We start from the raw sequence: 72,089 nt of genomic DNA, 5'->3' as shown, positions 1-72,089 counted from the left end.
CATGCTTTGATCACTGATGGAGGCTTAGCAGTTATACCTGTCAGTGCTTTCAGTATCCTGGTCTCTAGTTCCTTTGGGACTAATAAACTGAACTCATTAGAGGAACCTTGTTGCTCTCTTACTGTCTCCATGCTTGCATTTTTTAAAATTTATTTAATATTTAATTTTTCCCCAGTCACATGTAAACAACAATTTTTAACATGTATTTTTAAAAGTTTGAGTTCCAAGTTCCCTCCATTCCCTCCTCTCCACACTCCCTGAATGATAAGGCAAGAAATTCCATATAGATTACACATGTGTAGACATGCAAAACATATTCAAAGCAGTCATGTGGTGAAAGAAACCATAAGACAAAAAAAATACACCTCTAATTAACTACATTAATACACAGTTGCCCCCTTACTGTGATTTGAAGGTATTCCCGACACCACCTATCATATTAAAGAAATCAAATGAGCATTGACATTCCATCTTTGCTTCATCCTTTGAGATATTCATGAATATCCTTAAAAAAATAAAACAGTTGCAGGGACATTAGTGAGTTCAGCTTAAAGAGCAAATTCTTTGGTTATCCCATTGAGATCTTTAAGGACACAGAATGTTTCATTTTTGTCTTTCTGTTCCCCAGTACTTTATGTATAGAAGATGCTAAATAAATGTTTGTTAATAGAATTTATCAGTTTATAGATGATTCAACATCTGACAGCTAAAATAGAAGATGGGATAGACTCCTAAAGCAGGTGGTGATGGGGAGGAGGGAGATGGGATGGGGAAGAGTCTCTGGAGGAGTTGCCTCTGTTAGAGAAGAGGCAGAAGTAATAGTAGGAAGGGAGTGAGAGCACCTGCAGGAGGGCACCAAAGGTCAGGTTTATCTCCTTTTGTTTTGGCCTAGAACCTGTTGTGTGGGAAAGTTTCTGTCAGAGCTAAGAGCCCCTAGTCTTCTTTCACAGCTGGACCACAGAAGAGCTTCCATTACTCACTTGTTCTCTCTGACCCTCAGTTGATGCTTGGCCTTCCAGGCACTGTGGCTTAATCAACATGTATTAAGCTTATGATGTGTCTGCAGCAAGGTAGTGATGTCCCTATGGACAGGACCCTGGGCCAGGGGAAAGAGCCTAATGCAGTGATGATGTGGGCTCAGTGGACACAGTGATTGCTGTTGACCAACCAATTAAAAAGTTGGGTGGTTGCAATACTTCTTCCTTCTCTGTCGACCTCCAGGAAGCAGATTTGTTTTCTAGATGGTACATGGTATGAATAAGATTTTCAAAAATGATTTTAAAAGCAAAAGGCCTTTTGTCTTTACATTGCTGACATTTCCAAATGACAGTCCTTTATCACACTACATTGAATCCTCTTTCTCTTTCCTAATTAGATTATAAACTCCTTGAGGGCAGGGACTCTCTTTTTCTGCTCTTTGTATTCACTGCACGTAGCAGGGTGCCTGTCACATAGTAGGCTTTCAATAAGTATTAGGGCACCTAGGTGGCACAGTGAATAGAACATGGACATAAACACGGTGAACAGAACTTGGGATTAGGAACTCATCTGCATGAGTTCAAATCCAGTCTTAGATACTTAGTAGCTGTGTGACCCTGGACAAGTCACTTAACCCTGTTTGTCTCAGTTTCCTCATCTGAAAAATAATCTGGAGAGGGAAATGGCAAATCACTCCAAGATCTTTGCCAGGAAAATCGCAAATAGAATAAGGAAGAGTTGGACATGATTGACAAACAACCAAACAAAAGAATAAATGTTAACTGTCTGATTGTGACAAAGAAAAAAAGCTAAGCAAAAATAATCTATGCAACGATCACAAGTGACAGGATAACCAACAGCTGCCTCTGTAATTCCTCACTTTTCTGCTGAGAGGAGAGAGGCACGTTTCATCAAGTCTTCATCAAGACCAAGACTGAACATTCTAATTACAAAGTTTGGTTTCGTTTTGGCATTCTTTTCATTTACCCAATTGTCATGGATATTATTCTCCTGGTTCGATCTTCACTTTCTGTCAGTTCATGCAGGTCATACCAAGTCTCTTTGAATTCTTCATCTTCAGTTTTTCTTGTTACATATTAGTGTTCAATTATACTCTTACACCACAATTTCTTCAATTACTCCTTGGCTGAGGGATGTTTCTAGTCCTTTGCCACTGGGAAAAACACTGCCATAAAGGTTCTGGTAACTATCAGGTCTGCTGGGTCTGGGAGGAATCTAAGGAGATCAAAGAAAGAATGAATCAGAATTTCAGAAAAGGAAGAGACTTTGAAAATCGAGTTCAACTTCTCTGCTTTAGAGATGAGGAGGCAAGGGTCTAGGAAGGTAACATGGCATCTTCAATGCCATAGTGCCAACTATTGACAGAATTGTTGGTAGATCTCAGGTCCCTAGATTCTCACTCTAGTACTCTTTCCACTACAAGCAACTGCCTCTATCATGATAATTTTTTTTTCTACTCCATGCATTCAGTCAGAGCACATTGGGTATGTTGGTATAGATGTGGCCAAGCCCACTCTTGAGAATCCAGGCTTGGGAGCTAATGGAAAATATCCACACTCATTGAATGAAAAAGGGTGTGTGCATGTGTTGTCAATTAAGCATGTATCTAACTAGCCAACTGGCTAAAGAGCAAGAGTCTCACACATTCCAAACATCCTATCCTTCCATGTAGTAACTATAGCCTCCCTAAAATGATTAGATTTGTCATCACTATCATTGCCCATCAATCTACCTTCCACTGAAGAATAAGAAGCTTTTATTAAATACCTACTATGTGCCAGGCACTGTGCTAAGTACTTTACTCATATTATCTCATTGGATCCTCACCACAACTCTTGAGAAGTAAGTGCTATTACTATCTCTGTTTTATGCTTGAGGAAACCAAGGTAGGTAGAGGTTAAGTGACTTGATGACTTAGGGTCACAGAGAGTAAAATGAGGCAGAATTACAAACACAGATATTCCTGGCTCCAGACCCAGTGCTCTCTTCACCATGCCCCCTAGCTGTCTTAGGCATCATTATAACATTTATCATGGCAACCAGTAAATATAGCCAAGCTAAGCAAATTCATACAGTTTCCCCCACTGAGAACACATCTCATTTCATATTTCTAATCCGCCTTCTCTCGGTCAAGAGGTGGGAAGCACATTTCATCAGCAGTCTTTTCAAGTCATGACCATTCACTAGATTAATCAGAGTTCCCAATTCTTTAAACTCTGCTTTCCTTACATTACCATAGTCATTGCACATGCTCTAGATAAATGATCAGAATACCTTAATTTTTCATCCATACATATCTTTGGTCTCTTTGATAATATCTTTTTTTTGCACATAATTCATCATTAGTGGTAAGTTGCCAAGTATGTATGCACACTGACAGGTCTCTCCATTGCCCTTTAGGTGACTCATAATTTTCATTCCTCAGAGAGGGAGCACATGCATCTCATTCATTGTCCTTTAGTGGTATTTGAACCTTTAAGGAATTCACGACAATGGTGTAAGGGATTTATTCTAAAAATTTTTAAATAATGCCATAAGTGGAAATAATTGCAAAATATTATGAGTGGACTATTAAATTATCCTGGGAATTCACAACCCACTTTTGTTATCATTGAAAGGAATTTGCGACAAATGTAGGGAACTGGGAAATTGGTTATCTCCATGTAGTGGATATGAAACTGGGCTTGGAGTTTGAAAAATATGGGTTCAAATCCCACCTCAGACAATAACTAGTCTATATAATAATTGTGTCATCCTGGGCAAGTCATTTAACATTTCTGGGCCTTGTTTGGACTCTATAGTCTCAATGGTCTTTTCAGCTTGAGACATTTTATTCCTTGTCTCATTTTCTGCTGTACATATTGTGGCATAAAGTCACATGATATCATCGGAATAATATTGCTATTCAAAAGATGGGCCTTTGTTTCAGAGGAAGTCTGTGGGCATCAAAGAAGATACACAATTTCTCAAGAGGAGCTTTGCAAAGTCTCTTCTTTCTAACCAGTTCTAGGACCAGCTTATTATCTCTCTGCCATATATGTTTGCATATTTTATGTTTCCATCTATCTATATTATGTATATATATATATATATATATATATACACACACACACATGCACACACACACACACAATATAGATATATATGCCCAAATATATGCACTCATTTGGCTATCAATCTAGCTGCACACATTAATCTTTATAATGGGTATTGTTCATCTATTTTGCTTTTCTTGTGTGGATCATTAGGTTGAACTTGCGTGTGATTAGAAAACTCACTAAGGAAAGTTTGTCTTTTTTTGTAAGGAAGTAAAATACCCCCTGGACAGAGGGGTATGGGGTGAATCTCACCACCTACAGGGAATTCCCCTTTCATTTAAACTCTGCATTGGACATCCTCCATGACAATGGAATATACCCTAAGGGAGCAGACATTTCCCTGGCTTATGCTCTGTCGGGTGTTGATAACAAAATAAATATTGAACCGTTATCTCTGTCGCTGAATTTTTAAGGAATTTTGTGTGGTTTTGACATATATGAGAGAGACGTTGTTGGAGGAGAGCCATTAAGGAAGCATATTGCTTTACCAAAAGCTATACACAAAAGGGATCTTGTATTTTTATGCTTTTCAGGCAATTATGTGACTGTAAAGATGTGGTCTGCCATAGAATATAATTTGTAAAAACCTATCATCATATCATATTTTAGTCATAATAAAACTGGATTGTTCTCTTAAATATTTTGTAGATATGAGCAAGTTGGCACATATGGGGATCATGATTGTCATCCTGACCATAGATAGAAATACCATCGGTGATTCTTTTTTCTTTTCTTTACTCATTTTTTATGGCTCCTTCTCTTTTAGATTTCTTCAGGATCCAACCATCAGTAATCTCAAAATTGTGTCATGCCCAAAGTGAACCACCTGTGTATGTTGAGTCTGGTCAGCAGATCTTTCTGTGTTTATTTCCATTGGTGTGATTCCTGAACTTCTTCATGTAGCATTCTGGGAACTATGTTGTTAGAGTCCAAATCAAGCAGGTCTACTGTGTTTGATGAAGAGAATGGTTTGTATTGAAATGTTACTGATCTTTTAGATTTTTTCCTCATATTTTATTTAGAGTTTCATCCCCAAATACTCTCAGGATGAGATGGTTTAATGTGTTTAACATTAAGCTCACTATAGTTTTTTCTTTATCCACATCTCATGTCTCACTGTTTTATGAGGCGATGCTGCTTGTAATCTTCCATAAAATTCCTCTGCAAGAGTTTACAAAGGAGTTGCCATTCTATACCATAATTGCCCTCAGAAACTTGGCAGAGAGGTCAAGTGCTTGGTGGTTGATGTAGACTCCAGATTCTTTTACTCTTCTCATTTTGGTTATTTGGGTATTTGGGTATTGCTTTACATCAGTTAAACTTCCCAAAGAAATGGTGAAATGTATGATTATGTCTCTTTCCCATTATTTTATCATGTTTTATCCAGTATCTATTTTCAATCATTTGCAATCCATTTCCCATTTTGGAAGATATCAACCACAGTGGTTTAACATAGGTCGTGTTGGAGTGGTTTTAACTGTCTGTTATATATTTTTCCTGTTTTTGTCCTTTCTTCTAGTTTGGTGTTGATTTTTATCTATGTTCTAAGTAGGTGATAGTTTCATTGTACACAGCTGATTCAGAAATGACACAGGTACATGAACAGTCATTTTCTGTCAATTAAGATATAATCAATTTCATTTTTCTGGGTGATGTTATTAGGAACTTAGTGTGTTCAGCACCTCTTGACTGTTCTTGAATCAGGTGTTTATGATATACAGGCATAAGATTCTCCATAGTCTGCAAAACCTTCAGACTCTTATTTCTTGATCCTGAGTCATATTTTCCAAAATTTTTTCCATCTTCTCCCCTGTAGACACCCATGCATTGAAAAAGAAAGGGAAGAAGCTATTTGTCAGGGAGGAGAGAGGCCAGAACCATCCCTGGAAGGGATTTCCCTTTCTTTTCCAATGCTCTTAGATTCTATCTGGAGCTTTCTGTTAGTGAGGAAAAGGACGATGATGAGAATCCAATATGTGATAGGTAGAAGGCCACAGGGAGGGAAATCATACAAGACAAAGGGGCCATTTTACAGGCAGTAACTTGAGGGTGGCCAGGTGATGCAGGCCATAGAGTTCTGGACCTGGAGTGAGGAAGACCTGAGCTCTAATGTGGCCTCAGGCACTTACTGGCTGTGTGACCCTAGGCAAGTCACTTAACCTCTCTTTGCCATAATCCACTGGAGAGGGAAACAGCAAACCATTCCAGTCTATTTGTCAACAAAACCTAATAGACAATATGATTCAAAGGCTCCAGAAGAGTTGGATACTACTGAACGCTAAACTGGGTGGAGAAGTTAAGGGATTATAGGCTTATAAAAGATGATAGATTTCTGGTTCTAAGCCCAGTGCCCTACCCACAGTACCAACTACCTGCTGTCCAAACAGCTAATACTCCCCACAAGTGTATGCCAGACACACTTTTAATCATAATTTGCATCGTTAACATTTTTCCTCATCAATCTCCTCAGTCTAGAAAATCAACAAGACAATATATCAAGCCCTGTGTAGTACAGAGCTATAAATACTCACTCTGAAAATATAGTGGTTAGAACTGACTCTAGCATTCTTCAGACTTTAAATGAATTGACCATTATCACAAAGGTAGTAATCCCCTGAGCAGCCAGGTGGCTGAGAGCATCTGGACTTATCTCTCTGAGTTCAAATCTAGCCTCAGGAATTTACTAGCCATGTGACCCTGGGCAAGTCATTTAACCTTGTTTGCTTCAGTTCCTCATCTATACAATGAGTTGTAGAAGGAAACAGCAAACAACTCTAGTATCTCTGGCAAGAAAATCACAAATGAGATTACAGAACGTGTTGGACAGGAATGAAAATGGTAGAAGAGGAAAAAGAAGAAGAAGAAGAAGAAGAAGAAGAAGAAGAAGAAGAAGAAGAAGAAGAAGAAGAAGAAGGAGGAGGAGGAGGAGGAGGAGGAGGAGGAGGAGGAGGAGGAGGAGGAGGAGGAGGAGGAGGAGGACGAGGACGAGGACGAGGACGAGGACGAGGACGAGGACAAGGACGAGGAGAAAGAGTAGAAGTAATCCTCAAAGACAGGAATTCCCTAAGTCCTTTGACTCCAGATCTAGTCCTTTTTCTACTTTACCTTGTCAGTGTCATGCAGGTAATAAACAGCAAAGTCAAGACTGGCATAGAGGTCTCCTAACTCCAATACCTTTCCCACTATGTCACGTTGTACCTGGTTCTTGCATCAGTGTAAAGAAAATGGGGAACTACTGAAGTATGGGACTCTATATTTTAGAGATCGATATCCATGTAAACTATCCATCTGAAAACTACTCCTTGCATTAAGTTCAGTGCCTTGTACATGGTTAACAAATGTTTGCTAACTTCTCTTCTTTACTTTTGCCTCTTAAAATTCTGAGCTTCCTTCAGTTAAATTTATTTTATTTTCAGATCTTCATTCTTTCTCAGTTGAGAAAACAAGATAAAAAAAGAAAACCAAACAAACAACCCTGCTACTAAAATGCATACACAGGCCATGCAAAGTCCTTCATTGATCACATGAAAAAAAAAGGTCTCAGTCTATGCTCTGAGTCTGTCACCTCTGTACCAAGAGGTGGGTATCTTTGGGTCTTCTGGAACTGTGTGCTGGGCCTTATGTTGATCAAAGTTTCCAGGTCTACCAAAGCTGTTTGTCTTTATCACATTGCTGCAATTGTGTAAATCATTCTCCTGGTTCTCTCACTTCATTCTGCATCATTTCATGTGTCATCACAGGTTTTACTGAAACTATCCCTTCATTATCTTCGTTGTTGTTTAGTGATTCCAGTCATGCCTGCTGTCTCTGGCTCTTCATGACCCCATTGGAGGTTTTCTTGGCAAAAATACTGGAGTGGCTCCTCTAGCTCATTTTCTTGTCTAGCTCATTTTTGCAGATGAGGAAGCAGAGGCAGATGGGGTTAAGTGATTTGCCCAGGGTCACAGAGCTAGTAAGTATCTGAGGCTGGATTTGAACTCAGGAATATGAGTCTTTCTGACTTTTGGCCTGGCACATAGCTGCCCTGGTGGATCATATTGTCCCTGGGGATTTCTTGGCAAAGATACTAGAGTGGTTATCCAGATTCTTTCAAAGCTAAGTCCAGGTGAGTGAGAAAAAACCTTTCTTGATTTCCACCTTACCAAACCATTCCCCTTATTGGCTACAGGACCTCTAGATATTCTAAAACCATAAAATCACAATTTTAGATATGTTCACCTCAGAATCCCTGTTTCCCATGACAAGCAAACACCAAAGAAGGAAGGGTAAAATCTAGGTTTAGACTTTCCTTAACTGCCTGGCAACATGGAAGTGGAGAAGAAGGGCTGACAAAGTCATGCTGTCACAAGGTGATCCATTCCAATTCATCGCAAAGCTCTTCCTTATTATAAGCTGAAATGTGTCTCCCAATAATCTCCTTGCATGAATTCTTGTTCTGCCTAGTAGAGCTACACAGAATCCTGTCCACATGATGGCTTTTGAAACATTTGGATATTTGAAATATTTGAAAATTAATAGTATGTTCTCTGCTGTGTCCTGCCTTCATAAGGTTAAACATCCTGACTTCTTTCAACCCATACTGGTGAGACATTAAATGAAGTAACCATTATCACAAAGGTAGTAATAATCCTCAGGGCAGCTAGGTGGTGCTGGTGCAGTGGAGAGAGCACCAGAACTGGGGTCAGGAAGATAAACTTTCCTGAGTTCAAATCTGGTCTCAGACAATAGCCAGTCATTTAACCTTGTTTGCCTCGTTTTCCTCATCTGTAAAATGAGATGGAGAAGGACATGGCAAACCAATCCAGTATCCCTGCCAAAAAATTCCCATATGGCATTACACAAACTGTTGCACAGGAATGAAAAGGCTTGAACAACAGCAAACAGGCTAAATCTCATCCATTTCTTAGTCCTCTGTCCCTCTGAAGCTATTTTGTATTTACTTCATAGCCTAAATGACTTGCCCAAAGTCACACAGGTAGCAGCTAGAGGAGCTAGGTCTCAGTCTTCCAGATTCATTGCTCTTTACCCTGCCCTAAGCTTTTGTGACTGTAATTATAGATTTGTTGATCATATATTATTTACATTATGGTACAGCTACATCGGAAAGGCAAGATTGTTGGGGGTTGCCAGAATTCAGAAATAAAACCATGAAAGACGGATAAATAAAGAATGGTTATTTACCTTAACAAAGGATTTATTTCCAGCTCCCCTCCACTTATCTTAAGCATTCACATAGACCAGTCAGTACACAACTTCTAATCCCCAAGGAGAATGTAAGTTCTGAGGGGTAGACCTGTTTCATCATTGTCTTTGGATGCTCGTTACCTGGCACAGCCCCTGGTACATCCTAGTGACTTAACACATGTTTGCTGAGCCAAATTAAACTAACCTGATGCTGTCTCAATGAGTCATAAATCTATTTCCTTTTGCTCGGTTCTCTTAATCTTTGACTTGGTTCTCTTAATCTTTGATTTATGGGGTAATAATTGCTTGTTACTTATAATAATAATAATCTAGATGATGCCCTCTTTGAGGGTAGTCCTTGTGTCTTCCCTTAACTCTAATCAATCCAATGAAACATCATAAACAATATGCTGAAAGCTTATTGACTGATTATAAATTTATTAATCCAATCTAAGTTTTAAGTTGTTTTTTCTTCTCCAAAAGAGAAACAATTTAGGAACTAGTACAGAGTGAGAAAAAAAGAGAACATTGACTGATAAATCTGGCACAATCTCTCCTACAGGTAGACAAACAACTAGGGGGAAGAGTTAACACACAAAGACACGATGAATGGGGATTTAGGCAATACGAAGCTGTTGTAGGAGCCCCTTAAACTTCTGATGTTGCAGAGACAGCTGTATCTTCTGCTGAGGGCAACATGCTGGTATTGTTGCCCACTGCCATCTGTCTCCCACTTGCTCCTGCCCCTGACTTTCCTTTTCCCTGCTCCTTACTCTTCTGTTTCCCTCATCTTCCTCTTGTCTCCTCCATCCTCTCTCCTTTCCCTCATCTCCCCCATCATCTCTCCTTCTTCTTGTCTCCCCCTTCCTCCCTCCCTTCCCCCGTCTTCACCTTCCTCTCTTTCTCCCTTTTCTTTCTCTTCCTCTTCCTCCCTCCCACCCCCCAGCAGTTGTTGCTCTTGCCTCCTCATGGGCTCCAGCTGCAATGATCAGTTGAGTGCTCCCTACCATTTTCCTGTAAGAGAACACACTGGTTCTCCCATCTGTCCTCTCTCTGCCTGTAGCCTAGAGCCTAAACTTCACCTCTCCTAGTGAAAAGGAGTCCACATCTGACTGTGTGCACCATTCATTGCCTTCACTATTGCAAATTCCAAGGTGACCTTGTTTCCATTATTTCTATCATCTTGTCACAATTAAGGCGGGGGAAGTTCCCTTTAATACTTTCTCTACCTTTGAGAAATGAAATTATTAGTAAATAACATCAAGGATTTATTAGATACACTTTCCTGAATAAAATTCGGCTTGTAGTACGTCTCTCACTATTTGAACTCTTCTATTACTCTGGGTCGCAGGTCACTTCTATTGACTGCATTTCAGAAACATTTTCCCTGTCTTCTCTTTGAACTGGTAGACTACAAACCTATCCCACATCCCTTCCATTTCTCCCTTGCTGTGGTTGTCGCATCATTTCAGTTGTGTCTGAATTTTTGTTGTCCCATTGGAGGTTTTCTTGGCAATTCTGCAGCTCACTGGATAATTTTAGGCAAGTTTGACTTCTCCAAGCCTTTGACAAATACCCCAGAAAATATGGCAGACCTTCTTATGGAAGACCAGAGTTCTTGTTGTTCAGTTGTTTTGTGGTTTTCTTGGCTGAGATTCTCAAATGATTTGCTGTTCACTTTCCACCTCATTTTACAGATGAGGAAACTGTGCCCAGGGTTACACAGCCAGTAAGTGCCTGAGGGCAGATTGGAGCTCAGGTCATCCTGCCTCCAGGTAGAGAACTCTATGGCTACACTGCTTGGCTACCCTCATTTACTACCTGTAAAATGGCCCCTTTGTCTTGGATGATTTCCCTCCTTGTGGCCTTCTATCTTTGACATACTTGGATTCTCATCATTGTCCCTTTCCACACTAAGAGAAAGCTCCAGATAGAATCTAAAAGCACTGAAAAGAAAAGATAAAGTGCTGTTTGGCATGGAGGAGAGAGGCCCAAGACAATCCCAGGAAGGAGGATCAGAACAGGAATTCTGCCTCTTTAGCCAAGGGTGGACCCCAATTCATCCAATTCATCCATCCTCTATATTTCTATGAGAAACTAGCACTGCTCTAGTCAAACACCTCTGACTGATCAATTTGCTTGGTTGGTTTATAAATAAAGGATAAAAATCTGGAAAGGAAAATTTATACCAGACTATCTTTTAAGAGAATGTTCACTGGCTCACATACCTGACTGGCCTTGAGTCACGGGGGTCATTCTTCTTCAGAAAAGACATTTAGGATTTCTATTTAGAGAATGTTTCATTGCTAATGATAGGTAGGCTTCATTGATCTAGGAGGAAATGTGTCTGGAGGACATAAAACTTAGGAAAAACAAGTACAAAACTGGAGAAAAAAGAAGTGACTTCATGGGTCAGTGTGTCAATTCATTTTACACCATCTCAGAGTTGGAAAACATGCCTGAGAATGAATATCCTCTCTGGAAAACTTCTCAAATTGTCATACAGACTTTAATTGGAGAGCTCTAGTAACCTAGAACCTTCTAAAGCAGCCTGATTCCACTCTGCATAGGTTATAATAATAATAATTGTAAATAACATTTATATGTGCCAGGAACTGTGCCAAGTGCCTGAGACTGAATTTGAACTCAAGTCTTCCTGACTTCAGGCCCAGGGCTCTATCTACTGCAACACTTAGCTACCTGTACCTTAGGCATTAAAAATAATAATGAATCATACATTTATATATAAAACACTCATTTCTGCTGGGCCCCGTTATTGTTTTATTACACCCTCCCAACAACACTAGCAGATAGATGCTATTGTTGGCCTTATTTTACAGATGAGGAAACTGAGGAAAACAGAATTTCAATTACTTGCCCAGGGACACACAGCTAGTAAATATCTGAGGCTTCATTTGAACTCAGGTCTTCCTGAGTTTAAGTTTGACCCTCAATCCATTGCCATCTAGCTATCCCAGGAAGGTTATCCTTGCCTCAAGCCCAGATCTGTCTTCCTGTGTCTTCCTAGGTTTACCTCTTGAGATCAATCAAAATGAGATTCTAATCTTTCTTCCATAAGACAAAACCTCATGAATGAATCAATTATAAGCCACTTAAAACAGAGGACAGGATGGTGCACTCAGATACCTTTGGGATGGGGGCCAGCTAGGTATTACTAGTGGACAGGGCATCAGATCTGTAGTCAGGAAGACCTGAGTTCAAATCTAATCTCTGAACTTCAGAGGGTCAGAGAGGACTTTAGATCTCCTATATGCATCACCAGAACAGATAACACAGTATCTCCATTAGGAACCATGAACCACTTAGACCCACTAAGGAAAGGCAGCTTCAAAATTCTACAAGACCAGCAGAAAAACATACATAATGCATGAGGGGAAATTTATGACTACTCCAAAGAGAGAAAAAGACTTCCAGAAACCAGGAAGTATGAGTTACCCTTTTGCCACATGTACGCTTCTAACTTAACGCCCACTTTTCTTTGCCTATGTATTTCTGAGTGGGAAAATGCATCAGCCTTTTGGGGTTCTGTTTTGTTCCAACTGTTACTACTATGCTATCTTAATAAATGCCCCTTTCTATAAACTGCTTAGGTCTGGCAGACTAATTGATATCAGCTTAGAAACATGGATGAAAAAGACAAACTCCTCTTCAGACCCTCAGAGCTACCCCTAGTCCCTGAGGGGAGACATAGTAGGAGAGCTCTGAGCATGTGACCTGCCAAGTGTGAGTGTGAGCTGGGAGAGTGGCTCCGGAACAGGTAACATAATATTAATAGCTGATAAATAAATAGTCCATTCAAATTCTTTATCTACATTATCTTGCTTGGGCCTTACAACAATACTTTAAGACAAGTGCTACAAAGATAATTACACTCATTTTATAGATGAGGAAACTGAGGCTCAGACAAATACATGGACTTGCCCCTGGTCTCAGAACTAGTGTTGGAAGTGGTATATGAATTCACATCTTCCTGACCACATGCTGCCTCTCTCTTCTTGAGATGCTGCTTAAGCTTTCTCCTCTCTAGGGTAAATATCCCTAGTTTATTAAATAGTCCAATGGCATGTTCTCTGGTCCCATTGACGGGGTGCTTAGGTGCATTTGCTTGGACCCCATTTCTAAAATCACATTTCTCCCTAGCCTCAAAATACTATCCCAGGCAGTTTCTCCACACCCCAAGGACACAGCCTGCCCCAACAACAACTGTTATCTCCCCTCCTAAGCTGCACCTATAGAATTTTTTAGTTTGATCCAGCTGTGTACTGGCTGAACTGGCTATGTACTGTGTCATAACAACATTTACTACTCACTGACAAACCATATGTATCCTAAACTTAGAAATATGTATACTCTCTTATATTTATCATGCCCAACAAGACATTGATGATAGCAACCTGGTATTCCCTAGTCAGTCCTGACTACTAGTTGACTTAATGACATGTCAGGCCTAAAACCACATCTCCATGTTGCCCTGCCTTGGGCTATTTCCCAATGAACTCTGGGTAAAATACCTGCACAGTACATACCAAAAGGGCATGTTCCTTTAAGAACTAGCCACTCCTTAACCACTCCCTAATCCTGTCCTGAATCATGTAATTAGCATATTTGACACATTTTACTATAGAATATTCTATATAAACTTTACCTGTACCTCTCTAAATTTGCAATTTCCCTAAGAACTCTTGCCAGCTCAAAAGCATAATAAATCTTTACCTTGACCTCAAAATGCTTGAGTCTGAGAATACATTCCAAGAGACCTCCCACTGGTATACCTGTCTTTGGGGGATTTCAGAATTTCATCTATCCTGTATCCCTTTCCAATCTTCATCACCCACACCATTCTAGTCACCTCTCTCTGAACTATCACCAGCATGCCTCTACTACTTCCATGCAGCATGGAGGCCCTAGAGGACATTGTTGGTAAAGAGTGAACTGTCAAGTCCTAGCAAACTAGACAACCTGTGAGTTTGGCCCAAATGAGAAGCTGAGTTTGTTGCCTGATGACTAGATTAGTTGAGTACAGAAAGGCTTACCATGAGATGATGACCACCTTGGCCATGACAACTCCATGACATTTCTGCTCTTTGAAACCTCAGATGATTGATGATCTCATTGACATGCACGCTCACTTCAAGGATACAGATCATAGGCCATCTGTGCTTTCTCATCTTCTGCTGCACTTGTTCATGCCTTCCCATAAATTCTCCAGAGTGGATCCTAGCAATGTGCTGTGAGCCTCCCTCTAGATCTCTTGGCATTGCATAATACCAACAGAATATTTAGCTTGTCCATACCTTACCTTTAGCTATGTTACTGGTCTACTTCATTTTCTGGTTATAACTTTCTGATAACATTTCCTATATGCCTCTTTATTGGTGATACATTGCAGACTGTCAAGTGTCTCAGGATAATGGTGACTTTGGTGCTTCAAAGACAATGTGGTCCCATGACTTGAAGTCATATGGCATCACTAGAAGAATATAGATGCTAAGAGTGATGGGTTCCCGTGTTTCAGAAAGAAGCTTAGGATGATTAAAAAGCTCTGCATGTTTCCTGAAGACAACTCAGACTACTCTTCTCCCATTCATTTCAACCCCACACATTATCCACTTGTAATGTTTTCCAAAATATATGAAATATTAGATCATTCTATGAGTTACACATGCAACCACAGATAAGTTGGCAATCCATAAAACAAAATTATGACTAGGTTCTCAGCTCTGTGCAGCTCTCTTCTCCTTCTATATTAATAGAAGAAAGAAAAGAAATAAACATTAATTAAGCCCCTGCTATGTGCCAGGTTCTGAGCCAACTGCTTTTAAAGTTTGATTCTCACAACAATCTAGGGAAGGAGATGTTATTATTATCCCCATTTTATAGTTGAGACAATGTGAAACAAATAGAGCTTAAGTGACTTGCCCAGGGTCACACAGCTAGTAAGCATCTGATACCAGATATGAACTTAGGTCTTCCTGACTCCAGGCCCAACACTCTATCAAATGGACCACCTAGATGCCTAATGTTGTCAGAATGGCAGAAAAGGAAATAAAAATAGTAAAAGTAACATAGATGGTAAAACATCTATAAACATTAAATGTATTCTAAATGTGAAATCTTTGACCAACTAGTCAATTAGTCTTACTATTAGAGGAACTGAATCCTATCAAAATTGGCATTTCACTATAAATGAAACCAGAAGACAAGAGGAAGTTGCAGGTAAATGGAAGGGTGACTTATAAGTTCTCTATGGGAAGAAAAATTTAAAAAAAACTTTAACAGTTGTGCTTTATCATCTATGTAAAGATAAAAAGTCATTTCATGGGACATCATATCACAGGATATATTTTATGGTCCTCTTGCCTTGCAGTATTCAAAATGAGTAGGAGGAAAAACACCACCATGATTATAATCCCAATTTATGAATCAGAATCAATTGTAGAAGATGAGGAGGCAGGAAAATTTTAGGGAGAATTTGATGAGATGCTCTTAATGAAATCAACATACAATCACTGGACTCAATGCAAGGGTGGTCACAGGGGAGAATATGGAAAAACTTTTGGAAAATATGACTTAATATCATGAAATAGGAGTCTGAAGACTTTACAGACTATGAAGAATCTTATACCTGTGTATCATAAACACCTGATTCAAGAATTATCAGGAGGTTTTGAACACACTAAGTACCTAATAACATCACTTCAGAAATGAAATTGATCATATCTTAATTGATAGGAAATGACTGGTCACCTATGTGAGTCATTTCTGAATCAGCTGTCTGTAATGCATTCAAACTATCAACTAGTTAGAGCAAAGAGAAAAAATGAACACAAAACAAGGAGAAAATATGAAAGTGGGGGAAATACATAACAGTTAAAACCCCTCCATCAGGAGTGGAGTGCAGCCCAGCAGAGGTGTGGAGTGAAGCCCAGCACAGGTGCAGAGTAGAGCACAGTGCAGCAAAGGTGCCACTGGAGTGGGCTTCAAGGCACCACACCACAGGCAGCAGCTGTGGGTTCCAGATTCCTCAATTCGCAAATGCCAAAGATCAGTGAGAAAACTCTTTCACTTGGTTGACAAGGGAACACAGTGGTGTAGCCCCAGGCCCAGACAGCAGCAGGTTCCATTGTTGGAGCCCTGGCCTAAAGCCCCTAGGAGAATTGAGTAGTTGATCTGAATCTCAGCCCTGAGTGGGAGCCCTGGGGTGAGGAGGAGTACTGGCTGGCATGGTGGAGCTGGTGGAGGCTCTGGAGAGGGAATCCTGCTAGCAGCCCAGAGCACAGGTCATGAGAAGAATAAACTCCTCTCCCCTGATTGTGCTACCTTGGAAGAACTGAGAACTTACAGGTCCCCAGAGTATAACCTCTCCTTGACAAAGAACTCAAAAATCAGGTAAGAGGCTGTCTGGGAAAATGCCCCAAAAGAGAAAAAGAATAAGATAATGGAAGGTTACTTTCTTAGTGAACAGGCATTTTCTTCCATCCTTTTGGATGAGGAGGAAAAATTTAGGTCTTCAGAGGAAGACCTAAAAGTCAAGGCTTCTGCATCTAAAACCTCCAAAATAAATATGCAAAGGTCTCAGGCCATGGAAGAGCTCAAAAAGGATTTTGAATATCAAGTAAGAGAGGTGGAGGGAAAATTAGGAAGAGAAAGGAGAGCAATGCAAGAAAATCATGAAAAGCAAGTAACCAGCTTGCTAAAGGAGACCCAAAAAGTGGTGAAAAAATTAACACCTTTAAAAATAGACGAACTCAAATGGCAAAAGATGCCCAAAAAGACAATGAGGAGAATGCTTTAAAGAGCAGAATTAGCCAAATGGAAAATGAGGTTCAAAAGCTCACTGAAGAAAATAGTTCTTCAAAAATTAGAATGGAGCAGGTGGAAGCTAATGACTTTATGAGAAACCAAGAAATTAGAAAACAAAGCCAAAAGAATGAAAAAAAATTGAAAACAAAGTGAAATATCTCATTGGAAAAAACAACTCACTCAGAAAATAGGTCCAGGAGAGACAATTTAAAAATTCTTGGGCTACCTGAAAGCCAAGATCAAAAAAGGAACCTAGATATCATCTTTCAAGAAATTATCAAGGAAATCTGCCTTGATATTCAAAAACCAGAGGGTAAAATAAATATTGAAGGAATTCACAGTTCACCTCCTGAAAGAGATATGAAAAGAGAAACTCCTAGGAATATTGCAGTCAAATTCCAGAATTCCCATGTCAAGGAGAAAATATTGAAAGCAGTCAGAAAGAAACAATTCAAGTATTGTGGAAATAAATCAGGACAACAAAAGATCTAGCAGCTTCTACATTAAGGGATAGAAGGGCTTGGAATATGATATTCTAGAAGTCAAAGGAATTAGGACTAAAACTAAAAATCACCTACCCAGCTAAACTGAGTATAACACTTTAGGGGAAAAATGATCTTTCAATGAAATAGAAGATTTTCAAGCATTCTTGATGAAAAGACCAGAGCTGAATAGAAAATTTGACTTTCAAACACAAGAATCAAGAGAAGCATGAAAAGATAAGCAGGAAAGAAAAATCATAAGAGACTTACTAAAGTTGAATTGTTTACATTCCTACATGGAAGGATAATATTTGTGTCTCTTAAAACTTTTCTCAGTATTTGGATAGTTGGAGGGATTATATACATATATATTGACAGAGGCCACAGGGTGAGTTGAATAGGAAGAGATGATATCTAAAAAAAATAAAATTAAGGGGTAAGAAAGCAATATATTTGGAGGAGAAAGGGAGAAATGGAATGGGGCAAACTATCTCTCACAAAAAAGACAAGAAAAACTTTTTTCAATGGAGGGGAAGGGGAAAGTGACAGGGAAAAAGTGAAGCTTACTCCCATCACATTTGGCTCAAGGAAAGAATAACATGTACACTCAATTTGGTATGAAAATCTATCTTACATTACAGGAAAGTAGAGGAGAAGGGGATAAGTTGGGTGTGGGGAGGATGATAGAAGGGAGGGCAAATGGGAGGAGGGAGTAATTAGAAGTAAACACTTTTGGGGAGGGATAAAGTGAAAAGGGAGAATAGAATAAGTTGGAGACTGGACAGGATGGAGAGAAATATAGTTAGTCTTTCACAACATGACTATTATGGAAGTCTTTTGCATAATTGCAATGGTGATGGGTGGGGAGAGAGGAAGGAAGAGAAGTTGAAACTCAAAGTTTTGGGAACAAATGCTGAGAATTGTTTTTGCAAGCAACTGGGAAATAAGAAATACAGGTAATAGGGTAAAGAAATCCATTTTTTTCTACAAGAAAATACACAAGATGGGGATAAGGGAAGAGAGGGGTGTGATAGAAGGGAGGGCAGATTGGGGGAAGGAGGAATCAGAATGCATGGTGCCTTGGGGTCGGGGAGGGGAGATATGGGGAGAAAATGTGAACAAAAAACCTTGTGGAAATGAATGGTGAAAACTAAAAATAAATAAACAAATTTTAAAAAAATAAAAAAGAAAGAAATAGCAAGGAGCCCAGTAGCACTGTATCACAAACATATGGAGGGTGTAAGAAGCTTGGAAAGATAGGAAGGAGCCAGGTTTTAAAAGACAAACAGAACATTTTAGTTTTTATCCTTGAAATAAAAGGGAATCATTGGAGCTGATTGAATAGTGGATGATGTGATCAGACCCGGGTTTTAGGAAAATCAATTTGACAGAGCTGAGTGGAAGATGGATTGGAATGGGGAGAGCCTTGAGGGAGAGAGACCAACCAATAAGCCATGTAAATAGTCTAGATGAAATGTGGTAAGGGCTTGCATCAGGGTGGTGGCCGTTACAGAAAAGAGAAGAGGGAATATATGAGAGATTTATGAAGGTAGAATCATAAGACTTAGTAGCAGATTGGATATGGGGGACTGAGAGATGAATGAATGAATGAAAAAAACATTTATTAAGTGCTTACTATTTTCAAAGCATTTGAGATATAAAGACACAAGTAAGACAGACGCTTCTCTCAAGAAATTCTCATCCTAATGAAGGAGATAACACATGGAAGGTTCAACTACCAGTCAGATGCAAAGGTACCATGGTCCTTAGGGCAAAGGGGCAAACAGAACATATTGCCTCTTCTTTGATGTCATTTGCACTGATAAAATTTCACAGTTTCAGTGCTAAAGCATTTGACAGTATCAAGACTTTGAGAACAAGAACTTTATTTTTCTGGGACTTTGGGAGATGGTAATCACAGTGATGTTGGTAATGGTTTGGCTTTCTTAGTGCCTGTAACCCCATATCTAGTGAGAAGGTTAATGGATTAATGCAACTTGAAATACAAAAAAAGGAAAATGAAACAAAAGGGAAATCTTGAACATGACAGGAGAATAAAATTGTTTTCAAAACAAAAAGGAAACTCATCAATTTTGATTAAAAGTTCAATTTTATGAACATTATTTACCTTTCTAAAATAAGTACATCAAAAAATAACATGGGCATGAACCAAACTAAGACCACAGATTCTAAAGTTAAAAAGTCACCTGTAAGTCAATAGCTTGAAAGTGTGGTCTGTGACCTCCTGAGAGTCTCTTTCTTTCTGGATGAGGTCATAACTTTTCATAATAATTATAAAACATTTATGCCCATTAAACCACTCATGCTTTTTCCAACTATGTATCTTGATGAGTCAAATTTTCTTCAACTAAGATAACATATCACAACAGGTCGAATGCAGAAACAGGTGTGAGAATTGAGCAGTCTTTTATTGTCAGGCTTTAAAAAGATTTGCAAATTACTTCAAACTTAGCAGTCTTGATTCATAGTAGCGTAAATAGTGTTATATATAATCCACATAAACAACAGCTCCTTGGGGTCCACAATATTTCTAAGAGCATAAAATATTTAAGAGTAAAATTGTATGCTTTATAAAACTCATAATGATCCTGAGACCAAATCAATTATGTCTAGACAAGTGAAATGCAAGATAAATTGGAGATAATCAAGAGAAGGAAGGCACTAGAATTAAGGGGCATCTGGAAAGGCTTCCTGTAGAAGGTTGGATTATTTTCTGGGACTTGAAGGAAACCAAGGAAAGCAGGGAGCAGAAATGAGGGGAGAGGAGATTCTAGGAATGGAGGACAGGAAGGAAAAAGCCTGGGAGTCAGGAGATGGTGTGCCATTTGTGAGGAAAAGCAAGAAGACCAGTGTCACTGGCTGGAAGAAGAATGGGTGGTAAAGATGATGAGTGTAAGGTGTAAGAAGACTAGAAAGGGTGGGGGAGAGGAGGAAAAGGGGGAGGTCAGGCTATGAAAGTAAATGATACCCTGAACATTCCAGTATGGGAAAGGGCCTAAGCCACCATCCAACAGTCCCCCTACTCAGAAAATCCTCAGGAATAGGATGGGTATTAAAACTTAAGGATACTATTATTGAATCTTCCCAAGGCAAGGTAATAGCATTGCTTTTGACTATAAATGCCTTTGAAAATATTTATATATTTTATACAAATTGAATGTTTAACAGTTGGGTTCAGAAGCAAAAGAGAAGCTGAATTTCATGGTCTAAGTTAAGTTAATAATTTGTAAACTAGTAGAAGTAGCTGGGAGGGGAAAAGGAGGGAATGGAAAACTCTGTATTTAGACTCAGGTCATGTTATAGACTGAGCTCTCCCTCCAGTGTCCTGCTGTTTCAGGTGCAGGATGAAAGAGGCATCTCAATGTCATTGAACACTGAGTACACCTACTTTTCTCAATATTACAGTAATTAGAGGGATTATATACATATAGACAGAGGGCACAGGGTGAATTGAATATGAAAAGATGATATTAAAAAAGACAAAATTAAAGGATGAGAGAGGACTATATTGGGAGAAAGAGAAAGGAAGAAATTGAATGGAGTAAATTTTCTCTCACAAGAGTCAAGAAATGCTTTTTCAATGGAGGGGAAGAGGGGGGAGGTGAGAAGGAAAGAATGAACCTTACTCTCATTGGACGTGGCTTAAGGAGGAAATAACATGCACACTCAATTTCATATGAAAATCTATCTTACACTATAGGAAAGTAGGGATGTAGGGGTTAAGTGGGGAGTGGGAAGATAATAAAAGGGAGGGTAATAGAGGAATGGGGTAATTAGAAGTAAACATTTTTTTGAGGAGGGACAGGGTCAAAAGAGAGAACAGAATAAATGGAGGGAAGATATGATCAGCTGATCTATAAGATAAAGGTATAGGATTATGGTTTTTAATCCACTCTATGACCATCTTCTGTTCTATGGGAGAGTTTATCTCATTTGTATTCAAAGTTATGATTGCTATCTGTGTCTTTCTCTCCATCCTACTTTACAACATTTTTATGCTTTTCTTTCTCCTTTCTCCATTTTCCTCCTCACCACAATCTTCCTTTTCACCAAGATTCCCCCAATCTACCCTCCAACCTCTGCTCCTTCCTTTTCTTTCCCCTGTCTCCTTCTACTTCTTATAGGGTAAGTTAGATTTCTATACCTAACTATGCTATTCCCTCATGTGATACAATTTACCCTTTTCTGTATCCTCCTTTCCTCTTCTTCCAGTACAAATCCCTTTCCAGTACTTAAAGAGATTTTTTTTATCATCACATCAAAGTCAGCTTATACTCATGCCCTCTCTCTAGTATATCCCTTTTAAAAGTTATGATAAAGATACATTTCTCAAGAGTCACAAGTATCATCTTCTCATGTAGGTATGTACACTGTTTACTCTTATTGAATGACATGTTGTTTTTCTTTGTTTACCTTTTTATGCCTCTCTTGAGTTATATTTGATGATCAAATTTTCTGTTGAGCGCTGGTCTTTTCATCAGGAAGGTTTGGAATTCCCCTCTTCCATCTCCTCCTCTGAAGGATTATGCTCGGTTTTACTGGGTAGTCAATCCAAGCTCTTTTGCTTTATAGAATATCCTATTCCAAGCCCTCCAATCTCTTAATGTACATGCTGCAAATTCCTGCATAATTCTGACTGTGGTTCCATGATATTTAATCTTTTTTCTGGCTGCTTGTAGTATTGTCTCCTTGATCTGATAAATCTGTCACATCCAGGAACATGTGATGAGCTTTTATTTAAATGACGAATCTTATAGAGATGCAAATATTCTGTTGAGCAACTACAAGTACTTGACTCTAAGCTTTAACATAATAGTTGAGCTTTTCTTTAAAAAAAAATCAGAGCACAACAACAATAAAACTAAAGAAATATAAACTGGAGAAAAAACCGGAAAACAGGATAAGAAAAAGCCTGGCATCCAAAAATATATAAGGAAATAATAAAATTTTGCAATAGTAAGTCCCAGGTCATAATGGACAGATGGTGAAAAGATATAAATAGAATTTTAAAAAGAGAAAACATAAAAGTAATTACATCTCTTGACCTGATAATCATACATTTAGAAATATGGTCTTAGACTGTTATCAAAAAAAGAAGTTACGTTTCTTAGCTTTTCATAAAAATTATTTTTAATTTACAGAATGAAGCAAGACTTCCCATAACATAAAAAGATGATTGTGTACAAAACTGTGAGTCTGCTATGTGCAACTGCTATTGTTTTCAAATAGACAACAGCATTAACATGTAAATTTTCTTTTTCTTTCCTCCTCCTCCACACTAGAGATGGCTACTATTAGACTCAAATACGTATATTTGTGTATGTATATACATGTTTATATGCATGTATACACATACACATATATGTGTACATATGTATTTATGTACATGTGTACATACATATGCATAGTGTAAAATTTTTCTATTCATACATCTATTTATCAGTTCTTTCTCTGAATGCAGATAACATCTTTCTTCATATGTCCTTTATCATTAATTTGGGAATTGATAATAGTCACAATATTTGCTCAAAGTCATTCTTAAAACAATATTACTATTACTGTGTACATTGTTTTCTTGGTTCTGCTCATTTTTCTCTTCATTATTTCATGCAGGTTGCTCCATGTTTTTCTAAACTAACCTGTTCTTACTTTCTTAAAATACAGTAATATTCTATCACAAATTACTCAATGGTAACTCTTTCTCTTTAACCCAGGAACTCTGAGGGTTTTCCCCTCCCAGTTTGATTTTTTGGTTATTTTTTTCTTTTATTGAAAGGGGCTATCCCTTAAGCAACTGCCTAAAGAGGTCTATTCATGGAATGGGTGTATCTCACTCAAAGAGAGAATCTGATAAGACCTTAGCCTAAAACGGCCAAGGTCCCACTTTGCATCCTGGACCATCTGCAGTCATCCTGATGAATACCAGGGCACTGAATCTAGATGGCTCTGGAGGAGAAAGTGATGCTAGTGACCTTCCACAGCCCTCCCTCACTCAACTCAAAGTCAACTGCAAGTCATGTCATCATCTTGATGTCATGGTCCTCTTTAAGAATGAAGGACAAACACAACAACCCAATACCACATCTTGTTCAACCATTCCCAAATTAATAGGCATCCTTGCAAATCCCATTCTTCGACACGACAAAGAGAGCTGCTATAAATATTTTAGAACACAGAGATTCCTGTTCTTTTTCTCTAATAATCTTTGAAAATAGAGCAAGTAGTTATTCATGATTGCAAAAAAATGGAAGCAGTATATATAATGTTGAATATAAATTGTAGTACATTCATGAAATTGAATATTAAATATAATTAAGATGACAAGTGTGAAAGAATACAAAGAAATATTTTTGGGGTTGGGGATATAGAAAAACCTTTACAGAATAATGCAACGCAAAAAAGGCATGAAGAAAGGAACAGAGAGCTAACTATGCTAATTATGACCAAATAAGAGGAAAAGTCAATGAGAATAAATGGCCAAAAATAAAAAAAAGATTCCTGATGGAAACTCAGAATGACAAAAAAATGCCTTTTTTTTTTTTGTAATTCAAAGTGTAACACAGAACAATTTATTTTAAAATGTACGTAGGACAGCCTTTAGATTAAGTTATTTTAGTTGATGATATCCAAGACAGTTAAAATTATTTTCCTATTCCTTCATTCAGAGTGAAAGCCATCTCTTAATTCTTTCTGCCTCTGTGAGGCAGCTCAGTAGGACGTAGATAGAACTTTGGGCCTGGATTCAGGGAGACCCAAGTACAAATTTGGCTCCAATCACTTACTAGCTATGTGACCCTCAGCAAGTCACTTAACTTCTGTTGGCCTCAGTTTCCTCAACTGACATATGGATAATAAATAGTAAATAAATAATGAATGAGGATAATAATAGCATTTCCCTCCCTGGATTGTTGTGAGGAGATAAATTACCTTGTATAGAACTTGGCACATAGTAGATACTATATAAATGTTTATTGCCTCTCTTTCTGTTGGGGGTGGGGGGAGAGAGAGAAGATAGCTAAGTGAGGAGCAGCAATCCTGAAATAGACATTCTTGTGAGGTCTAGTATTTAGCACAGCTTGGTCTTGATGTACCCTGGCCTGGAGTGGGGGGCGGGGGAAGAGAAATATTTAGTTCTAACACAGAAGTCACTGGTTTGTCTAGCTGAGGGTGGCTTCACTGGGTTCTGGAACAGAAGGGTAGCACTAAGGTCCCAGTAGAGCAACAATGGAAGTAGGCAGTAGGGCACCAACTGTCTCAAAGGAATGGGCATCAGAATGGGCAGTGAGCAAGACAGGCCCATGCTAGACCATCACTTACTGCAATACAGAACTGATGAGCCACTTAGACATTGTTGCCAATCTAGTATTCAGGAGTCAATAGCAGATTCCTTCCCAGGGAGGGAGGGCTTATATATAGATGTTTGAAACCTGGTTAATCTTAACCATGAACTGTATTTGTGTGTGTGTGTGTGTGTGTGTATGTGTGTATCTGTACACATACATATAAAACATATTATGCAAATATATAATTTTATATGTATACATACATCTAAAGAAAAATAAAAGCATATTTATAAAATTATATGATATATATATCATTTCTTTCCTTTGTGGTCCTATATATTTTATTTTATACAATTAAAAACATCATTCTGATAAGAAGTCCACAGGCTTCACTAGGTTGCCAAATGGCTCCATCACCCAAGCAAGGTTCGAAATTTCTTACTTAAAAGAGCCCTTGTTCTAACTCCACTACTTGATGGAGTTTTGGGGATGTGCCTTGTCTGAGTGACAAGGGAGGAGGTGAAATTATCTGCTCAGCCCTGAGTAAGGCAAGGAGATAATCCCTTAGCAGAGGCAGCTAAGAGACAAAGACCAAGTATCCTCCCATCCCTGCCTTTCACGGGGTATTCCCAGGGATGGGGTAGTGATGTGTGTGATAGGGAACATTGAGTGGGTAGTCTAGAGTGATTCTGGTACTGAAACTTTTTTAAAAACTTTATTTTTAATTTATGGAATAAAATGGCATCTGTTCTTGAACCCGTACAGGATATACGCAAGAGGGTGATCTGAGCATCCCCATGTAACAAAAGTCATACCTATTAGTACCTGTGATTTATCAGAAAAGTTCTAAAGTGATGCTTTAGCTCTCAGCTGAGAGAAGAGAAGATTTCTAGGAGACACGATAAGTGTTCTCAAGTATTTGAAGGGATCTTATGAGAAAAAGGGATGTATGTGTTTTATTCAGCTCCGGGAAGGTGCAGCTAAGAGCTTAGAGTAAAAGTTACCAAGAGGCAATTTTCAGTTTGATGTCAGGGAAAACCTCTTAATGATTAAAGCCATACAGAAGCAGAATGGTCTGACCCAGGAAATGGGAATCTTCCCTTCCCTGGAGAGAGAAAGACCAAGGAGAAGGCCATTTTAATAATCCAGGTAAGACTCGAAATTCTAAATGTGAGTAAAGAGAAGGGGACCAAATGAGAGATGCAATGGAGATAGAAGGCACAAGATTTGATAAATAATTGGATATGTGGGTGAGAGTGAGGAGTCAAGAGTAAACCAAGGCTGTATTTCTGGTTGATTGAAAGGACATGGGTAGGCTAGAGAGGTCTCTCTTTTCTGAGCTCCCTCTTTAATTAACCAAAAGGAAGAGGAAAAATCTTTTGCAATAAATATCCATAATCAAGTAAAATTATCTGTATTTACAAAGTGATGGTTTATCAAGAGTATCCTAGGGAAAAATGTAACCAAGGTGATTAGTAAAGTAGTAGGCTACAGGGTAGTAGATCTAGGCTGGGTTTAATGTAAGGAAGCCCTGGGATCAAATTCTACCTCAGAATTTACTGACTGACCATGGACATTACTTAATCTCTTTCCTCATATACACACATGTATACATATCTTTGTGTGTGTGTGTGGGTGTGTGGGTGTGTACCAGCAGCTAGGTGGTAGGTTAGTTAGAGCACTAGACATGGACTCATGTTCCTCAGTTCAAATCTGGCCTCACACACTTGCTAGCTGTGTGATCCTGAACAAGTCACTTAACCCTATTTGCCTCTGTTTTCTCATCTGTAAAAATGAGCCTGAGAAGGAAATGGCAAAATACTCCAGTATCTTTGGCAAGAAAACCCCAAATGGGGTCCCAAAGAGTCAGACACTACTCAACAGTAACAATGAGTGGTAGCCATTTTGCAGTAGTCCCTGACTATTTAAACCTGACCCAATGGGACAACAGTGCTCAGTTAAGAGCCATAAAGGTCCCAGAAAGTAAATGGTCTTCTGTCCTTCAACTCTGCATGGAATTTGGGGATGTGCCCCAAATAAAAAAAACTCTGAGGTCTCACTCAGTGGTTAAGCAACACTTCCTTTTTTAACTGTCTCTATTTCTTTTTTTTCTTTTTTTTTGAAAATTAAAAAAGGGACAAAGCATGTTTTATTTAAAATTTACATCCAAGTCTCACAATATATACCATATTAAATTCAGGATGAAGTACAGACAAAAACCATAATAATAACAGAGAGAATGAAAGAATAATAAATTTCTCTAAAATGTACAGTGAAGATACATTTAGTTACTAAACAAATAGAAGTAATTATAGGTAAATATACTAGTTTGCTTAAAAATGAAAAACCTCTACAAAGGAAAACAATAAAATAGAAATAAAAAATAAATTGGGGAAAATACGGCAAATATACAAGTAAAAGAATATCTAAGAATGTTTTTAAAGGAAGTTTTATTTATCCTTTGTGTTTTTATATAGCAGTCATTTCTGGATATTCCTCTGCTCTGCTTCCTTCAACCTGAGAATTAAACCTTCTTCTTGAAACAAATAAAGGAAGTTAAGAAACATAGAACAACGTAGTTACAGTATGTAGCAATGTCTACAAGCTTCTAAATCCATGGTCAGCTTCCTCTCTGATGCTTCATTATCTTTTCTGAGACCAAGATTTGTTTAAACAACTGCCTAGAATTCATCTGTCTTTTAGGATTCTATTTACATTGTTGGGTTCAGTCTGTTCTCCCGCATTACTGTGGTGATCCATCTGTATCGTGTTCTCTAGATACGTTTTCTTCTGCAGGAGTTCATATAGATCTTTCTACGATTGTCTGAACACATTCGTCATTTCTCGTTGCACAGTCACTCCATTATGTTAACAAACCAGTTTGTTCAGCCAGTCCCCACTGATGGGTACCAGCTTTGTTTCCAGTTCTTGGCTATCACTGAAAGTGCTGCAATTAACATTTTTTGCATATATGAGGTCTTCCTTCTGTCTTTGACCTCCAGTGGTATATGTTCAGCAGAAAAGATTGGTGCGGAGGGCCCAGGGTCCAGTCGCAGCCACTCACGCCCTCCGACCCCTCTGCTCTCCCCGCTGGGGCGAGGCCGGAGTCCCCACCAGCCAGACCTTGTCCCCCAGACGGAAGAGGGTCCCCCTGGAGACGCTGACCCTGCACCAGCTGCAGCTCCAGCTCCAGACCCGCCCCGGGCCGGCTCCCTCCATCGGGGCTGGGGGGGTGGAGGGGGTGTCATCGAGGCGGGCCGGGAAGGGGCCGCGGACGCCATCGGGCGCCCCTTCTCATCGTACAGGGGAGGCAGCTGAGGCCCAGAGAGGGTATTGGCCGATTCGGGATCACACAGCATCAGGGCGGGGGTCAAGCCGCTGCCTCCGCCCCTGGGCGGCCCTGGCCCTTCTAACTCTCTATTTCAAAGAGTGCTAGTCACATGACCTTGGCATAATGCTTTCTAGGATAGCTGACACGTGTTTGAATATGGCATACAACATTTTCTCTTAGCTTACAATGAATTAGCAAGCAAACAGTGCCAAGTAACCAGAGGGCAATTCATAAAAACAAATTCGGCCTCTGTGAAGACACTATGAGGCTACCACTCTCCTAAACCCCAAACGTCCCTGCAGACATAGTATTGATCTCAACCTAGAAGTTCCATACTCAGGCCCTTTTAAAAGACTGGACAAATTATACCCTTCCTACACCTTCCAGTACAGACTTTTCAAGAGAAGTAAACAAACATGTCACAGAACAGAAAAGTTAGGGTTTCTTAGACGTCTTTAATCACCACACTGTGGACTGCTTACTTCTCCTGCACTGTGGAGCTGCTGAGCAATATGCCTTAAATCCTCTTCATTTGCCAGTGGGTTCAGGTGGTCCAGCACATCGAATACAAACTGCTGAAGAGACATCAGCTGGTTGGGCCCATTCAGTTTTCTCCAGGAGGGGAAGAGTGGAGATGATCTCACACAGGCATGTCATTGGAGGGCAAACCTAATAAACATCCATTTGTGTAACTAATTATTCTCTACACACTGAATGTATGCTTTCTTTTATTTTAAAGTGGTTTTCTTTTAGGATTTACATTTTATTGTTATTTACAGTCAAATGTGATTTGGATACATATTCTTGTTACACGATCTTTTTTTTGAAAATAGAAAAAAATATGTTATATAAGTAGACATCTGACAGTTGCTCACACTGCTCCCAGGATCCACAGTGACTTCAGTTCATTAATGGTTAATTCGAGCTTTTCCTTTTGGGCTCCAGAAAATTTCACTCACCTTTTTTCCATTTTTGTAGAACTGAAATGCTGGCAATCATTTCCCTTCACACTCTGCAGCAACATCCTGACAGTCATCGACGTCCGCCGGTGTCAAGATCCCATCTGGGTACTTTTCACCAAGTGAATAAAAGAAAGGCTTGATCATTTTGCATGGTCCACCCCACGTGGCCGAGAAATCAACTACTACTAATTTTTGCCCAGCATCTTTCAATTCTGAGTCAAGGTTTTCCTTGCTCTCGATCTGTTTCGCCATCTGTATGGGCGGCGAGGGCAGCGTTTGGGAGGAGCGGGCTGCTGGCGAGGCGAGGGCAGAGCGGGCGGCGGTTGGGGAGGTCGGGGCAGCGCTGAGGGCTCAGGCGGCCCTGGAGGCGGGGACCGAGACCCCTGAGGGGAGCTTGTCTGGGCAGGGGTGGGGTTGTGTGTGATGGAGATTTGGTTGAACTGAAGAGTTTTGGGTAACTTGAGTCCCAGTGATTTGAACTTGCCAGGTCCTGGTGACACTGAAGCCTGAGCTGCTTCGTTTTGTGGGAGATGCAAGAAAGGCTATTTTGAAGTTTTTAAAATTGATCTTTTGTTTTGATATGTTCCCCAATCCCAGAGAGCCATTCCTTACATCAGATAATTTTTTTAAAGAAAAAATGAGAGGAAGAGGGAAAAAAAATATCAGAATATCCACTCAGTACATTGAAGGTACACTTTCAGTGATAATTATTTTTATCCAAATTTACTTTTTTTGGGGGGGGGTCGGTAAAGGAATTATCTTTTGGGGTTTTTTCTGCAGTTTTCAATGGCAACTCTAATCAGATTCCAATCATCTGTCTTTTTATATCTATCAAACATTCTGTTGAGAATTTTCATTTCTACCACTTAATGTAGATGAATAGCAGTTCTCTGAATATCTCTTAAGATCTTATAGGCACAGAAATAGAAATGCATGCAAATGTAGAGTCATTCATATGATAAATGTCGAGTGAGCAGGTATTCTTCACTCATTTGGTCACTGACAGAAAAAATGATAACCTTGTGGGCAACGAAACAGGAAATATGGGTGGGTAGGTGTGGTTCTCCAAACAATAAAGGTAAGTTTCTGCCAAACGAAGACCAGAACTTCTTGTAGGATGATATTTCAGTTATATCTGTTTCAAAATATTTGGCATTCATTGTTCAGTCATCCATAGAAAATGAAACTTGTAGAGTTTGATAATGTCTTGGACTTTAATAAGAGCCAGAGCTTGAATTAAGAAGAGCCTGGATCTAACAGTCTCTTTGTTCTCTGAAGTAAACTCAGAGAATATCTCTTCCTATGTCAACAAAGCCAGATGGGGCTGACTTAGCATTCCTTCTGAGACCCTTAACCCAAGACACTATCTTGAATAATGAGACATTTTCCATATCTTAATATTTTGTGGACATATACTATGTTATAGCATGTTAATGGTAAAAACAAAACAAAACACAGATATCCTGGGTCGCAATTTGAATTGAAACTTTGTCAAGTCTGTTATCTTATTGTATTTACAACTTAGGCAATTAAGAAATTCCTCTCCCATGGTTTAGTTAATCATTCATGGAGACCATAAATCTGAAGGACGAAAACCACCTTGGATTGTCCTAAAACAGCTCCACATCTAGATTCAGCCAAATTGTGCTTCATATAGAGAATATACAACAAAATGAACTATTCTCCTTTTTGCCTCTCCAGGCCCAGGACACCCTCTTTACCTCCCCCCTCCCTTGAGCCCCCACTGGTTGAATTCACATTTATCACTTAAAGGTTAACTAAAATGCCTCCTCTTAAAAGTATCTCCCCTTAGGCTAATGTAGCATTCTGTCTTGCAGCTTCCTCATGTTCTTGGTGGTTTTAGGTATTGTTACTGTCTTTTCTTCTCATCACCAAGAGTTTAAGGGCCTTGGAATTTCTAAAGTCTTTATCTCCTCCAGCGCTTAAGCAAATACTCTGCACACACAGACATAAGTGATTATAGAATGCACATGGGAAAAAGAATTTGATTTTTCCCTTTGCTAGTCCTGTTTTAGGTCTACTAAGGTATGTTCCTTAAAAGATACAAACTTTAAAAACAATTAAGCAAGAAACCTAAACTTATTGGTGAGTTTGTCAGTTCATTCATTTGGAGTTCACTGAGAGGCTTACTCTTGCCACCTGTATAACCAGAAGGAGGTATTATGAAAAGTAGATAGAGACTAATATTTAATGGCATCCTGTTACTCTTATGTGGACTGGGGTGCTCAGTGTATGAGCTGTGAGTTCTTCCAGGTAAGAGTTGTGTTGACCGAGTCAATCAATCCAATCAACTCTACCTCACTTAAAATAAGGATCAATATGAAATGCCCTGATATGTCATGAGGTAAGTAGGTTCTCTATTGAGTCAAAGGCTTTAGGCTAAGTGTATAAAAAAATCCTTTATCAATTTTAGTTGTCCTTGAAACTGATTAGATGAACTTCAGTGATGGTACACAGGAAGGATGTTTGGATTGAATGAAGAAATTTGGTCATACCTGATAGGTTTGATGGATTTGAATTCAGGTCTTCTTGAGTCCAGGCTTAACCCTCTTATCACAGCACCACCTCACTACCTCATACATGGCAGAAACAAAATGAAAACCCAGGTCACTGAAATTCTAAATCCTGAATTATCCAGTTCTCCCACAGTATTTTTGACCATTCTGTGACAGAAGCAAAGGGACAATTAATAGGAAGTCCTAAGATCACAGGGTTAGAGCTCAAGAGGGCCTTAGAAGTAGTCTAGTCTAATCACTTCATCACACTCCAAATGAGACTTCAGTCCCAGAGATTTAGTCACTTGTCCAATCAACGCCCTTAGTTAACAGTAGAGGCTGGACTGAAGAGCCCAGAGCCTCTGATTCCACATGGGGCATTCTCTCAACCGAGGCCTGTCCTATGGGACAAGTCTCTTTGGGCAGTGGTTCTACTGAGTCTAATGAGATTCCTCATCTGTAAAGCACCAGATTGGAGCTGATCATTCCTAAGGACTCTTGGAGCTCTGAAATTGACGATGCTTTGTTTGCTCTTCTCCTCTTTATACCAAAATACTCTTGATTCCAGACCTCAAGCATCCTCAAGCAACACCCTTAGTCAAGGCCATTTGGCAAATGACAGGCAGCATCCCATCCCTCAACTGCCTGGTGAATCACCCAATCTCTGATATCTGGTGTCCTTAGAGTGAGAAGAGAGGCTGCTGGACAAAGGAGGCTTGTGGTTAGAGAATCTTCAGAGATGATTAGTGAAGCTGTCAAGATCAAGCAGGTTTCAACAGTGGGGCATTTGTTTTTCTATTTTCTACTGTTTTTAATTACATCTTATTTTTTATTAATGGAAATGTATTTTCTATCAATTCCCACCCTCCATCCCAATGGGAAAAAAAAGACAAACAACTTTCTTTTAACAAACATACATGCAAATCAAATTCCCTCATTGTTTGTATCCAAAAGAATATTTCATTCTGCACCCTGAGTCCATCACCTCTCTTTCAAGAGATGGATATCATGCTTAATCTTTGGTCATCTGGAATCATGGGCATTGCATTGATCAGAGTTCTTATAGCTTGCAGAGCTGTTTGGGCTTACAATGTTGTTGTTATTGTATAAAGCATTCTTTAGAATCAATCAACCAACCAGTATTTATTAAGTGCCTGCTATGTCAGGCACTGGGCTAAGTGTTGCAGATATTAAAAAAGCAGACCCTTCTCTTAAGATGGCAACAATCCAACAGAGGAGACCTGCAAAAGACCATGTACAAACAAGATATAGATAGGGTAAAATGGGGAAAGTCTTAAAGGGAAGGTACTGAGATTAAAGAGTACTGGGAAAAGTTTCTTGAAAAAGTGGGGCTTGAAGGAACCCAAGGAAGTTACAAGGTGGAGATGAGGAGGGAGAACATTCCAGGCACATGGGGACAGCCATTGAGAATACTCTGCATACAGAGTGAAGAAAGAAATGAATTCCCAGGACATGCGGACACTGAGAGGATTTAGATACTCTTGGATTTTGGTTGGCCAGGGGCATAAAGCTAATCCAAGCTACGAGTTGATGATTCCGCATCATGGAGGAAAGCAGCAGCTGCCCTTACCCAAATAACTTTGAAGGTAGAGGAGTCACCCTTAGCACTGAGGAACCCCATGAGACCCTTAGTACAAACACGAGAACAAAAGCAAGGCACAGACTGTTAAAAAAAATAGTGTCCAAAATGACACTATTCGTAGCATGAACAGAATTTTCCAAAGAAAACTAAAAAATGTTCCCAAAGCGTTTGTGTTTAAATTCTATTGGAGAAAAGAAGAGGATAATGGAGGGCAGATAACTGCTCTAGAGAGATAGGATATGTAAATAATGGACCACAGAGAGATAGACTGAGTGACTCAGCTATGACTTTTCATTGTTTTCCCTTCCAAGGAAAATAATCTGTATGCTGGTGAGGACAAAACAAAAATGGCTAATAAGGCATTTATACTGAAGATAAGCATGGAGAAAAAGAGATAAGAAACAAAAGGAAAAAGACCTATATGTACAAAAATATTTAGAACAGATCTTTTCTGGGGGTAAAGAATTGGAAACTGAGGGGAAGAATATCAGCTAGGGAACAGTGGAATAAGTTGTGGTACATAATTGTGATGGAATGATGTGAAAAGGAGTGTCTCAGAAATACCTGGAAAGACTTACATAGACTGAAGCAAAGTGAAATGTAATGGGTGCAAAATAACAGCCATATTGTAGTATGATCAGCTGTGAATGACTTAGCTATTCTCAGCAATACAATGATTTATTAACCCTCTGAAAGACTGAAGATGAAAAATATTATCCATCCTCAGAGAAAGAACTGATGGTGTCTGAATGCAGATTGAGCAACTTTTCTTTTTTTTCCCACTTTACTTTCTTGAGTTTTTTTCCTATGTTTTCCTTCACAACATGACTGTTATGAACATGTTTTGCATGACTGCACATGTATATCCTATATGGAACTGTTTGACTTCTCAATTAGGAGAGGTGGAGAGGAAGAAAGGGGGAGAATTTGAAACTCAAAGTTTTAAAGCTACATGTTAAATGTTGTTGTTTAACTGGGGAAATGTAACTGGGGAAAAATTAAATACTAAATAAATACTAAAAAAGAGATAAGTATGCAGACAGTAAGAGAATAACTACTTCCTCTAATGAGTTCAGGTTATTATGCCCAAAGGAACTAATAGCCCATGATTATGAAAGCACTGACAGGTATAATTTCTAAGCCACCCATCAAGGATCTTTGTTCATTACCCATTAATGGTAAAAGCACATCAACAAATAATTCTAAAAAGAAAAAATATGAAGTATAAATGACCGTTTGAAAATATGTTTCAAATCACTAGAATAAAAGAAATACAAATGAAAAGAAACGCTAGAGATTTAACCTCATACCCTGCAAATGAGCAAAAATGACCAAAATATGGAATATCAGTGCTGCAGGGACTGTGGAAAGACAGGTCACACTAAGACATTCTGGGTAAACCTGAAAATTGTTCAAACCAGTCTGGATATCAATTTGGCATTATTAAAAGACAAATGACAAATGTCCATACTCTTTGATGTAATGAGGTTACTATTAGGCATATGCACAAGGAAATTAAAGACTCAGAAATAAAGTTTGATTACTGTGATGTGCTCTGGACAGGCCCTGCAACAACACCTACTGGGATCAGATTATTATATAGATAAGACCACTTCCCCCAAGGGTTTTTAACTAGAAGGGTTAAGTCAGCCAATTTTGTATAAATAAAAAGGCAGGGAGTGAATGTGGAGGAGACCAGAGGCAGGAAAAAGTAAGGTTGTAAAATGAGTGCCTTAAGTCATGTGGACCCAGTCTATTATTGCAAGAGCAATCCCAGTTGTGGCTGACCCCTTTTCAGTGTGAGCATAAAAGAAGGGAGGGGTCATTGCTCCTCTTTCTGGGCTAGAATCTCACCTTTTATTGACTGCTATGATTGGGATCTGAGAGGGGTCTCATTGTGGAAGGAAGAGAGAGGAGAAGATCTGCTGATTTTAACTGTTACTGAGTCTGTTGTTGCAAAACTTATTTTTGTCCTCTCACAACTGTATCCTTACCAGCTAAGTACATATTTTTTATCGTATGCTGATGATTTCTCTATGTTATTATTTACATGACCCCTGTTTCTGTAGAGTCAATCATTTCCATCATCTTAATACCCAAGATTAGACAAACCTCCTCAACTTCTTGGAATATTATGTATTACCATCTCTCTATCTATACACTTAACACTACACTTTGTGATAGCAAAGAACTAGAAAAAAATGAATCTCATTGACTGAGGAATGTTATTTAAAAAGGTCTATATCAAAGGAATGTAATGAACTATTACTGGACAGTAAGAAATGACAAATATGAGGAATTCAGAGAAACATGGGACTACTTCTATGAAATTAATACAAAGGGAAATAAGCACAACCAAAAGAACAAGAAATATAATGACTATCACAATTTTGGGGGAGGGGGAGGAGAAAGGAATCACTAAAAGGTAAAAAAGTAAACCAACAATGATTCTTGTTAACAGAATCATGGCTCCCTCTGTAGCTAATCACAATCGAGGTATACACCTCAGTGACATCTCATGAGCTTTAGGATTGCTGATCCATAGAATATCTTGAACCTGGGGAAGTCATCCCCCTAGTGGAATGCAAATTGCAAGTGCAATTTGGGCTATGAGGGTAGCCCAAAAGTGTGTGACACATCTCTTTGATAAAATATTTTATGTTGTTTTTTTCTGTACAATCCTTGGTTGGTAATACATCAGTCTACTCATGCCTACCATATGTCTTTTCCTTTTGCTTGACCTGAAACATGTCTTCTGTAGAATGTCACAAAACCAGTTCAAACTTTTGTATTATATAGTAACTAAAGACTTAGAATTGGAATCTGGAAGATATAACTTCAAATTTTACCTGAGCTTTGCAAGTAATAGAGAGCAGTTAGTCTGAAAAAAAAAAAAATCCGAGGGCTTGAAAGGGCCACAGATCACAACAGAATGAAATGGCTTGTAAAAGGAAATGTGATTTTCCTGAATTAGCCTCAATTGAGAGATGCACTGCATAGGATATGCAGAGAGGTGGGGCTGTGGACAGAGCTTTGGGCCTGAAGTCAGGAAGACTTGAGTTCAATTCCAGACTCAGATACTTGTAAGCTGTATGACCTTGGCTAGTGGCCTCAGTTTGTTCATCTGTAAAATGAGAATAATAATAGCACCTATCTGTCAAGGTTATTGTGAGTCTCAGATAAGATGCTAACCACAAAGCATTTTACACAAAGCTTGGCACATAGTCCACAATATATAAATGTTAACTATTCTTATTAGGAGTAGTAGAAGTATACCAGTAAGACTAAGAGTTCCAAAGAAAGAGAAGAAGATCTATAAAAATAGAAGATACTCGTATCAATAGAAAACCAAAAAGAGATCTTAAATCATTCAATTTCAGAAAAGGAAACTGAATGAATTGTAAAGGAACTACCAAATTAAAAATCCCTGATACAGATGGATCAGTAGAATTCTATTCACTTTCAAGAATAAAATTAATGCCTACACACACTATGAAATTATTTTCCAAAATTGAAAAAGAGAACATTCTACCTGATTCACTGTATGAAACAAATTGAGTCCTAATAACTAAACCAGGGAATGATAAAGGAAAGAAAGAGACCAATAGACCACAACATCAACATTACTGATTTTTAAAAATTTAAATAAAATCCTGGTAAAAATAGCAATTCATCCAAAAAAAATGTTCACTGTGAGTATACTGAATTTATACTATAAAAAGAAGAATCATTCAACATTAGAGGAAAAAATCAGATTATTAAAACTCCAATATTTTATTCATGACCAGTGTCACTGTATTGAAAAGCACATGTGAGGGAGGACACTGTAAGGAGGCTGGAAAGGTTGGATGTAGCTAAGCTTTGCCCAGATGCTGGGATAAAAACTCACTGTTTGACAAAAACTGCTGGGAAAACTGGATAACAGTGCGGAGGAAACTGGGCATAAAACAATGCCTGACACTGTACACGAGAATAAAGTCCAAATGGATATATGATCTAGGTATAAAGACTGATACTATAAACAAATTAGGGGAGCAAGAAGTAGTGTATTTGTCAGATTTATGGAGAATAGAGAAATTTATGACCAAACAAGAGATAGAGAACATTATGAAGTGCAAAATGGACGATTTTGATTACATTAAATTGAAAAGCTTTTGCAGAAATAAACCCAATACAACCAAGATTAAGAGGGAAGCAGAAAACTGGGAAAGAATTTTTGCAACTGGTGTCTATGAGAAAGGCCTGATTTCTAAAATATATAGAGAATTGAGTCAAATTTCAAGAATACAAGTCATTACCCAATTGATAAATGGTCAAAGGATATGAACAGGCAGTTTGCAGAAGAAGAAATTAAAGCTATTGATAGTCATATGAACAAATGCTCTAAATCATTATTGATTAGACAGATGGAAATCAAAACAACTCTGAGGTACCACATCACACCTATCAGATTGGCTAACGTGACAAAACAGGAAGGTCATAAATGTTGGAGAAGATGTGGGAAAGTTGAAACACTAATTCATTGTTGGTGGAGCTGTGAGCTGATCCAACCATTCTGGAGAGCAATTTGGAACTATGCCCAAAGGGCTACAAAAATGTGCATAACCTTTGACCCAGCAATATAGCTTCTAGGACTGTATCCCAAAGAGATCATAAAAATGGGAAAGGGTTCCACATGAACAAAAATATTTATAGCAGATTTCTTTGTGGTAGCCAAGAACTGGAAATCAAGGGGATGTCCATCAATTGGGGAATGGCTGAAAAAGTTATGGTATATAAATGTATTGGAATACTATTGTGCTATAAGTAATGATGAACAGGAAGACTTCAACAGACCTAAAAGGACTTATATGAACCGATGGTGAGTGAAAGGAGCAGAGCCAGGAGAACATTGTACAGGGTAACAACCACAGTGTGTGAGGAATTATTCTGGTAGACTTATCCCTTCACAGCAATGCAAGGGAAGGTTTAGGAACCTAAAACATGCCCTAAGGTCTCTTGAGGCAAAATGTCATCCACATCCAGAGAAAGGGCTATGGAACTGGAATGCAGAATGAAGCAGAATGTTTTCTCTTGTGCTTTGTTTGGTTTTGCTTTGGTTTTTCTCATGGTTTCTCCCTTTCATTTTAATTCTTTTATGCAACATGACAAATGTGAAAATGTGGTTAATAAGAATGTATTTCCAGAACCCAAGTAAGACTGCATGCTGTCTCGGGTGTGAGTCAGGAAGGGAGAGGGAGAAAATCTAAGACTTATGGAAGAGTTTGTAAAAAATCGAAAACAAATAAATTAATATGGGTGAAAAAAAAGGTTTTGAATACCAAAAAGGACATCCTATACTTACTTGCTCCTGGAGGCAAGAGGAAGCCACTGGAATTGATTAAGTGGCTTGCCCAGGGTCACATAGTTAGTGAGTGTCTGAGGCCAGCTTTGAATTCAGGTCTTCCTGACTCCAGGCCCAGCACTGTATTCACTGAACCATCTAGCTAGACATGATTACCAAAAATGAAATGGAAAACTTCCATAACATGAAATTTAAACACTTCTGTTAAACAAAATTAATGCAACTAGCATCAGAAGGGAAGGAGTTCAACAAGAAAAAAACAAACCTTTGTATCAAATGATTTGACAAGGTTCTTGTCCAAATTATTTATGCAACTAATAGAAATGTGTGGGTAAAAATCCTTCTCTAATTTATTTGAACAAATAGTTCTCAAAAAATTGCAAACTATTAACAACGATATGAAGGCATACTCCAAATTACATATAATAAGAGAAACATTTTTTTTAAAAGCAATAATGCTTTACTCATACCCTGAACATTCACAAAGATGACAAAAGATGGTGGAAATAGCAGATGTTGGAGGTGTTCTGGAAAAACTTAAGGACAAATGCTCAACCTTTCCATCCTTCATCAAGTCTTTCACCATATCCCTTACCCTCCCCAACTTTGCAAAAGACCTCACTTCATAATATACTGACAAAACTGATACCTTTTTCCAAGAGCTCCCTCGTCTCCTTTTCTCCTGATCTCACACTCATCAGACAACTAGTTTCCTCCAGTCAATTCACCTACATTCCTATCTCTGATAAAGAGGTGGCTCCTCTCCTGACTAAAGTAAACCTCTGGACATGCATCTTTTCCAGTACCTTGCCCCAATCATCATCCACTATCATTCTCTTATTTAAATGTTTCCATATTTATTGATATCTTTTATCCCATCTACAAACATATCCATGTCTCCCAATATTTCCCCACTAGCTGTCCTCCAATATTTCTCCATCTTCTAAGCTAACTTTCTTGTGAGAGTCATCTATGCTAAACAGATCTCCACTTACTCTCCTCTGATTCACTTCAAAGCCTTTGCCATCTGTTTTCTACCCCAGTCATTTAAATGAAACAGCCATCTTTAAAGTCACCAATGACATATTAATTGCCAGATTAATGGTTCCTGTTCTAAGTCTTCATCTTTCTGATCAATCTGCAGCATTTGACACTGTTCCCCTGAGATGGTGCTCTACTCAGATGGTACTCTACTAGACCCTGCCTTCTTCTGGTCCTCTGATTTCCCATCTTACTGCTCCTTCTCAGTCTCCTTTGCTGGATCATCCTCCAAATCATGTTCACCAACCATGGGTATCTCTTCAGACTCTGTCCTGAGCCCTCTTCTCTATTCTCTCCATTATATCTCCTTTGAAATTATGATGATTTGAAATTTGATGAAATCATTGACTCCCATGATTTAAATGACTCTCTGGGCAGAAAATTCCCAGATCTATCTATCTAGACCTGGCTCGAATAGCAAATCACTGCTTTTTATACATCTCAAACTGGATGTCCCATAGGCATCTCAAATTCAACATGCCCAAAAATGAACTCATTATCTTTTCCCCTAAACCCTCCCCTCTTCCCGACTTTACTATTACTCTTGTTGTGTGTGTGTCTGTGCTTGTGTGTGTGTGTATCCTTTTGTCTCCATTCACATGGTCACCACCATAGTACAGGTTCTTATCCCCTTTGTCCTGGTCTATTACAATGGCTTTCTGAATCACTAATTATGTTATGAAATGGGGCAGTCACTCCAGGTTCTTTGGATCCTCACCAGGAAAGACCACAATGGGAATGGGAAGTGAGGCTGCAATCACATGTGAATAGGTCACCAAGGGAACAGAGGCAGACAGAACACAACATGCAGAGATGAGCAGTGCAAAGGGGTCAGAGGCAGATGTGGTGGGACCTGTGACAGGATGGTGGAACAAGGCAGGCACATGGGGGTGGGGGAGGCACAGAGAAGATCATTCCCACAGCCATGGATCAGAGTTGGGATCATTTGGCAGCATTGACCCAATGGAAATGGAAGACTCCTTGTGGTGCAGGGGTTTGAGATCTCATGATCTTGTTTTTCCTGGGTTTTGGCAGGAGGACAGATAAGATCTGGGCTACCTTGGGGTTAGTTCATCAATACATTGAAGTCATCTCAACAATGTCAGTAAAACTTTAAAGTGAACTTATCCATTGCATCTTATTGTTATCAGCACCATTCCTTGTTCTACTGGTGTTACTGTGGATGTCTGGAATTTGAGAGTCACATGTCATATGACCAAAAAGCCCTAACAATAAAGCCTAGGTGACTTTACTGATTCAGGACATGATTTTGGGATGTAATTTTGGGGTAACATAAGACACAATTTGAAAATTATCTTCCTTGGATCTTTGGGATGATTTCTACATGACTTCTGGTTTCTTTGCAATCTTACTTGCTGCTATGCTACTTTATTTTTTTCTGTTTAGGCATTTTTCAGTCATGTCTGACTCTTTGTGACCCCATATGGGATTTTCTTGGCAGAGATACTGGAGTGATTTGCTATTTCCTTCTTCAGTTCATTTTACAGATGAGGAAACTGAGGCAAAGAGGGTAAAATGACTTGCCCAGAGTAACATAGTTGGTAAGTGTTTGAGGCTGGATTTGAACTCAGGTCTTTCTGGCACTCTATCTACTGCACCACCTAGCTGCCCTATTGCCACTTTATGTGAATGTGAAAATTGTATAGTTAAAATTATTAATGTAATGACAGGAGAGACAACAAAGGAGGTTATTATGAGCCTACTTGAGACATTTGACTATGGATACCTCTCTGAGGAACAGTAATTGGAAATTAAATATCTTATTTTTGGCTGCTAGGTGGTGCAGTGGAAAGAACACTGGACCTAGAGTCAAGAAGACTCATCTTTGTGGCTTTAAATCTGGCTTCAGATACTTAACACTTGTGTGACCTTGGGCAAGTAATTTAACCCTGCTTGCCTCAGTTTCCTCATCTGTAAAATGAGCTGGGGAAGGAAATGCCAAACCACTTCAATATCTCTGCCAACAAAACCCTACATGATGTCATGAAGAGCCAGACATGACTGAATAATCATTATATACGTTAAGCTCTTAAAGCTCAAAGTTACTAAGACTTTTGAGAAAAAAGGTATGATGGTCTACTATCTGAGAAGGAGCTCCTCACACAAAAAGTGAGAACAAAAAGAAGGTTTTCTCACAGAAACTAGATGTCACAATTGAGTTTGAAAATATTGTGATCTGCTGTTACAAAATCCCAGTCTGAGGAACTCTAAAGAAGAACAGGCTTAAAAGAGATCAACAAAGAAATAGAGGAGAAGAAGAGAGGATGGGATGGTCACATGGGAAGGGAAAGAATGATGAGTACACAGAAAGTCAGGAGTATCTCCAGCATGTTTGGTAGACCTTCTCTATTAAACTTCTGGTAAGATATTCACAAACTGGGAAGGGATGGGTGGTGGCAGTATTCATCATTGGCGGAATCTTCCAAATGAGCAAGATTAGGATCCATTTCATTACCCTTCTTGACCTTCTCTCAGCATTTGACCCCCTGGACCACACCCCATCTCTCTTGGCTTCTTTGACAGGATCAGTTTGTTAGATATTTATCGTGTATTAAGTACCTACTATGTTCTAGATGCTGATCTGAGTGCTGGGGATATAAAGAAAAAAACAGAAAAAATAATCCTTACTCAGAAGGAACTCACAGTCTAATGGAGGAGACCATATGTGAACAAGTATATACAGAAAAGATATAGGCAGGATAAGTTGGGTGTAGTCTAAAAGGAAGGCACTAAGATTAAGGAGGAATGGGAAAGTTATTATGGAAAGTGGGATGTCATCTGAGATCTGAAGGAATCTAGGGATTCCAGGAAGCATCAGGCTTTATCTTTGGTGGGGTTCAGGTTTTCCTGAATTGTGGTCATCTGTCTCTCCCTTCCAGGATCACTGTAGGCCTCAGGAGAATGCCTCAATGTAGAGACAAGGAGAGAGAGAGATGGTGAAAGAGAGGGAGGGAGGAGGAGAGACAGAGAGGAAGAAAGAGCGAGAAAGGGAGGGAGAGGGAGAGAGAGAAAAGGTGAGGAGAGACCAAAACAGTTCTTTTCTATTCTCTTTATTCCTCTTTTCTCCTCCTCCTATTTCTTTTCCTTCTCTTCCTCTTTCTCCTCCTCCTCCTTCTACTTGTTTTTCTTCTCTGTCTCTCACTGTCTCTTTTTCTGTCTGTCTCTTTGGACATCTCTCTATCTTTCCACCCTTTTGCTTGTTGAGCTCTTTCCCATGGCTTCAATTTTTACCTCCAGGTTAGTGCCCACAATTTTTTACAGAAGCACAGAAATATAGAATCTCCAAGTCTGTGTAATCTAATCCATTTGTGAGTTCCTGGGACATGATGAGAAACTGTATTGCAGGTATGGCAGAATGGCCATTGCAAAGGCATAGGGACATATGAGATAATCAGAGAGAAGGCCTGGTTGGCTGAATCTGAATACAGGATGATGAGTAATATCCAGTGAGGCTGGAAAGGAGGCTGGAGCCAAGTTCTGAAGCACTTTAAAAGCTAAACAAGGTAATTTATATTTTAACCTAGAGGCAATAGGGAACCACTGGACTTATTGGTCTGTATTTTTATTTAATTGGGGGGGGGGTGTCTTGATTGAATGTGTATAATCTACATAGACTTGCTTGCTGTCTCAAGGAGGGGGGAGAGGAAGGAGGGAGAGAAAATGTGGAACTCAAAATTTTTTGAATGAATGTTTAAAATTGTCTTTACTTATATAAACTGATACTGAATGAAGTGAGAACCAGAGCCTTGTGCACAGTAACAGCAACATTGTGTGCTGACCAGCTTTGATAAACTTGGCTCTTCTCAGCAATGCAAGAATTTAAGACAATTCCAAAAGAAGCCTGATAGAAAATGCCATCCATATGCAGAGAAAGAACTACGGAGTCTGAATGCAGAAAGAAGCAGACTATTCAAACTATTCTTTTTGGTTTTTTCTTTCTTGTGGTTTTCCCCTTTTGTTCTGATTCCTCTTTCACAACATGAACTTTGGAGGGAACAGTTTCAGTTGGATGATGAGGTCTGGTGCCAGGCTGCTAGGAGGAAGAACTGATTGAGAGGAAAGGAAATGGAGGCACCAACTGTAGATGGAATTCCCAAGGAGTTTAGCCACAAAAGGAAGAAATACAGCATTATAGCTAGCAGGAATCATGTACAGGTTTGAGGATGAAGGAGAGACTAGTACTTTTGTGAACACTGGGAGAGACAGTCAATAGACAGGGAGCAGCTAAAGATTAGTGAGAGAAAAGAGATCTAATGGAGAAGACAGCTCCCAGTACAACAGCGTGGCTTTCCCTCTTCTGAGCTTTTAGTCATCTTTTCTTCTGGGGCAGCTAGGTGGTGCAATGCTATGCACCAGGGCAGGAGTCAGGAGGACCTGAGTCCAAGTCTCACCTCAAACACTTGACACTCACTAGCTGTGTGACTTGGGCAAGTCACTTAACCACAGTTACCTCCTTCTGGTTCATCTCCAGCCATCCTGATGAATATCTGGTCACTGGATTCAGATGGCTCTGGAGGAGAAGTGAGACTGGTGACCTGCCCTCCCTCACTCATCACAAAGTCAAATGCAAGTCATGTCATTATTTCTCTGATTGCATGGTCTTCTTCATCAAAGAAGGATGAACTCACATTTTCTTCTGCCTAAAATGCTGTCCCTAACACACGATCGATTAAAACCTTCTCTTGCACTTGCCTCAATTCCAATGCTGTCTCTACAAGGAAGCCCACCTCTGATCCAACCTGACACCCAAACCCCAACTTCACAAAATGGTCAATTTGGTTACACTTTTCCAGTCCATCTCTCATTAATTAGAACATATTATGTTTTTCTGCCCAAAACTATCACTCACCTCCACAATTTAGTTCCCTGGAGACTCAGGTCCCCATCTTATAAATGTCCTGGCTTAGAGTCTTTATGGAGAAAATCTCAGAATTTGACGTGAGAGGGCCTTTTCTGTTTGACCTTGGACAAGCCATTTGGACCCTGAATCTTGGTGTTTTCATCCACAAAGTGCACTCTAGCTCTACGTCTGTAATTATTCTCTAAACGTTGAAATCAATGAATTAGTGAATATACAAATGGTTTATCCAGCGCCTCTTGGTCAAGCCACTGATCTCAGTCGTGCATGGAGACAAAGCTATTCCTTTCTTCCTCCCACCCACTTTCCAACTCGAGCCCTTGGGGAATAGCCCTGACTCTTTTCACCTTCTATCAGCAAAGAAAGATAAAGCAGCCACCAAAGGCCTCCCGTCCGCTCCCTCCACCCCTTTGCATCTCTAACCCTAAGGCAACAGCTAAACTGGCCAGGTTGAGACACCAGAAGGATCACGTGCCAGAGTCTCCTACTCACCTGTGTCCCCACCTGTTCATCCCTGCACAGCCCCTGGCTGCGATAGGCGATAGCACCAGGCAGGTTTAGCCCCGACACTCGCTTAAAAGAGGAGGCACCAGACCCAGGGCTGAGCAATCACTCCTCCAGGACCCCCAAGTATCCTTCGGGGTCCGGCTCTCCTCAGGTCCCGCCGCTGCTGAGACGCTCAGGTGAAGGGTGGGCAAGCAGCAACTCCCAGGTCCGAGGGAAGGGCTCGGAAATGGGCGAACACCTTAGGCTCCAGGGGATCCCCGGGAAGGGAGGAGAAAAAGAGGACCGAGCCTGGGCTTGGGAAGGGGAAGTTGAGGAAGAGTTTGTAGTTACTGTTGCTGCTGGCAGATGGGATTGGGTGAGCAGAGCTCGGCCAGAGGTGTGGGTTCTGCCTGAACGCGGGCTGTTGAGTATGTAAGGATGTCACCTCTCCCGGAGGCTGCGTGAAACCAGGACCAGTTACCAGCATCTGCTTCCCAGGAAGGTTGTTAGGAAGCTCGGATGGGGGAGCATCTGGAAAGCCCCCTGCAGACCTTACAGGGCGTTATAGGGATGTTTACCCTTATTTTGATTATCACTACTCTTAGGAAGCGCAGGGAGCTGAGCCTGCAGCAGTCTGCGGTGTAGTTTTGGCCCGTACTTAGTGAGAAAGGAGGTGATCAGGGGGAGGGGGCGCTGAGGAGCGTCAGCTTTCGATTGGATTTGGGGATGAGGAGCGGCCAGCCCCGGGATGAACTGTGACTTCCTTCCCAGATCTGATCTGGGACTGTTCTCCCTCCCTTTCCCTGGTTTCTTCATCCCGGATCACCTGGAGCGCTTCTGTATTTCCTCTGTTTGCAAATTCCGCAGACATACCTGGGTGGGGGGCTAGGAGAGCGTAAATGTACTTGTTAGGAGAGAGGCAGGCAATAAGTTGGTTTTAGACGCTGAAGTTTTAGATGCCCAGAGTTTGTGTCACCTGCTTCCTTACTCTTATTTTTGTAAAAGATTAATTTTGACCCGAAGGCCCTTTAGATCTAAAGCTGATAAGATCTGAAAGTCTGTTGGTGGCTATCTCACTGGGCTGCAGAAAAGGCTTTTGAAAAGGCTTTCCTCCTCTCCCACCACTGCCATAGGCAGTTGACTATAAAGCCTTACCTTTAGACTCTGTTAGATCATAGGTTTAGATTTGGAAGACACCTTAGGGAAACTGAGGCTCTGAGGTGAAGTGACATTCCTATATATGTCAATATGGTAGTCAGTGGCTACGGTCAGGCTTGAACCTTGATGTCAAATCTAGCTAGTATCTTGCTTGGTTGTGCTCCTGAAAATGGAATTGTTTTGAATTCTGGAGAAGGGTTATTTGGTGATTAGGTTTAGGGAGAGGTTGGGAAATATTGTAGTGGCTTTAAGAAAAACATTCATTTAGCACTCATGTGCCAGGCATTGTACTAGGTTATAAAGAAAGTCTCTGTCCTCAATTAAGCAGTAATTTGCAGACTTTTCCTAGGATACCTTCCCCCACTCCACATACACACAAACACAGGGAAAAAATAATTTTGAGCACTTGCCTAAAATATATGTGCATTTATTCTATAAATTATACATGTGCTACTGTGCTAATAAGTACAAATAGGAGTTTTTTAAAGTATCAGATAAAAATGCAAATAATATGCTGCTGGGGACAATAGAAACTGGAATGTACTAGAGATGCTGAGAGCAAAATGGTCATTTTAGAATGATTTGGGCTGCTGTGTGAGGACAGGATGGAGTGGAGGAAGACTTGGGGCAGGGAGATGAGTTGGAAGGCTATTGCAAAAGTCCATTAGAAAGGTGGTTAGGGCCTGAAATAGGCTGTTGTGAAAGCAAATGAGAGAGATGCTTTGGCAACTGATTGGAGTGAGGGAGATATGAAGGTGAGACTGAGGTTGAGAACTTTGGAAGGAAGGTGGTATCCCTGAGAATAATAGTTATCATGGTTTGGAAGTGGGATGGCTTAGAGGAGAAAGATAACGTAATAAAATCTGCATATCCCATACCCTCTTACCTCTTCTTGTAAAACTCACAGGAAGGACAGTCTTTTATTCTTCTCTACTCCAGCTACAACCCCTACCCTTTTGCCATTTTCCCAATGGCTGCTGCTTGATAGTAGCTTCACCACAGTTGCCTTTAGTTGGGGGAGGTTTCAAACCTGAGAGAGAAGGGTGAGTAGAAGATTATTAGTGTTATTGGATTAGAGACAGGCCTTGTAGGGTGACAGGAAGTGGGATGTGGTTTAAACACAGCCTCTAAGTGGTTAAGCATAATGTAATAATATAATAAAAAATAGCTAATTTTTTAAGGCTTCCAAAGCACTTTACAAATATTATCTCATTTAATCCTCACAAAAATCTTGTGAGTTAGGTGCTGTAATTATCCTCGTTTTACAGATAAAGAAACCGAGGCTAAGAGTGGTTAAGTGATTTGCCTACAGCCTCACAGCTACTGCTGTCAGAGGCAGGATTTCAGCTCAGGCCTACTTGATCCCAGGTCCAGCACCTGTCCATGGTGTCAACTGCCTCAAGCCACTGTGGTCAGACCTTGGCTTCCATTTGGGAAACCACAGACATATAATTTAGGAGCACATTACACCTTTTAAAAACAGTTACTGCCTTTGAACTGCATGTCAGTTTTAATTCTTGTATTGTTAATGTTAGTACTTAGTCAAGCATTGCCTCTGGTTTTCATGCTTTTCTATCTATGTCTTAACTCCCTGAAAAACTTTAGATCAGCATTACACCTCTTGCCTTTACCCTCATTCCACCCCACTCTCCACAGTGCTTAGCCCATAACTACCTATGGTATGACTATTTGGTGAAATGAATTTTGTTTCTCTACTGGGAAGATTGTGTTTATTTTCCAAAACAACATCAACAACAACAAAAAAACAAAGAAAACAAGAGCTTGAATTATTGGTTTGGCTTGATTTCCAATCAGGTACATCTTATATCTCTTTCTTTTTCCCCCCTAAGGTTGGAAACATGAATTTCTACCTGTGTTTAGCTTCCCTGTGCTTGGGTTTAGCAGCTGCTGCTCCACAATTTGACAGGACTTTAGATGCTAAATGGGAACAATGGAAGTCACAACATGGAAGGACCTATGGAGGGGTAACCTTTGAACTCCTTTTTCCCAGATGTGTTGAGTACAACACGTCCAAGGTGGTGTAGTGAAATGGCTCTTCCCCAGAAGACAATGTTTATTCAGACAAGAGCTTCATTTGCTCAAGATTGCTGCTTTTTCCACAGAAATGTGGAAAGCATCAAAGCTTGGAAACCCTTCTGGCATAGCAACGTTTGGATGTGGTCACCATCCCAGCTGGGTGCTAACCAAGTGGATTTGGTCTGAGTTTCACTTGAATGTGTAATAATGTAAGCAGAAGCTTATTGAACCTCACATTTTTGTACTTGCTTCCAGACTGAAGAAGATAATTGGAGGAGAGCAACATGGGAGAAGAATTTGAAAATGATTGAAATGCACAATCTGGAGTACAGCGCTGGCAAACATAGTTTCCGGATGGAAATGAACAATTTTGGAGATATGGTGGATGTTTTGTCACAATCTCGTGCTAATACTAAGTAGTCAGTTATCCTATCCTCTCAATATACTTAATATAAACTGCCTTTTTCTTCATTTTAGTCCAGTGAAGAATTCAGACAAATGATGAATGGCTTTACAGAAAAGAGCTTTCAAGGGAAGACCAAAGGAACTCTGTTTCGTGAACCTCTATTTGAACAGATCCCTAAATCTGTAGACTGGAGAGACAAAGGCTATGTAACTCCTGTTAAGGATGAGGTATTAAAAGTTGCTTAGGCTTAATCCATAGATAACTCAGATAAAACTCAGTGAAGTTTATGATTGATAAACAGAGACTTTATCTCAGATCTCTGAGTCACCTTCCATACTTGATACTGTTTAGATCTGTCTTGTAAAGATGACTAAGATTATCTTGGAAACTAATCAGTGTCTCTTTTTGACTTTTTCAGCTTTCGCCTAACGTTCCATGTTATGCTTCCTGGGCATTTAGTGCAACTGGTTCCCTGGAAGGCCAGTGGTTCCGTAAGACAGGCAAACTTATTTCACTTAGTGAACAAAATTTGATTGACTGTGCTAGGCATAAGGGCAACTACGGCTGTAAAGGTGGCTTTGTTTCTAGTGCCTTTGAATATGTGAAGAAAAACGGAGGCATTGATCCAGAGGAATCCTATCCCTATGAAAGGAAGGTAAATAGTCATTGGATTCCCTAGAATCTTGGTTTAGCTGTATTTGAAAAGAGAGTCTCTGTTTGGGGGATAGGCACTGAGGAGGCCTGCAAAGACTGAAGACTTCAATTCCCACATTCCTAACCAAAAAAATCTACAAGTGCGTCTAAAATGCATTAACACCTAAAATTTGACACCTTCACTCTGTGACCAGTTACCTACTGAGAAAAGATCTTAGAAAGTGCATAGACACTGTTATCCTCATTGTACAATAACTTGTTCAAGGTCACAAACATAGTAATAAGTGGCAAGGTATGAACTGGACCCCAGGTTTCTTGACCTTAAATCCATTCTGGCCTTTGTATCCTATTCTGATGCCTCCCTGACTCCTACTTCCCACAAGTGCCTCCTTAGGATCAAGGAATTAAATGACAATTGAATATAATATTGCATAATAACTGCTCACATTTATATCATCCTGAAGGTTTACAAAGATTGTAATTCACTTAATCTCACTTGATCATCAAACAACCCTGTGTGCAGGAGGTATTATCCTGAATTTTTTGAGAACCTCTCCATCTCAGTCTCATGATTATATCTGTGTTTCTTCATCCTTCATTTTCAAAGAAGACCATGACATCAGAAAAATGATGACATGACTTGCACTTAACTTTGTTTTGAGGGAGGGAGGGCTGTACAAGGTCACCAGTCTCACTTTCCCTCCTGGGTCTTCTGAATCTAGTGACCAGATATTCATCAGGATGACTGGAGAAGGCCCAGGATGCGCTGGGAGACCTTGGCTTATTCAGGTACTCACTTAGAGTGAGGTAATACCCATTCAGTGAATAAGCCTCTAAACTTGTAAGTGGAGAGCTGGATTTGAACCTTGGTCTCATTGGACTACACTACAACTACTAGAATTGTTAATTAGTTGGTTGTTTTATGCCAGTGGTATCTAATCCAAGTAGAAATGGGATCCACTGAAGCATACATTAGAATCCATGCAGGATGCATATTGACTTAGGAGTGATGTGGAGGAATGTTACTACTCCTCTGGTTTACACTTTGCTGCCTTCTTTCAATGTGACTTTCAAAGAGTCTTTTACCCACTCACATCTAGCTCTTTTTGAACTGTTCATATGATAAACTGATGGAAGAACATTGCCCATAGACTTATTAATTTTGTGGCTATGAATTTTCATTTCATCCGGACAGTGTCACTAATAATATTAGACCAAACTTTTTTTCTATTTCATTTTAAAAGGATGGCAACTGTCGGTATCGGGCAGAAACCGCCATTGCTAATGTCACTGGATATGTGTACATCCCATCAGAGAATGAAACAGCTCTTCAAATGGCTGTGGCAACGGTGGGTCCCATCTCTGTCACTATTGATGCATCACACACATCCTTCAGGTTCTATGAGTCAGGTAAGCATTTATTCTTCATTATTTCTGTAACAGTGCATTTAATCATATTACTGCCATTCACTAGTTACTATTTCTCAAATTCATATTTTGCTTGAATATCATAGGTGTTTATCATGACCAGCTCTGCAGCAGTCACAATCCAAATCATGCCATGCTAGTTGTGGGCTATGGTGCTGATGAAAAAACTAAAAGGAAATATTGGATCGTCAAGAACAGGTAAATGAAAGTCTTGGCTGAAATGTCACTGACCTGCTTGTTGCCAGTTGCTGGTTTTTTCATTTTGAAGAAAGGGGGAGGAGGAAGAAGGGTGGAGTTCCTGGGATCCTGTGAAATGGAGAAAGGATCTTCATGCGTGGAATGGACCCAGTTTTTAGGATCCAGAGTAGATTGAGAGTTCCCCAGTGGTTGCTCATTGTTTCCATGACCACTGATGACTTGAAAACCAAAAGATTTCCTGTTGACTAATTGTACTGCTCTAATACAATTATTGTCATACTGATTCGCAAAGTGCTATAGGAAAAGCATTTCCCTTGGAAAACCTGAAAGTTCTTATTTTTGAGTGAGTGTCTGTCATGGATAGGGCAAGTAGGTGGCACAGTAGATAGAGATCCCTGGCTCTGGAATCAGGAGGACCTGTGTTCAAATAGGATCTCAGACACTTCTGAGCTGTGTGATCCTGGGCAAGACACTTAATCCTATTTGCCTCAGTTTCCTCATCTAAGAGATGAGCCAGAGAAGAAAATGGCAAAGCCATCCAGTACCTTTACCAAGAAATCATAAAAATGGGATCATGCAACTACACCACAACTAAGTTCTCACCAGCAAGTATTTTCATCACTTTTTGAAAGCAATGAAACCAACTCATTTTCTGTATTCAGTCATATTATGTGTCAGGATACTTCGTGCCCCTAAAGTAAAAAATGTGTTTCTGAAACTTAATCCTTAACTTTCTTTTCAGCTTTAATACAACCTGGGGCATGAAGGGGTATGTCTTAGTGGCCAAGGATGAGTATAACCACTGTGGAATTGCAACAGAAGCCTGCTATCCTGAAGTCTGATGTGACTGAAGGAGGACCACTTAACAGAGAGATGGGACTTGACCTCTACTGTTTGAGATCAAACACTACCCCACTCTTGTATAAATACCTAATGACATTGTTTAATTCAATGACTTACAAATTTTCATTTTATAATTGCATGCATAAAGTTTTACCTTTTAAAACAAATCTTGATTCAGTATATATGAACTTTGGGAGAGTTGATTTCCTTCAGTGTTGTAACAGGAGAGAAGAGAGAGGTCGACTTTTTGGTCCTGGGTCAGGAGTCAGTCAGTGACTACAGATGGTTTCCGGGATTGAATCCAACATTGTCTACCCTACCTCATCACAACATACTAACTGAAGTGAAAATCAATAGGTGTGGGTGTAGCATTGACATTGCTGCAGTCCCTTGAAAAGAAAAACATAGGAAATTACATGCCAATTTTCAGGAGCCGTTGGTAATCAACATACAAGTTTCTTGTCTGACTGTCAGTGTTTCTGATCTAAATGTAGAAATAGATGTATAGGCCTAAAGTGACAGAGAGCTGAGAGGAGCCATCTTGAAGTACAAAGAGTTTTACAAGATGACCTAACCATAGTTTGATAACTAAAGCTGCTATTAAACATGGGTTTTTTTTTTCATCTTTTCTATCACCAACTTGAAGCATTTGAGTAAAAGTACATCTTTGTTCTTAGAGTTGGAATGAATTTTCGATGGCCACATACTTAATATTTATGTGGTACTTTCAAAGGTTGTCAAAGTTCTTTTAAAAAGTTTCTTGCATTCAGTTAGTCAGTAAGCATGACCTATCAGGCTAAGTGATGGGGATGTACATTAGAGAAAACACAGGCCCTGCCTTCAACAAGCTTACAATCTTAATTAGGGAAGACAAGACAAAAATAAGGTGGAAAAGGAGTGGGAAGAGTGCCAGGGAAGACATTTGACTTAAGAACCTGGTAGAAAAGTCAGAAACCCAAAGTCATGTACCCAAGTGAGAAATGAGGACATAATGTTAACTCATTCAAGCCTTACCACCCTGTGAGGGGCAGCTAGATCGTGTCTTGATTGCCAAGTTCAAGCAAAAGCACAAGGAGGACATCAGTGAGAATAGGAGGGCTCTTCGCCATCTTGGCACCACTGGGGAACGTGCAAAGCACACCCTCTTTTCCAGTACCCAGGCCAGTATTGAGATTGACACACTCTATGAAGGTACTGACGTCTATACATTAATTACTTGAGCCCATTTTGAAGAGCTGAATGCTGATCTCTTCCATGGCACACTGGACCCTGTGGAAAAGGCATTAAGAGATGCCAAGCTTGATAAATCACACTCATGACATCATCCTAGTGGGTGGTCCCACTCAAATTCTCAAAATCCATAAGCTTCTCCAAGACTTCTTTAATAGCAAGGAACTCAACAAGAGTCTCGAACCTGATGAGGCTGTTCCCTGTGGTACAGCTGTCCAGGCTGCCATTTTGTCTGGAGATAAATTTGAGAATGTGCAGGACTTGCTGCTGTTGGATGTCATTCCTCTTTCCCTTGGAATTGAAAATGGTGGTGGAGTTTATGCCCATTCTGATCCAACATAATGCCACCATCCCCTACAAGCAGATGCAGACCTTTACCACCTATTTAGACAACCAGCCTCATGTGCTTATTCAGATTTCTGAAGGTGAGAGAGCAATGACAAAGGATCACAACTCACTTGGCAAATTTGAGGAATCCCCCCAGCACCCAGAGGTGTTCCTCAGAGTGAAGTAACATTTGACATTGATGCAAGTGGCATTCTCAATGTTTCTGCTGTGGATAAGGCAAAGAGAACAAGATCACCATCACCAATGATAAAGGACATCTGAGCAAGGAAGACATTGAGAGTATGGTCCAGGAGGCTGAGAAATACACGGCTGAGGATGAGAAGCAGAGAAACAAGGTGTCTTCCAAGAATTCTCTTGAATCTTATGCTTTCAACATGAAAGCTGCCATCGAGGATGAAAAACTGCAAGACAAAATTGGTGATGGAGACTAACAGCAGATCCTTGACAAATGTAATGGAATAATCAGCTGGCTGGAAAAGAACCCAACTGCTGAGAAGGAAGAATTTGAACATCAACAGAAAGAATTGGCAGTTCACAACCCCATCATCACTAAGCTATAGCAGAATGCAGGGGGCATGCCAGGAGGCAAGCCTGGGAGGTTCCCAGGGGGTGGAGCAGCCCCATCTGGAGATGTTTCCTCTGGGCCCACCATTGAAGAGGGGGACTAAAAAATGGAAGAAAGAGCATTCCACACAGCTTTCCAGAAACTGAAAGATTCAAATTTGTAGCCAAGGCAGCAGCAGTTTAAAAGTAACATTTAAGCTACTGTGTAAATCTGGGCATTCTGAATACTTGAATGTGTGCAGAGGGAGAGAAGTGAACAGCCCTGCACTTTATTAGTACTGTAAACAAGTGGAAATGCAATTCTTGTCCTGGAGAATAAAATCTATTTAAAATTGACACCATAAGAAAAGAAAAGAAACAAAAGTCTGAAGGCTTTGCAGATTATGGAGAATCTTATGCCTGTATATTATAAATACCTGACTCAAGAAGGGTCAGGAAATGCTGAAAACATTAAATACCTAATAACATCACTCCCCAAAATGAAATTGATTATATTTTAATTGAAAGGAAATAACTGGTTACCTATGTGAGTAATTTCTGAGTCAGGAATCTGTATGCATTCAAACTGTCACCTTTTTAGAGCAAAGATAAAGATCAACACCAAACTAGAAGAAAGGACAAAAATGGGGCAAATATTTAACAGACAGTTAAAACCATTCCATCACACTCTATGTTAAACCAGTGATTGATATCTTCCAAAATGGGAAATGGATTGCAAATGATTGAAAATAGACACATGATAAAACATGATAAAGTGATATGAAAGAGACATTATCATGCATTTCACCATTTCTTTTGAAAGTTTAACTGATGTAAAGCAATAACTAAAATAAGAAGATTAAAAGAATCTGGAGACTACATCAGCCATCAAGCATTTGACCTCTCTTCCAAGTGGAAGGATATGGCTGCTGAGGGTAATTATGAATGGGAACCAAATTATGAATGGCAATTAAGGATGAGAACTCATTTGTTAATTCTTGCAGAGGAATATTATAGAAGACTATAAGCAGCATCACCTGTTTGATGAAAAAGAGAAAAGATAATGAGGGAGAGCATTTAACACTATGGGGCTGATGGTAGAGTTTTTTCCCCATATGACTTTCATGGTATGTACATGAAGCTAAGGCTTGAGGTCTATATGGTTGTGAGGATAGAATTAAATAATATTTACAAAGCACTTCATAAAACTTACAGTGCTAGATAAATATTAGTTATTATTATCCTTGTTATCTCTCAACAAAAAACGTCTTATATACCTCAATTTGGTAGGAACAATTTACTTTTTAAAAATTCAATTTTATTTTACTTTCAGTTCTGAATCTTCTCTTTTCCACCTCCCATTCTCCTTTCCACTGAGAAAATGAGAAAAACAAAATCCATTACAAATATGTAGAGTCCAGTAAAACAAGTTATACATTTTTATTACATACCCACTGTGTGCCACACACTGTGCTAAGAACTTTACTCATATTGTCTCATTGGATCCTCACCACAACCCTGAGAAGTAAGTGCTATTATTATCTCTGTTTTATGGTTGAGGAAACTGAGGCAGGCAGCGGTTAAGTGTTAAGTAAAATAAAATTGAATTTTTAAAAAGTAAATTGTTCCTACCCAATTGAGATATATTAGACGTCTTTTGTTGAGAGATAACAAGGATAATAATAACGAATATTTATCACAACAACCCAGGCAGGTAGATGCTATTATTACCCCCATTTTACAGATAAGGAAACTGAGCTATAAAGAGATTCAATTTCTTCAGAGTCTGAGTCACTCAGGTCTTTCTAACTCCAGGAACAGAACTTTTTCAATTTTACCATCTAGACCTCAAGCCATAAACAGCACGGATTTCAATAAGTGGATGAGATCATTATTTTCTTAGTTGAACTGATTTCATTTCACTTCTGAATAAGAACAGCCCTAAATTCTTACATGTTTTGTCACCTAAACTAGGGTTAGAGAACCTACAGCCACATGTGACCCACTAGGTCCTCAAGAGCAGCCCTTGGACTGAGTCCAAACTTCGCAGAATAAATTCCCATCATAACAGGACTGGGTGTGTAAAATTTGGCCTCAGTCAGAAGGACTCACCCAAGGACCTAGAAGGCCATATGTGGCCTCAAGGCTGTAGGTTCCCCACCCTTGCTCTAAACCAATCTGTACCCTTTTATTACTTGTTTACATAAAGTGTTCTCTTGCTTTCTGCAATTATCTTTTGCACAATAAGCATCCTGTAGGAAGAGAGTCAAGATCATGAAGATTAAACCCGCTACCTTCCAAGTCTGAAAGAGAACTATTTCCCCCAATCCCCTGGTATGACCAAGAAACTAAAAGTGTGGTCAGTGAAGCTGGATTGTAGAGTGCATGGAGGGAGTGGAGGAAGAAGGATCATTTCATGAGGAGTATTAAAGGTAACGACCACGGAGGGGATGGGAAGCAAGAGGATAATAATGGTCAGTTCTATGCTTTAGAAAAAAACAAAAACCCATCTCAACAGCTGAGAGGAGGGGATGGATTGAAATGGAGAGAGGTGAGGCACCTGAAAGGTTAATTGCAGGGCTCCTAGGTGGAGAAGTAGATAGAGTACCTGTCCAGGAGTCAGGGGAACCTGAGTTCAAATCCATTCCAGTTGTGTAATCTTGGACAAGTCACTTAACTCTGACTGTGTTGCAAAATGAAAAAAAAAAGTTATTGCAGCAGACCAGAGGAGAGGGAATAAGGACCTGAACCAGGGTTAGTGTCAGAGAAAAGGAATGATTTTTAGAATAGCCAATGGCAATGTGAAGATCATACAGTTAACTCTACCACAGACTTTCCATTTGTCTTTTTCTGAAAGCTGGCCTATCAGTCAATAGTCTATCAGCACTGAGAAGAAAAAGAAGGGCAAGATCTCAAGAAGTTCGTCATCTAACAGGGGCCAGGGAGAGACAATATGCAGATCACTACATACAGAGAAGATGTATACAGGATAAACTGGAGATATCAACAGAGGGAAAGCACTAATATTGAGGGCAACAAGGAAAGGATTCTTGTAGAAGGCAGACTTTTAGCTGAGGACAATCCAGGAAGTAAAGAGGAGAAAAAGAAGTCCAGGTATGATGGAGAACCAGTGAAAATGCTTGAAGTCAGAAATGGTATCTTTTGTGAGCAACTGCAAAAAGACCAGTGTGCCTGGGTCAAAGGGGGAGTGGGGAGGTAGGGGGAGAATAGTATAAAAAGATAAGAAGGGGTAAGATCACAAAGAACTTAAACTGCTGAAGAGAGGATTATATGTTTGATCCCGCAGTGATAGGTAATTTATTGGAGCTGGAATTTATTAAGTAGAGAAGTTAACATGGTGACACTGCGTAAGGATCCAAGGACATGGTGACATCTGTGCTTGAAAAGTAAAACAACTTTGCCAGTTGAGTGGAGGATAGACTGGTCCAGTAATAATTTCAGTATGAATGACCATGGATTGCTGGCTTTAAATTCATCTATCTATCTATCTGTCATCCACCCTACAATTGACCATTAGTGGTCATAAAAGGTCCATTTTAAGAAATCTGTATTAAACATATAATACGTGTAGTTTTAAGCAGACTGGCTCTTGGATGGAAAGCTTACTTCCCTGGTGTCTCTTCCTCTTCTTTCTTCTTAGTAGATATTTTTTAATCTACACAATGAAGTCAGAAGTTATAATAAGTGAATTCCTACTCTTAAGTTTTCTGACCCACTGATGTTTGAGAAAATGCCCACGGGACACTGTTGTTAATATTAAATGGGACCATGATACCATTATCGAATTTCCAGAATAACTTGGCTTCTATTCTATGTCTACGCAATTTCCCACCTCCAGATATTTGGTGAGGTATTTGTGTTTCTGGATTCTCTCCTTTTAATCTGATCAGTCAGGAGCTCCTTAACTTGTCTCCTGAAGTTATAGGGATCTCTTCCTGATATACACATACCTGACCTGACAGAAGTAACTCTGGGAAGCCTCTGGCAAAGGCTGGAGACAAAGGAGAGGTCAGAGTCTGGAGGGCAATAGGGCAGAGCACCTTGGCTGTGGGTCACAAAACTTGGGGCAATAGGGTTTTGGGTTTATGTGTTGCTTTCAACTTTTGCTATGTACCTTGTATTAATTGCATAGGGCCTTGTTTTCTGATATTATGAATTTTTTGCTTGCACTACTATTTCAATATTGATATCATACATGGTGCAATCTCTTTTAAAAACTGGGAGTTGAAACAGTTTAATTATGTTGCGGTGTGCTTGGTATGAAAAAAGAAAAAGCCTAGAGGTCTCCTAATATTTGAAGGAGACCTAGTCAGTCAACAGATATTTCTTATGTGCTTACTAGATACCAGGAGCTGGTAAGTCTAAGGATACGAAGAAAGCCCCTGCTCTCAAGGTAGATACAGGTGAATCAGTAAGATAAAATGTAAACAACTAGAAAGACATAACTGATGAAGGATTTGAAAGGGGAAGCCACTAGCATCTAGAAGTCCTCTTGCATGTACAAAGTTGATTTTGAGCTGGGTGTAGAAGGAAGCCAGGGAAAAGAAATGTTGGATGTGATGCAACAGAGCATTTCAAGCATGGGAGATAAGCAACTGGTCAATGTAACTGAATCATGGAGTACAGGGAAGGGAGTTGAGTATAAGTGGAAAGGGAAGAAGAACCCAGTTTATGAGCAGCATTAAATGCAATGAACCTGGAGGGGATGGGATGCCCCAGAAGCTCATTGAGCAGAGGGCTTTCGACAAAAAAACAAAATCCCACCTTAGCAGCTGGGAGGAGGGTAGGTTGAAGCAGAGAGACATCAGGCAGGAATGCAGCCCTCTAGGGACATCAAATACCCCCATCACAAGCTGATTCAGCTCCACAGAGCTCCCTTACCTCTGAGTTACAGATGTAATCTGTCTAGTGACCAAGAATGAGGGGGTGAAGCTGCTCCTTGTTTTGTATTCAAGCCACCAGGAAATCAGGTATGTCACTAGATTGAGTCTTTCATCCCCTGAGGCAAAGAAATCTCAAGGATATTTTTAATACCTTTTAAGGAGAAGACTGAACTATCTTTCATGGGAGTAGGGAATTAGGATATTGACTCCAATATACCCTCTAAGAGTTAATAAAATGTTTACTAGTCAGTGCAGGGAAAGGATCTTCAACAGATACACTGTGGGCATAACATTTAATAACATTTTTGGACTTTAATAAGGGCCAGAGTTTGAATTAATCAATCAGTAGAAGAACCTGGACCTTTTTGGTTTTTTTGTCTTTTTGTTCTCTGAAGTAAACTCAGAGAATACCTTTTCTTACATCCACAAGGTCAGATGGGGCTGACTTAACATAGTTTGTGAGATCCTTAACCTGAGACACTATATTGAATAATAGAACTTTTTCCACATTTTAATATTTTGTGGACATATACTATGATATGATATGTTAATGGTAAAGAAAACACAGATGTCCTGAGTTGTAATTTTAATCAACACCTTGTCAACTCTCTTATCTTATTGTTTTTACAACCTATCCAATTAAGAAAATGCCTTCTCATGGTATAGCTAATCATATATGGAGACCATAAATGTGAGGGACACAGACATCCTGGGGTTGTCCTAAAACAGATTTAAGCCTGGTGATTCTTGTATTAGTCAGCCAGAATGTTTTTTGGCTCCATGATCATGTAAGTGCTAGCTTTAAGGGAATAAACAATATGCATTCACCCTGTTTGCCTTTTTAACCAAACTTTCAGGTCTACAGTGCATTCAGCTGAGTATATTTTTTTTTTAGTGTTGGTAATACTAGTAGTCAGACTAGTAGTCAGAAGCCTCAGGGAGAGCTCCCACCTCCTCATGAACTGACTTTTCCATTCAACCATAGTCCCCTGAGTCAGTTAAGTCTCAAGGACAATTTCAAGACTTTTTCAGGATAGGACCTTAGGAAAACCATGCGCAGCCTACAGAGAAGGGCTCTAGGAAATGTTCCTATTACAATCACAAGCTCACCCCATGTGAAAGAGAACTCATTGCCTTTCCCTGAAAACCCACTAGTCTTCCTGACTTTCCTATTTCTGTTGAGGGTACCATACCATCCTTCTAGGCATCCAGGTTAGTAACCACAGAGTCATCCCTCACTCTTCATAGTCAATTAAGAGTGAAGGAAAAAAAGTTGATGCTAATACAATGCTTTCTGGTAGAAAGTTCTATTTAACATTACCTTTATCCAAGCCTGTCGAGAGATATCCAATCTGACATCCTCCTCTTCCTCCTCATCATAATCATCATTATGTCTTCTGACATGACTCTTTCCCCCAAGATAATATCAGAAATTTTTAGGAATGTCAGACAGGGAAATGATATCTTAAATAAAGCCTAGGGTAACCTTATGGAATTGAGCAACCATATCTTTAAGAGACAGAGGGAGGAGATTGCCCTTGGGTCAATGTGGGTGTCACATGGGAGGCAGCAGCAGAGGGAAGGCAATGTTCTTAAATAAGTCATCTTTGTTAGGTATCTGTCTAATACCTTTCATTTATTCATCTAAGGAAAGGTCCTTTTTCCCTTGGTCCAGACCTATTCTACCTAATTTTCCAAGGAACTTTTCTTAGGTGTCTGCAAAGGGCTGTAGAGAAAAATAAACTTTCTTAATATTTCTAGAGAAACTAAAAAAGAGCAACAGCTAGATGGTTCAATGCATAAAACACTGGACCTGGAGTCAAGAAGAACCAAGTCCAAATTCTGCCTCAGATCCTTACTAGCTGTGTGACATTAGGCAAATCATCACAAACCCCCTGCCTCAGTTTCCTGAACTATAAAATGAGATACCACCTCCTCTCTAGTTAAGATAAAATGAGATATTTCAAAAGCACTTTGCAAACCTTAAAGCACTATATAAAAGCTATTTATTTTATCATTCATAATAGTAATATCAGTATGCTTCTATAGGTAATAAATCTTATCCATGCTACCCACACATTTCCCAAGTCAATTTCCTTCTTTCTACTAATGGGTCTCCCAATCATAATTCAGTCTTTTGTTACCTCTCAATTAAACTGCAGCAAATAGTCTCCTATTTGGTCTCCCTGACACAAGTCTCTTTTTTTCTAACCACCAAAATGATATTTCTAAAGCATAGACCTGACCAAGTCACTGTACTCCTCAAAAAGCTCCACTGTTTCCTTATAACCACTTCTAAAGTCAAATACAACGTTCTCTGTTCTTTATTTAAAGAAAGTCCCTTAAAAGCTGGTTCAAACAAAAAGCTTGGTGATGTCTCAGACAGAGTGTAAGACTTGGAGGCAAGAAGACTTCACTGCGTGACCATGAGCAAGTTACTTAAATTCTCTCAGCTTCAGTTTCCTCATCTGTCAAATGGAGTTAAACAATAAGATTCAAATTAGAAAATACAAGTAAAATGTTTTACAATCATTAAAATTTATATTAATTTTACCTATTATTATTATTACTTTTTCAGACTTATTATGCATTATTATTCCTCTTTGCATACTCTACTAAGCAGGCAAAGTGACCTTCTTGTCACTCCTTGTACACCATATTACACCTGTCTTCTCAGTGCCTTTATGATGGCTCTCCTTCATTTCTAGAATTAATCTATCAATAAGTTTTGATTAAGGGTTTGTTTGCTTTGGCAAATTGCAGAGCTTCTCTGATGAAACCAAGCTCTCTGTAGAAATGAAAGTCATTCCTTTTAATATCAACATTCTTCTAGTGTTATTGTATGCAGGGAGTAGGACATGGAATAACTGGGTCCAAAGAATTTAAAAAGAAGCATCCCACAGAAGGCAATGGAGAGGCATAGGGTGGGTTTAAGCAGTCTCGTACAAGTAACTAACGAGGAACTCTAATGAATAACAGACTTGAGAGAGGTCAATGAAGAAATGTAGGAGAGGAAAAGAGGATACGATGGTCACATGGGAAGAAAAAGAATGACAGGTGCTCAGAAAGTGAGGAGTGTCTCCAGCATGTTTGGCAGACCTTCTCTATTAAATTTGTGGGAAGCCATCCACAAGCTGGGAAGGGATGGGTGGTGGCAGTATTCATCATTGGAGGGATCTCCCAAATGAGCAAGCTTAGGATCCATTTGATCATCTTTCTTGACCTTCTCCCAGCATTTGACCCCGTGGACCACACCCCATCTCCCTTGGCTTCTTTGAGATGGTCAGTTTGTTGGTCACTTATCGTTTATTAAGTACCTACTATGTTCTAGATGCTGAGCTGAATGCTGGGGATATAAAGAAAGACTGGAAAAAAAATCCTTGCTCCGAAGGAGCTCACAGTTTAATGGAGGAAACCATATGCAAAGAGATATGTAGAAGCAAGATATAGGCAGGATAAGTTGCATGTTGTCTAAAAGGAAGGCACTAAGGAGGAATGGGCAAGTTCTTAGAGAAAATGGAACTTTAGCTAAGACTTGAAGGAATTCAGAGATGCCAGGAGGCATCAGACTTTATCTTTGGTAGGGCTGGAGTTTTGGTGAATTGTGAGCATCTGTCTCTCCCTTCCAGGATCCCTCCAGGCTATATTATTTCTGTAGGAGTCTTCAGGAGGATTCCTCAACATAGAGACAAAGAAAGAGAAAGAAAGAAAAAGAGAAAGACAGAGAGAGAGAAAGGGGGAGGAGAGGAGAGCTGAAAAGAATTCTCCTCTTTTACCTCCTTTCCCCTCTTCCTCTTTCTTCTTCTCTTCTTCATCTTCTTTTTGTTTTTCTTCTTTTTTCCTCCTTCTCCTCTTCTTCTTTTCATCCTCCTCTTTCTCCCCCTCTTTCCCTCCCCCACCCTTTCTCTCTGTCTCTCTGTCGACCCTTTGACTCCTAGAGCTCTTTTCCACGGTTTCAATTTTTATCTCCAGCTTAGTACCCCACATTTTTTTATAGAAGCACAGAAATGTAGAATCTCAAAGTCTGAATAATCTAATCCATTTGTGAGTCCCTGGAACATGATGAGAAACTGTATTCCAGGTATGGCAGAATGGCCATTGCAAAGGCATAGAGACATATAAGCGAATCAGAGAGAAGTCCTGGTTGGCTGAATCTGAATACAGGATGAAGAGTAACATCCAGTGAGGCTGGAAAGAAGACTGAAGTCAGGTTCTGAAGGGCTTTAAAAGCTAGACAGTTATTTATATTTTATCCTGGAGGCAAGAGGGAACCACTGGAGTTATTTGTGTTTTTGTTTAATGAGAGGGGGAAGGGAGACTCATGATTGAATATGTATAACCTACATCAAAATGCTTACTGTCTCAGGGAGAGAGGAGGGGAGGGAAAGAAAATTTGGAACTCCAAAATAATTTAATGAATGTTTAAACTTGTCTTTACTTACGTGAACTGATCCTGAGTGAAATGAGCAGAACCAGGAGAACACTGTGCACAGTAACAGCCACGTTGTTCAGACGACCATCTTTGATAGATTTAACTCTTCTCAGCACTGCAAGGATCTAAGACAATTCCAAAAGAGGCACCATGGATAATGGTATCCACATTCAGAGATAGAAGGATAGAGTCTGAGTGCAGAAAGAAGCATACCATTTAAATTACTTTTTTTTTTCTTTCTTGTGTTTTTTCCCTTTTGTTCTGATTCTTCTTTCACACCAGAAACTTTGGAGAGAACAGTTTCAGTTGGATGATGAGGTCTGGTGCCGGTCTGCCAGGAGTAAGAACTGATTGAGAGGAAAAGAAATGGAGGCACCAACTGTAGATGGACTTCTCAAGCTGTTTAACTACAAAAGGGTGGAAAGATAAAGAATGATAGCAGGAATCATGTGTAGGTGCTTTGAGGATAACGGAGACACAGGCAGTTTTGTGGACACTAAGGGAGGTAGCTAATAGACAGGGAGCAACTAAAGATTAATGAGAGAAGAGACATCTAATGGAGAAGGCAGATGCCGGTACAGAAGTGTGGATATTCTACCTCCAAGTTTTTGCTCACCTTTTCTTCTTCCTAGAATGCTGTCCCCACCATATGGTAAATTGAAACCCTCTCTCTCCCACTGGGCTCAGTTTCCAATGCTGTCTCTACAAGGAAACCCACCTCTGACCCAACCTCACATCTAAAGCCCAATTTCACAAAGTGGTCAATTTGGTTATACTTTTCTGGTCCATCTCTCATTAATGACAGCATATTATATTTTTTCTGCCCACAACTATCATCCCCTCCACAACTTAGTTCCCTACGGAGTAAGATCCCTAAACTACTTTAGAGTCTTGATATAGAACATCTCAGAATTTGGCGTGAGAGCGCCTGTTTGCTGGTTGACCTTGGACATGTCACTCAAACCCTGAGCCTTGGTTTCTTCATCCATAAAGCAAAGGGCTGGAAGTTCCCTCCAGCACTTCCTCTATGGTTATTTTCTTAAATGTTGAAATCAATGAGGTAGTGAATATTGAAGTGATTTATCTGGATCACCTCTGCCAAGCCACTGATCTCAGTCGTGCATGGCGACAAGGCTATTCCTTCTTCCCTCCCTCCCTCTCACCCACTTCCCAACTGGAACCCTGAGCCAAGCAGAGGCCCTTTAGGAGAAGCCCTAACCCTTTTCACCTTCTACAAGCAAAGTAAATAAAGCTGCCTCCAGAACCATAAAAGTCCTACCTTCCAATTCCTTAACCTTTGTATCTCCATCCCTAAGGCAACTAACTGCAAATTCCAACAGGTTGAAGACACAGAAGCATCGCGTGCCACCGAGTCTCTGACTCAGCAGTGACTCCTCCCTTCATCCCAGCTTAGCCAGTGGCTATAATGGAGGTGGGACCAGGCAGGCTTAGCCCCGACGTTCGCATAAAAGAGGAGCCACTGAACCCAGAGCTGAGCAATCTCCCTCCAGGTTCCCCAAGTATCCTTCGGAGTCCGGCTCTCCCCAGGTCCCGCCGCTGCTGAGACGCTCAGGTAAGGGCTGGGCTAGCCGCCACATCCAGGTCCGAGGGAAGGGCTCGGAAAGGGGCGAACTCCTTAGGCTCCGGGGAACTCCCGGGAAGGGAGGAGAGAAAGTGGACAGAGCCTGGGCTTGGGAAGGGAAGGTTGAGGAAGAGTTTGTAGTTGCTGTTGCTGCTGGCAGATGAGGGCTGGGTGAGTCGTGTGTGTGTGTGTGTGTGTGTGTGTGTGTGTGTGTGTGTCTGTGTCTGTGTCTGTGTGTCTGTGTGTCTGTGTCTGTGTCTGTGTGTGTCTGTGTGTGTTCTGCCTGATCCCATCCGGGAATAGGGGTTGGTTGAGTATGTAAGGATGACTTACATATCGAAGGTTTGCTGAAACCAGGAGCAGTTAATAGCATCTACTTCCCAGGAAGGTTGTTAGGAAGCTCAAATGGGGGAGCATCTGGAAAGCCCTCTGAACACCTTACAGAGCTTAAAGGAATGTTTGCTTTTATTTTGTACTGTTAGGAAGCTCAGGGAGATGAGCCCGCAGTTTACCAGTCTGGATGTTTTGGGAGGGCTCTTAGTGGGAAATGAGATGAAAAAGAGGAGGGGTCGCTGAGGAGGGTCAGCTTTTGGATGGCTTTTGGGATGAAGAGTGGCCAGCCCCAGGATGAGCTGTGACTTCCTTCCCGGATTTGATATGGGAGTGTTCTCCCTCCCTTTCCCTGCTTTCTTCATCCCTGATCACCTGGAGTCCTTCTGGATTTCCTCTGGTTGCAAACTCTGCAGACCTCCCTGTGATGAGAGTGTGGGCCTAGGGAAGTGTAAATGTACTTGACTTGTGTCTGTGTGTCAGCAACTGCTCCATAAGAGGAGGAAAAGCGCCCCTCCCGGGATTGAGAGGTCCCTTACAGTGCCCTGCAAACCCCACACAGCAGGGGCTCCAAAACTGGGGATGAGGATAGTGCTGGGACAAGTGGCTTGTGTCCTCCAACCAAGTCTTTTCTGTCTGGCTGGTGTTGTTGGGTGTCCAGGCTTCCAGGGATACCTCAATATGACCTCCTTCCCAGCTTTGAGAGGTGGAACTTGTTAGGAGAGAGGCAGACACAAATTTGTTTTGGAAGCTGGAGTTTTAGATGCCCAGAGTCTGTGTGACCTGCTGCCTTATCCTTGTATTTGTAAAAGAAGGATTTTGGCCTTTAGATCTAAGGCTGATAAGATCTGAAAGTCTGGAGGTGGCTATCTCAGTGGGCCGCAGAAAAGGCAGTAAAGGTTTTCCTCCTTTCCCATTCCCTCCATCAGCAGCTGTCTATAAAGCCTTACCTTTAGACCCTATGGGATCATAGATTTAGAGCTGGAAGGGGCCTTAGGGAAACTCAGGCCCTGAAGTGAAGTGACATGATCATAAAAGTCCACATGACAATAAGTGGCAATGGTCTGGATTGAACCCTGATGTCAAATCTAGCTTTATTCTGGGCTAGTATGTTGCTTGGTGTTGCTCCTAAGAAATGGAGTTCTTTTGAGTTTTGGAGAAGGGGCATTGGGTAATAAGATTCAGGGAGATGCTGAGAAATGTTGTAGTAGCTTTCAGAAAAACATTCATTTAATACTTATTATTTTCCAGGCATTGTGCCAAGCACTGGGGTTGTAAAGAGTCAAAAGACAGTTCCTACCCTCAATGTAGTAATTATCCACAGATTTTTACTAGGATACCTCCCTGCCCCCTGCCAATTACCCTCCACACACAGGAAAAAAAAAAGTTTTGACCACTTGCCCAAAATATATGTGCATTTATTTCTCTAAATTATACATGTGCTACTGTGTTAATAAACACAAAAATAACTTTTTTTAAAGTATCACATAAAGGGCCAGCTAGGTGGTGCAGTGAACAGAGCACCAGGCCTGAAGTCAGGTGGACCTGAGTTCAAATTTGACTTAAGACACTTGACACTTATTAGCTGTATGACCTTGGGCAAGTCATTTAACCCCAATTACCTGCCTTCCTACCTGCAAAAAAAAGCGACAGATAAAAATGAAATAATATATTTCTAGGGGCAATAGAAACACTGGAGTATAATGGAGGTGATAACCACAAAATATTCACTTTAGAATGATTTGGGCTGCTGCGTATGGAAAGGATAGAGTGGAGGAAGGCTTGGGGCTGAGATGAGTTAGAAGGCTATTGCAAAAGTCCGTTGGAGAGGTGGTTAGGGCCTGAACTAGGCTACTGTGCAGACAAGGGAGAGATGCTTTGCCAACTGATTGGACAGGTGGGATGAGGGAGAGTGAAAGGTGAGACTGAGGTTGAGAACTTTGGAAGGAAAGTGGTACCCTTCAGAATAATAGCTGTCATGGTTTGGAATTGGGATGGGTTGGAGGAGAAAGATAATATAATAAAATATGCATATTCCATATCCTCTTACCTCATCCTGAGGGACTCCCAGGAAGAGAGGTAGAGTCTTTTACTAGATACTGCTCCATTAACAACCACCCCGCTTCCCTCATGTTCCCAGTGGCTGCTGCTTGGTAGCAGTTTCATCACAGCTGCCTTTAGTTGAGGGAGGTTGGAAAAATGAGAGAGAAGACTGAGTAGGAGATTATTAGTGTAAATGGATTAGAGACAGGCTTTGTACATTGACAGCCAGTGGAATGTGGCTTAACCTTGACATCTCAGTGGTTAACCATAATGAAAATAATAAAAAATTGTTAATGCTTTAAGGTTTCCAAAGTGCTTTACAAATATCTCATTTTTTCCTCACAACAACTTGTGAGGGAGGTGCTGTTATTGTCCCCATTTTACAGATAAAAAAACTGAGACTAAGAGGCTCAGCGATTTGCCTACGGCCCCACAGCTATTACTAAAGGTCAGAAGCAGGATTTCAGCTCAGCTCTTCCTGACCCTAGGTCCAGCACCTGTATCCTGTGCCACCTGCCTGTAACCCACTATGGTCAGACCTTGGCTTCCTTTTATGGAACCACTGTAATATAATTTAGGAGCATATTTCACCTTTGCTGTCAGTTTTAGTTCTTGTACTATGAACGTTAGCACTTAATGGAGCATTGTCTGGTTTTCCTATTTTTTATCTATATTTAAACTCCCTGAAAAACTCTGGATCTGCATTACATTTGTTGTGTTTACCCTCACCCTAGCCCACCCCCTGCACAATGCTTAGTATGTAGCTACTCATTGTAGGAATATTTGGTGAAATGTGCCTTGTTTTTCCACTGGGAAGATTGCATTTATTTCCCAAAGAAACAAGAGCTTTGATTTTTGGTTGGACTTGATTTTTAATCATACACATTTTTTATCTCTTTCTTGCTTTTTTCCCCTTAAGGTTTGGAACATGAATTTCTACCTGTGTTTAGCTTCCCTGTGCTTGGGGATAGCAGCTGCTGCTCCACAACTGGACCCAACTTTAGATGCTAAATGGGAACAATGGAAGTCACAGCATAGAAGGACCTATGGAGGGGTAACCTTTAAATTCCTTTTTCCCCAAATGTGTTGAGTACAACATGTCCAAGGTGGACTAATGAAGTCAGTGTTTATCCAGACAAGAGCTTCATTTGCCCAAGATTGCTGCTTTTCCTACAGAAGTTCAGAGAGCAGGGATGTCTGTAGCATCAGAACTTGGAAACCCTTCTGGGACAGCAATGTGGTTGGTCACCATCCCAACTGGGTGCTGAGTTATTGACAGTGGAATTGGTCTGAGGATAGTTTCACTTTAATGTGTAATAATATAGGTGGAAACTTATTGAACCTTATATTTTTGTACTTGCTTCCAGAATGAAGATAATTGGAGGAGAGCAACATGGGAAAAGAATTTGAGAATGATTGAAATGCACAATCTGGAGTACAGAGCTGGCAAACATAGTTTCCGGATGGAAATGAACAAGTTTGGAGATACGGTGGGGCTGTTGTTAATGCTGAGTTGTCAGTTATCTTTCATTCCAAATATATTTAATATAAACCTCCTTTCTCTTCATTTTAGACTAATGAGGAATTCAGACAAGTGATGAATGGCTTTACAGAAAAGAGATTTCAAGGGAAGACCAAAGGCAATCTATTTCGTGAGCCTCCCTTTGTAAAGATCCCTGAATCTATAGACTGGAGAAAGAAAGGTGCTGTAACTCCTGCTAAGAATCAGGTAGTGAAAGCTATTTAAACTTGATCCATAGGTAACTCAGATAAAACTCAGTGAAGTTTATGACTGAGAAACAGAGACTTCATCTCAGATCTGTGGCTGATTTCCCGTCCATATTTGAAACTGCTTAGATCTCGCATATAAAAATCGCTAAGATTATCTTGTAGACTAACCAGTGTTTCCTTTTGACTTTTTCAGGGTGTATGTGGTTCTTCCTGGGCATTTAGTGCAACTGGGTCCCTGGAAGGCCAGTGGTTCCTTAAGACAGGAAAACTTGTTTCACTTAGTGAACAGAATTTGGTTGACTGCTCTGCAGCTGAGGGCAGCTGCGGCTGTGAGACTGGCTCCCCTGAAAATGCCTTTGTTTATGTGAAGGAACATGGAGGCATTGATACAGAGGAATCCTATCCCTATATTGGAATGGTAAATATAGTTATTGGATTCCCCATCATTTTGGTTTGGTGGTATTTGAAATGAGAGGCCCTTTTTGGGTGATGGGCATTAAGGAGGCTTTTGAAGACTGAAGACTTAAATCCTCACCTTCCTCACTAAGAATATCTACAACTGAATCCAAGATATATTAACAACTAAAATCCTTTGCTTTCATTCTATGTACTCACTGAGAGGAGATCTTAGGAAGTATATAGACTGTGCTGTCTTCATTTTACAATGACTTGTTCAAGATCACAAACATAGTAATAAGTGGGAAAGTTTGAACTGGAACCCAGATTCCCTGACCCTAAATCCATTCTGACCTTTGTACCCTACCCTGATGCCTCCCTGACTCCTAATTCCCATAAGTGCCTCCTTCAGAGCAGGTAATTAAATGACAATTGAATCTAATGTTTCATAAACCCTGGTGACATTTCCATTATCCTGAAGGTTTACAAAGCATGTCATTCACTTAATCTCATTTGATCCTCAAACAGCCCTGTCTGGGGGAGCTATTATCCTGATATTTCTGAGAACCTCTTCATCTCAGTCTCATGATCACATAATTTGTAAGTGGAGAGCTAGATTTGAACCTTGGTCTCATTGGACTATACTACAACTAGTAAGCTCTTAGAGTTGTTTATTAATTGGTTATTTTATGCCTGTAGTATCTAACCCAAGTAGAAATGGGGATCCCTGTACCATATTAGAATCCATAGGGATCGCATATTGATTTAGGAGTGAATGGGTAGCAATGTTACCAGCCCTCTGGTTTACACTATACTGTCTTCTTTCAATGTGACTTTCAACTAGTCCTTTGCCCACCCACATCCAGCTCTATTCTTGAGCTGTTCATCTGATAAATTGATGGGAGAACATTGCCCCTGGACTCATTAATTTTGTAACCATCAATTTTCAATTCATCTGGACTATGCCATTGATAATATTAGACCAAACTTTGTATCTGTTTCATTTTAAAAGGTTGGCAACTGTCAGTATAAGGCAGAAACTGCTGGTGCTAATGTCACTGGATATGTGGACCTCCCATCAACTGATGAAAGTGCTCTTAAAATGGCTGTGGCAACAGTGGGTCCCATCTCTGTATATATTGATGCAGGACATTTATCCTTCCGGTTCTATGAGTCTGGTAAACATTTATTCCTTGTTATTTCTGTAACAATACACTTAATAATATTATTGCCATTCACTAGTATTTTTCAAGTTCATATCTCATGTGAATGTCCTAGGTGTTTATTATGAACCTGAATGCAGTAGTTACGAGTTAACTCATTACATGCTTGTTGTGGGCTATAATGTTGATGAAGGAACTGAAGAGAAATACTGGATTGTCAAGAACAGGTAAACCTTGCCCGAAATGTCAGTGGCCTATTTGTTGTTGGTTTCTGGTTATTTCATTTTGAAGAAAGGGGGCAGAGCAAGAAGGATAGAGTTTCTGGGATCCTGTGAAATGGAGAAGGGATGTTCATGGGTAGAAGGGACCCTGGTTTTAAAAACCAGAGTAGCTTGAGAGTTCCTCACTGATTCCTCATAGTTTCCATGACCACTGATGACTTGATAGTACAAAAGATGTTCTACTGCCTACTTTGTTGGACTGTTCTAATATAGTTATTGTCAGACTGACTCAAAAAGTGCTATAGGAAAGGCATTTCAGCTGGAAAACCTGAAAGTCCTTATTATTGAGTGAATGTCAGGAATAGGGCAGCTAGGTGACCCAGTAGATAGAGAGCTCTGGCCCTGGAATCAGGAGGATCTGTGTTCAAAGAGGACCTCAGATACTTCTTAACTGTGTCACTCTGGGCAAGTCACTTAACACTGTTTGCCTCAGTTTCCTTATCTGGGAATTAAGCTAGAGAAGGAAGTGGCAAACCTTCCAGTATCTTTGCCAAGAAAACCTAAAAATGGAGCATGAAGAGTTAGCCACAACTGATCAACTACACACAACAAAGTTGTCACCAGCAGTTATTTTCATTGCTTTCTGAAAGGTCCAACTCATTTTCTAAATTCTCTCATATTATATGTAAACATGCTTTGTGCCCCTAAATTAAAAATGCTTTTTTTTTGAGTGATGATCTGAAACTTAATATTTAACTTCCTTATCAGCTGGGGTGAAGATTGGGGCGACAAGGGATACATTTCAATGGCCAGGGATGAGTATAACCACTGTGGAATTGCGACAGAGGCCACGTATCCTAAAGTCTAATGTGACTGAAGAAGGACCACTTCACAGAGAGATGGGACCGGACTTGTATCATTTCAGATCAAACACTTGAATAACCCAGCATCTCTGTTGGAATTTGAGTTTCTCCTGACAATTGTTACATTTGTGAAATGTAAACACTACTTTTGTTACAAATACTTGATAATATCACTTAATTTAATGATGTACAAATTTTCATTTTAAAATTGTTCGAATAAAGCATTACCTTTTAAAATAAACCTTGATTTACTATATATGAGGTTTGGGAGAGGTGCTTTCTTTCAGTATTGTAAACGGAGAAGAGAGTTAGGTTTCTAGTTTTTGATCCTGGGTCAGAAGTCAGTCTGTGGCTACAGATGGTTTCTGGGATTGAATCCAATTTTTTTATATTGCCGCATTACAGCATACTAACTGAAGTGCAAGTCAATGTCTAGATGTGGTTACTTCAGTCCCTTCAAAAGCAAAACATGGGAAACTATATGCCATTTTTCAGAATCCATTGGTAAGGAGTGTATAGGATGGGT

At 39.9% G+C, this 72,089-nt stretch overlaps 2 protein-coding genes and 1 pseudogene across 4 annotated transcripts; all 3 read left to right on the top strand.

Annotated features, from left to right (window-relative positions):
- Nucleotides 1–45,083: 45,083 nt before the first annotated feature.
- Nucleotides 45,084–51,944, top strand: LOC140496771 (cathepsin L2-like). 2 transcript variants are annotated; one of them, XM_072596945.1, is made up of 8 exons: nt 45,084–45,250; nt 48,062–48,196; nt 48,504–48,629; nt 48,726–48,881; nt 49,073–49,309; nt 50,553–50,718; nt 50,823–50,934; nt 51,677–51,944. In XM_072596945.1, exons 2-8 carry the CDS (start codon nt 48,071–48,073, stop codon nt 51,774–51,776), a joined length of 1,023 nt encoding a protein of 340 aa, XP_072453046.1. In that variant the 5' UTR covers nt 45,084–45,250; nt 48,062–48,070; the 3' UTR covers nt 51,777–51,944. The 2 variants fall into 2 exon arrangements, with proteins under 2 accessions (XP_072453046.1, XP_072453047.1); XM_072596946.1 differs by having other exon boundaries at nt 45,131–45,279.
- Nucleotides 45,228–71,819, top strand: LOC140496773 (procathepsin L-like). 2 transcript variants are annotated; one of them, XM_072596948.1, is made up of 8 exons: nt 45,228–45,250; nt 68,109–68,243; nt 68,557–68,679; nt 68,763–68,918; nt 69,114–69,338; nt 70,329–70,494; nt 70,595–70,706; nt 71,469–71,819. In XM_072596948.1, the coding sequence occupies exons 2-8, from the start codon at nt 68,118–68,120 to the stop codon at nt 71,566–71,568; spliced, it is 1,008 nt and encodes a 335-aa protein (XP_072453049.1). In that variant the 5' UTR covers nt 45,228–45,250; nt 68,109–68,117; the 3' UTR covers nt 71,569–71,819. The 2 variants fall into 2 exon arrangements, with proteins under 2 accessions (XP_072453049.1, XP_072453048.1); XM_072596947.1 differs by lacking the exon at nt 45,228–45,250 and adding an exon at nt 64,574–64,807.
- Nucleotides 52,776–54,093, top strand: LOC140532146 (heat shock cognate 71 kDa protein pseudogene; annotated as a pseudogene).
- Nucleotides 71,820–72,089: the final 270 nt, after the last annotated feature.

The sequence above is a fragment of the Notamacropus eugenii genome, chromosome 3 (genome assembly GCF_028372415.1).
Source record: "Notamacropus eugenii isolate mMacEug1 chromosome 3, mMacEug1.pri_v2, whole genome shotgun sequence".
Taxonomy (NCBI): domain Eukaryota; kingdom Metazoa; phylum Chordata; class Mammalia; order Diprotodontia; family Macropodidae; genus Notamacropus; species Notamacropus eugenii.
The sequence above is the reverse complement of the archived record's forward strand: the minus strand, read 5'-3'. Positions and strand labels throughout refer to the sequence as shown.

Excerpts from the sequence above, each read along its gene's own strand:
- LOC140496771 (XM_072596945.1), top strand. The coding sequence starts at position 48,071 with ATGAATTTCTACCTGTGTTTAGCTTCCCTGTGCTTGGGTTTAGCAGCT. Across the intron at positions 48,630-48,725 it reads TGAACAATTTTGGAGATATG|TCCAGTGAAGAATTCAGACA; the intron begins GTGGATGTTTTG and ends TCTTCATTTTAG. Across the intron at positions 50,719-50,822 it reads CTTCAGGTTCTATGAGTCAG|GTGTTTATCATGACCAGCTC; the intron begins GTAAGCATTTAT and ends TGAATATCATAG.
- LOC140496773 (XM_072596948.1), top strand. The coding sequence starts at position 68,118 with ATGAATTTCTACCTGTGTTTAGCTTCCCTGTGCTTGGGGATAGCAGCT. Across the intron at positions 70,495-70,594 it reads CTTCCGGTTCTATGAGTCTG|GTGTTTATTATGAACCTGAA; the intron begins GTAAACATTTAT and ends TGAATGTCCTAG. Across the intron at positions 70,707-71,468 it reads TACTGGATTGTCAAGAACAG|CTGGGGTGAAGATTGGGGCG; the intron begins GTAAACCTTGCC and ends CTTCCTTATCAG.